General features: G+C 52.0%; 1 long non-coding RNA gene across 1 annotated transcript; it reads left to right on the top strand.

Annotated features, from left to right (window-relative positions):
• The first annotated feature begins 214 nt into the window (after window positions 1-214).
• Window positions 215-30,203, top strand: LOC140402523 (uncharacterized). Its single transcript, XR_011938158.1, has 3 exons — window positions 215-675; window positions 14,424-14,488; window positions 29,749-30,203. It is a non-coding gene; the product is annotated as an uncharacterized lncRNA (long non-coding RNA).
• The last annotated feature ends 30,745 nt before the right edge of the window (window positions 30,204-60,948 follow it).

Raw genomic sequence — 60,948 nt, 5'->3', positions numbered from 1 at the left:
TTAAGATAATGGTCAAAGTGGGCGGGGGGGGGATAATTATTTTCACAAAGCGAGTTGTTTTGAAAGGGGGGTGGAAGCAAGTTCAAGAGGAACTTTCAAAAGGGAGTTCGATAAATACGTCAGAGGATGACGGGGGCGGGGGGGGGATGTGCAGGGGAGGTGGGAGATGTTTGGACAGTTGTTTCAAAGGAGCAGCACGGACGGGGCAGGCCCGAATGGTCTCCTGTTTTGCTGGTGTGTTGTTTTACTGCGTGCAGAGTCACTGTATCAGGAACGAGCAGCCCAGTCTCCAAACCTATCGCAAACACAGGTTGAGACTCAAAACAACACGCACCTCAGAGAGAGAGATCTGGGACGCGACAACTGTGTTCGAAGAGCGATATACTGGGAGAATGCCAACTGCACCATTGCTATCGCTGTTTTTCCGACACACTGTTTATTCCCCGATCGGAAATTCCGACAGAACCTTCCACGACTAAGCTGAGCCGACCAGGAAATGACTTCCAACCTTTCCAGCACTGGAAAAGGAAGAACGCAAAATTTCCTAAAGCGCTTTCACAGACAACAGACACCTTTGGGAGAGAGGCAGCAATCAATCGGTGTACACAGCAAGATCCCGCAAGCTGCAACACCGCGCACTGAGAGTGGCACCTGGAACGCAGTAAAACGGCGCAGGTAGCTTCGCCGGCAGCATTAATAGAACGGAATCTGACCCTGAGCCGCGCGAGACGATATTGGAACCCGTGCCCAAAAGCTAAATCAGGCAGTGAGGTTTCACGTAGCAACTCAGAGGAGGATAGGGAGGGAGAGAGAGGGAGGAGGATTTAGGGAAGGGAGTTTCGGGGAGAGATTTAGAGAGAGAATTTACTTCAGCTCAGTGATTTCACTGAATCGCTATTAGGTGTCAAATAGAGTCATAGAGTTTGACAGCAAGCCAAGACGCCCACCTGCCCCTCATGACTGTGCTGGCCATCAAACACTGATCTCATTTTCCAACGCTTTGGGGGGGGGGGGGGCTCACGGTGGTGCAGTGGTTAGCACTGCTGCCTCACGGCGCTGAGGACCAGGGTTCCATCCCGGCCCCGGGTCACTGTCCGTGTGGAATTTGCCCGTTCTCCCCGTGTCTGCGTGGGTCTCACACCCACAACCCAAAACAATGCGATGGGATTGGCCGCGCTAAACTGCCCCTTAATTGGAAAAAATACAAATTGGGTACTGTTATGGGTCAGGGTTTAGAGAACCCCAAAGTGTATCATGGAGTTCACCTGACCCACAACTTTTACTAGATTGCGGTAGGGGGAGCACACGGCCCACTCTACAGGTGTGGTACAGCAGAAATGGAAAAGTATTTTTGAAAGAAAAACAATGTTTATTCTATGAACTCAAGTTAACCTTTTTAAAACATACAGTGAACATCTTAGCAACCATTAATTCAAATACAACCCCCAAAGAATACAACATTAAGTAATCCTTTAAGCTTTCCTTTTAACATCCATAAGACTTAAAACACCGTTTACCAGAAGCTCATCAGGTTAAAGTCACCACTGTTATTAGTTTTATAGACTTGGGTCTAGCGGGGTGGAGGGGGGGGAAATAGGGTTGCTGCTGCACTGGCCGAGGGGGGGACTGGAGGGTGAGGGCGGCGCGGGCACGGGACTGGCCTAGAGAAGGTGATGGCTAGTCGGCGGGTGGGGGGAGGCCCCCCAATCTGGCTGATAACGTGGAATGTGAGGGGCCTGAATGGGCCGGTAAAGAGGGCCCGAGTGTTCGCGCACTTAAAGGGACTGAAAGCAGAGGTGGTCATGCTTCAGGAGACACATTTGAAGGTGGCAGACCAGGTCAGGTTAAGAAAGGGATGGGTAGGACAGGTATTCCATTCGGGGCTGGATGCGAAGAACAGAGGGGTGGCAATATTGGTGGGGAAGCGGGTGTCGTTTGAGGCCAAGAATATTGTAGTGGACAAGGGAGGCCGATACGTGATGGTGAGCAGTAGGTTGCAGGGGACGTGGGTGGTATTGGTAAATGTATACGCCCCGAACTGGGACGATGCTGGATTCATGAAGCGTATGTTGGGGCGCATTCCGGACCTGGAGGTAGGAAGCTTGATAATGGGTGGGGATTTCAACACGGTGTTGGACCCAGCACTAGATCGCTCCAGATCTAGGACCGGAAAGAGACCGGCTGCGGCCAAGGTGCTTAGGGGGTTTATGGACCAGATGGGGGGAGTGGGTCCGTGGAGGTTTGCCAGGCCGCAGGCCAGGGAATTTTCTTTTTTCTCCCACGTGCACAAAAACTACTCCCGGATAAATTTTTTTGTTCTGGGCAGGGCGCTGATCCCGAAAGTGGAGGGAACGGAGTATTCGGCCATAGCCATTTCAGATCACGCCCCGCACTGGGTGGAACTGGAGTTGGGAGAGGAGAGGGACCAACGCCCGTTGTGGCGGTTGGATGTGGGACTGCTGGCAGACGAGGCGGTGTGCGGGAGGGTGAGGGGGTGCATTGAAAGGTATTTGGAGGCCAACGACAATGGGGAGGTACAGGTGGGGGTAATATGGGAGGCGCTGAAGGCAGTGGTCAGGGGAGAGTTAATCTCCATCAGGGCTCATAGGGGTTATTAGTTTTAAATCACCAGGATCGATTTACAGTCTTTAGATTACAGAGAGAGATTCATACACCTTCTGGCTGTGACTGCAGTTATCCAGCTCTGAAAACAAAACTAAAACACACCCTGCAGCAAACAGCCTAAAACAAAAGTAAAAAGCGGATAGGCAGCCCAGCTCCACCCACTCTCTGACATCACTGCCGTAATAAACACCCATTTCTTAAAGGTACTCTCACTACAGATATTTATATACACACCCATTTATAAACACCCATTTCTTAAAGGTACTCTCACATGACAGTACTCTAAATTTTTTTAAATATTTCCAACACTTGGCCTTGTGTGCCATGATGCCGAAAAGATCAGTTTTGAACGTGGATCATTGCAAATGAAATGTTTTGTACGCCAAATGGAGTCAACATTCTTGGGTAGACTGTGCCCAAATTGGTACAAAGTGGTGGGGAAATTGGAATGGCAACCAGAAGAACATATGAACGGTCAAAAATAGAGGCAAGAACACCAACGAGATAATGATCAGTTCTGTTTGAGTGTCATTGAGTGATTACAAAATATTGGCCACTGCTCTTCTTCAGAATATAGTCCCAGTGGATCTTCTACTGCTGCCTGAGAGACCCCTCTTAACATTCAGTGGCATTGGGGACTTGCGGTGACGGCAGGCGAGAGGAGGCCGCACAATGGAGGGCTCCCGTTCGGGAACGGCATTTTCGGGGCTTTAAGCCCGGTTCCAGGGTCCACGGAGGCGGCAAAAGCAGGGAGAAGGCACAGAGGAGGCACAGTGAATGCGCAGTAAAGGAGAATGTCGAGGGTGAGCAAAAAACGCGGCCGTAAAAAAAAACAGCTGAAGGTCCGTCGGGGAGTGGAAAGGTCACCGCGGGGAGTGGAAAGGTCACCGCCGCATTGCTTACGGCTGAAGAAATAACTAAGGTGATGGCTGCGGAATTCGAGAGGCAGCTTACAAAATACATGGAGAGAATGAGGAAGGAGATGTGGGAGGTTTTGAGTGCGCTGGTGGAGGAGGTGATTTCCCCGGTGACAACAGCGGTGGCGGAGGCGCGAGAGCAGGGGGAGGCGCTGAAGGAAGTGGAGGAGACATTATTGCAGCACGGTGATCAACTTACCTCGATGGGGAAGGAAATGCGGAAGGTGATGGAGATTAACAAGGGTCTGCGAGGAAAAATGGAAGACCTGGAAAACAGATCCAGGCGACAGAATTTGAGGATTGTGGGGCTGCCCGAAGGAGTTGAAGGACCGAGGCCGACTGAGTATTTTGCCGCGATGCTGGCGAAACTATTGGAGGAGGGGGAGGATCCCTCCCGATATGAACTGGATCGGGCTCATCGGTCGTGGAGGCCTGTACCAAAGGCGAGTGAGCCGCCAAGGGCAGTGACTCTGTGCTTCTGTAGGTACAGTGTGAAGGAGAAGGTCCTGAGCTGGGCCAAGCAGAAGCGGGTGGTGCAGTGGGCTGGAGCTGGTATACGTGTATACCAGGACTTTACAGTGGAGCTGGCGAGGAGGCGGCCTGCCTTCAACCGGGTGAAGAGGGCACTGTACATCAGCAAGGTGCGGTGCGGCATTGTGTATCCAGCGAAGCTGAGGATGACCTACAAGTTCAAGGACTTTTATTTTGGAACGGCGGAAGCAGCGGAGGAGTTTGCGAAAGCAGAAGGACTGTGGCAGAACTGAGAAATTGAGAACTGGCCATGTGCCGATGTAACCTCATGACTGTATTTTCTTCTTATTTGTTTCACTGCGCGCGGGTGTATGGGCTAAAGGAGCCAATGTTGTATATATTTGGACAAGGGAATGATGGGATTTTCACTCGAATTGCGGGCTCTTTGGGGTGTAGGTGGATATGCGGGGTTTGTGTGCTAAAAGGGGTTTTCTGGGCTTTCCTAGGGCCGGGCAAGGGGGAAAGGGACCCGGGCGGGGGCCTCCACGCTGGCCGGTTTAAGCCGGCCAGTGAACGGGAGTGAGGTGGGGGGAGGGGCTGCGGCCATCGGAGCCTGGCAGAACAGGGTCCGAGTGGTCTAGCCGGGGTGGAAAGTTGGGGGGAAGGAACCAAGGTTGGGGGGAGGAGTTTTACAAGAGGCAGTGGATGGGAGGAGTTGGAGAGGGCGGGGGGGGGGCGGTGTTTACAACTCTTGGGTATCATGTACGGTACTCTTTCAGAGGTTGGAGGGCGTTGAGTGTGGGGGGGGGGGGGGGGGGGTGGACTCTATAGGTCAATGGTGACCATGGGCGGTCCCGGGCTCCTTTTTCTTTTTCTCCTTTGTTTTTTTGTTGCCACCATGGGAGGGTTTGTTTTATTGGATGCATATATTGACAGGTGGGCCGTTGTTTGGGGTGGTGGGAGGATGGGATCGTTGGCATTGTTAAGGGGATTGATTTTGTATTTGTTACCGTTTACTGTCTGTGGGTGGGGTGTAAATTTTGAAGGAAAATGTGAAAATGGAGAATAAAAACATTTTAAAAAACCACTCAGTGGCATCACCATCGCTGAATCCTCCAACCACCAACGTCCTCTGGGTTACAGACGTGAACTGGGAGCAACCATATAAATACTGTGGCTACAAGAGCAGGTCAGAGACTGGGAATCCTGTGGTGTGTAACTCCTGCCCGCCCCCCCCCCCAGAGTCCGTCCACCATCTACAAGGCACAAGTCAGGAGTGTGATGGAATACTCCCCACTAGCCTGGGTGAGTGCAGCTCCAACAACACACAAGAAGCTCGACACCATCCTGGACAAAGCAGCCCCGCTTGATTGAGGTGAAGAATTCCACAGATTCACTACCCTCTGAGAGAAGAATGCCTTCACTGGGTGACCCCCTTACTCTGAGATTCCGCCCTTTGGTCCTAGACTCTCCCACAAGAGGAAACAACCTCTCAGCATCGACCCTGTCAATGGAGTCATCGAGGTCTGCAGCACAGAAAAGACCATTCGGCCCATCGCATCTGCACCGGTCAAAAACAACCACCTAGCCATTCTAATCCTATTTTCCAGCATTTCGCCCATGTGATGATATACATCACTGTAAGTACACAAAGGGTTAATGTGCATACACTACACCTAGCTAGACACTAGAGGGAACACAAAGACATGACACACAGGCAGTCAACCAATAGGTCAGTAAGATAGGACACGACCAATGGGCAGTCACTATACACACAGAGGTGACATTACCACAGGAGGGCATTACACCAACCCATATAAAAGGACACATCACACATGCTCAGTCTCTTTCCAGTGGAGACTCTCAGTGAGTACAGACACAGGGTTGATTGAACATCACTCCCACCACGTGGATTGTAGCAGACTGGTTCATCAGTCTGAGTAGCTACAGCAGGATTAACAGTAGCGTCGAATGCAAGTAGGAGAATTATTAATAGTTCAATAAACGTGTTGAAGCTATCTCCAAGTCTGAACCTTCCTTTGTCAGAGCGTACATCAAGGAAGCAGCTTGTGCTACAACAAGAGCATAACAAAACAGCCCATAGCCTTGTCTGCCTGGGCATCGCAAGTGTACATCTAAATACTTCTTAACTGTTATGAGGGTCTCTGCCTCCACCACCCTTTCAGGCAGCGAGTTCCAGACTCCCACCACCCTCTGGGTAAAATATTTTTCCTCACATCCCCTCTAAATCTCCCGTCCCTTACCTTAAATCTCTGCCCCCTGGTCACTGATCCCTCTGCCAAGGGGAAAAATTTCTTCCTGTCTGCTCTATCTATGTCCCTCTTTAATCTTACACATCTCAGTCATGTCCCCCCCTCAATCTCCTCTGCTCTAAGGAAAATAATCCAAACCTATCTTCACGGGGAGCACGATAGCATTGTGGATAGCACAATTGCTTCACAGCTCCAGGGTCCCAGGTTCGATTCCGGCTTGGGTCACTGTCTGTGCGGAGTCTGCACATCCTCCCCGTGTGTGCGTGGGTTTCCTCCGGGCGCTCCAGTTTCCTCCCACAGTGCAAAGATGTGCAGGTTAGGTGGATTGGCCATGATAAATTGCCCTTGGTGTCCAAAATTGTCCTTAGTGTTGGGTGGGGTTACTGGGTTATGGGGATAGAGTGGAGGTGTTGACCTTGGGTAGGGTGCTCTTTCGAGGAGCCGGTGCAGACTCGATGGGCCGAATGGCCTCCTTCTGCACTGTAAATTCTATGATAATCTATGATAACTAAATCTCTCCAGTCCAGGCAACATCCTGGTAAATCCCCTCTGCACCCTTCCCAGTGCTGTCACATCCCTCCTACAATGTGGAGTCCTGAACTACACACAATACTCTAACTGCAGCCTAACCAACGTTTTATACAGTTCCAGCATAACCTCCCTGCTCTTAAACTCTATCCCTCGGCTAATAAAAGCAAGTATACCAGATGCCTTCTTAACCACTGTATCCACCTGCTCTGCTACCTTAAGGGGCCGGTCGGTGTACATGCTCACCAAGGTCACCCTGATCCTCGGTGCTTCCCAGGGTCCTGCCATTTATCCTGTATTCCCTTGCCCTGTTTGTCCTGCCCAAGTGCATCACCTCACTTATCCGGATTGAATTCCATTTGCCACTGATCAGCCCGTCTGACCATCCGCCCTATATCCTCCTGTAATCGAAGGCTACCCTCCTCACTATTTACCACCCCATCAATGTTCATATCATCCACAAATTTACTGATCAACCCTCCTACATTCAGATCTCCATCATTCCTCTGAACCACAAGGGCCCCAACACTGATCCCACTGGGACCCCACTGGAAACAGGCTTCCGGTCAGAAAAACACCCCTCGACCATCACCCTCTGCTTCCTGCCACTCAGTCAAGCCCCCCTAAACGTCTCAATAATAATACAATTGGTTTTCGTGCCGCTGCCTCTGGGGGAGAATTGCCAAGTACAGCAAGGTTGTGCTGGGGGTCTGTGCCGGCACCTCCCTCACCGCAGAGGGAAATGGCTGTGGGGTTGAGGGATTTACACTCGAGCACAAGATCGAGGCTGACGCCCCAGTGCAGTACCGAGGGGGTGCAGCGGCGTCGCTCTTTTGGATGATGCGTTAAACCTCGCATGCGGACAGAGAAAACCCTGTATTTCAATGAAGAACAGGGGGAGTGCGCCCCCAGTGCCCTGGCCAATACTTATCTCCCAACCAATACCATAAAATCTGGGCCATTACCTCATCGTTGTCTGTGGGATCCTGCTGTCGGCAGATTGGCCGCTGCTGTTCCCACATGGCAACAGGATTCGCGACTCAGTAAGATTCAAGTTCCCAATGGGTGTCAACAAGGTTGGCGTGGGGAGGATGTTACATCTTGTGGGAGAATCTTAGAACCAGGGGGTCACTGTTTGAAAATTAGGGGTGGGCCATTTAAGAGCGGAGATGAGGAGATTCAGGAGGCGATTACCCGAGCCCCGCGCCGGGCCGGAGAATCGCCGCAACCGCGCCCCGACGCCCGCGCGCGATTCTCCGAGGTGCAGAGAATCGGCGCCAAGTGCGCCGGCGCCGGCCGCGGGCCGCTGGAATCGGCGGGGCCGCCGATTCTCCGGCCCGAATGGGCCGAGCGGCCGCGCGGATACGACAGAGTCCCGCCGGCGCCGTTCACCCCTGGTCGCTGCCGGCCGGCCGGGGGGCGGGGAAAAGCGATCCTTCACCGGGGGGGGGGGGGGGGGGTGGCTGTGGGGGGGGGGGGAGCGATCCTTCACCGGGGGGGGGGGGGGGCGGGGGGGGGGGGAAAGCAATCCTTCACCGGGGGGGGGGGGGCCTCCGACGGGGTCTGGCCCGCGATCGAGGCCCACCAATCGACGGGCCGGCCTCTGCCCCCCCCCCCCCCCCCCCGGCCTACATTGTTCCGCGGCTGGCCCCTGAACCCCGACGCCATGTTGAGTCGGGGCCGGTGCGCAGAGGAAGTCCCCCGCGCATGCGCAGGTCGGCGCGGCCCAACTGCGCATGCGCGGTGTCGTGTTGGGTGATCCGATGCACAAATGACCCAACACGGCTGTGGATGGTACAACTCTGTTTTATTGTCTAAACAACGGTAACAACTAACTGCTGGCTTGGGTACGTGCTTCACCAGCTAACCTGTGGACCCAGCCCTATCACTATCTTAGTGAGGCACTCAGCACATGGTGTATGTCTGAGTGGCGCGCTGTGAGCTCTGTGCTCTGAGCTATCTCCTGGTAGAATGAGCAGGAACTGTGGTGTTCCCTGTTTTATAGTGCGTGTGCTCTCACTGGTGATTGGCTGCGATGTTATGTGTGTGCTGGTTGGTCCAACTGCCTGTCCATCAGTGTGTGTGTGATTGCGCCATGATATGCTGATCTGGATATCATGACACGCAGGTTGGCACGGCGTCCATTTGTTGCCGGGAAGGGAGGCTGGACCGGCGTGAACCGCTCCAGCGCTGTGCTGGCCGCCTGTGGGGGCCAGAATCGGTCGTACCAGGGCCCGGGTAAGCGCCGTCGTGAAACGCGATGGCACGAACACTTGGTCTCCATTTTGGGGAATCGTCCCCGTTATCTCTCAAGGGGTTGCGAGTTTTCGCAATCTCTTCCTGAAAAGGTGGCGTGAGCAGAATCTTTGAATATTTTTAAGGCAGATCCAGCTAGCTTCTTGATAAACAAAGGGTGGGGGGGGTGAAAGGTTAACGGGAGGGTCGGGCGGAATGCAGGTTTGAATGCAGGCCCAAGGGGCTGAATGGCCTCCTCCTGCTTCTTGCTCGGCAAAACACTTTACGAGGCGTCCCCAGATCATGAAAGGCGCTATATAAATGCAAGGTCTTATCCAAGAGTCAGAAGGGGTGAAAACGCCAGTTAAATGTGAGGGGGGAGGTGGAGGGATGTTAACAGCTAGCTGAATTGACACAAGGTGATAAAAGAGAAGGCAGCACGGTAGCACAGTGGTTAGCACAATTGCTTCACAGCTCCAGGGTCCCAGGTTCGATTCCGGCTTGGGTCACTGTCTGTGCAAAGTCTGCACATCCTCCCCGTGTGTGCATGGGTTTCCCCCGGGTGCTCCGGTTTCCTCCCACAGTCCAAAGATGTGCAGGTTAGGGTGATTGGCCGTGCTAAATTGCCCTTAGTGTCCAAAATTGCCATAGTGTTGGGTGGGGTTACTGGGTTATGGGGATAGGGTGGAGGTGTTGACCTTGGGTAGGGTGCTCTTTCCAAGAGCCGGTGCAGTCTCGATGGGCTGAATGGCCTCCTTCTGCACTGTAAATTCTATGATAATCTACGATAATCTATGAGAAACTTTAGTGCAGACTGCAGTTCCTGGAGAGGTCAGTTTGTGTTACATTCCCCCGGCTCCCTCCTCCTAACGAGCCGCGGCCTCTCTTATCCCAGCCCCAATGATCAAAAGCCGCAATGGCCCTCTTAAACCTGCCTTTGTTCTGGAGCCTAAGCACCACTAGCTCGAAACAATACCACTTAATCTGTCACGCACAAAAAAAGACACCAAAACACTTACCGACTGTTTTTTTTTCTCACAGTCCTGTTCGGCATGTGGGGGCAATCTCACAGGCAGCTTCCATCCTGGTGGGCCCCTGTTACACTTAAAGGGGCAGATATGGCCCACCCTACCCAAACCCCCTCACCCGTTCCCCACCCCTCAAGTATAAAGCAACTTTGGCATTTAGAAGACAGTTTCCAATAAAGGAAATTGGACGTAAGCGCCTCAGGAGAGAAATAACTGCGGGTCTTGAAGGAAAGGGTAGGGGAATGGGCTAGCACACACACACAGGGCCGAATGGCCCCTTTCTGAGCTGTAACCGTTCTTTGATTCTATGTTTTTGAATGTCGGATACCAGTTTCACACAGGGAGCTCTCGCAAACAGTTAGCATGACGCTGATTAAATAATTTTTGGCACAGGGCAGTCTAGAGAATCCATTGAATCCCGACAGTGAAGAAGGAGGCCATTCGGCCCATCGAGTCTGCACGGCTCTCCGAAAGACCACTTTACTGAGGCCCACTCCCCCGCCCTATTCCCCCTAACCCTGCACATTGATCATGGCCAATCCAGCCGACCTGCGCATCTCTGGGCTGTGGGAGGAAACCGGAGCACCCGGAGGAAACCCACGCACACACGGGGAGAAGGTGCAAACTCCACACAGACAGTGACCCGAGGCCGGAATTGAACCCAAGTCCCTGGCACTGTGAGGCAGCAGTGCTAGCCACTATGCCGCCGTGCCGCCCAGACACCAGGGGATCTATTCAGATTCTTTGAAATAATGTAATGGCGTTGTGGTGAATGTATTCACCTGAATATGAGCTGTCTGTATAGTATTGTAACCTATGGCCAGGAAATAGTAATACGATCTACTTCCAGGTATTGTACTAGAACCCACCGGCTCCACATCTGGATCCGCCCCCCCGGACCGATATATAGACCTGCCACCTGTCGGCGACACTCATTTGTACAGCAGACACTGACAGGCAAGTTCCTGGATAATAAAGCCTTATGTTCACTCGTTCTCATAGTCTCGCAGTGAATTGATGGTATATCAGGCGTCTTTTGTTTTAACCCGGGAGCCGCGGTTCATGATCTGATCTAAAAGACAGGACCTCCGACAGAGCAGCACCCCCTCGGTCCGGCACTGCACTGTCAACCTCGATTATGTGGCATTGGGGTAGGGCTGGAACCCACAACCTTTTGACCCCGAGGTAAGAGCCCTTGTAAAGATGCACTTTCACAGACTTCATTCGCGAACACAAAATGTATCTCTGAATACACCGTGAAATACAGCAACTGATTCATGGTTGTAGCCTGATCCCAAAATGTATCTGCCCAGGATCCTCTCTCACTATGGGGTGATTCCGCAGTCGATTAGTCACACAGATCATGTGACCCTTACTCTGCTGTGTTGCCCTTAAGGGGACACTCAGTACAGCTCTCCATAAGGTTGCCAACTGTGATTAAACCTATTCCTGGAGGGCTCATCACATGACTTGCTGCCCACCCTCCAGCCATTAGTCGGTCAACACGTCTGTCCTGGTGACGTCTGGCCTTCCTACGCCAATCGGAAAGCACAAAGACTCATTACCCACCTGGACGATGTTTGACTGTCACCCAAACAGCCTTTCCCCCCTTTTTCAATGTTTTTATACCTGGTAAAGAGAAACGTTCAAAGAAAATGACAAAAAAAAGGCAATAATTTTTTAATGTCCCGATGATTTTTCTCTGAGGTCGCCCACAGCAGCGGCCTGGAAATTGGTCTTCCATTTCTGGAGACTCCAGGCCCAATCCTGGAGGATTGGCGACGCTAAATCTCTCCCTGGCCTCAATCCCTCTCTATCCCTGTAACCTCCTCCATCCCTGATTCTCTGGTATTTCTGCTCTCGTGGCCCCTAGCGCACCCCCAATTTTCAACACTCCAGGATTTGCGGTCGTGCTGTCAGCTACCTGGATCCCAATCTCTGGAATTCCTTCCCTGAACCTCTTGGGTTCTCTCTCTCTCTGTCTCCCCTTCCTTTGCGGTATTTCATAAAGCTTACCAATGTGGCCATGTTTTTGGTTATCTAATCCATTATCTGCTTAATTTTTCCCCGGGAGCGGGCCTGAGAGGCACGTTGGGATGTTGAAGGCGCTATTTAAATGCAGGTTGTGGCTTGGGTGAGTGAAGGCAGCTGGGAGTCAGTGTGTACAGACAGCGAAGCAGCCTGTTCTGGGGCAGGGCTGACTGTACAGCACAGGTCCAAACAGCCACAGCCCAAGGGCGATAGGCTTTGACGCACGTTGGAAAGCAAGGCCTGACTGCAAAAGAAATTAAAATTGGCAGCCAGGGAATTAAAAGTACACCGTGAACTCGATAATTACTCTGTTCCCCATAACTCATCTCTGTACCTGACACCGTGAAGTAGCTCTACACCACTTGAAAGGCTCCTCGTTGTGTCAATTCTGATGAAGCTCCCTTATTGGAGCAGTTTGCCATCCAGATGTGGTCCTGAGCAGAAATAGAGCAGCAATCACTCAAATGTAGCGCCCCCATCCTGGCCGAATTGGTTGATCTCACGTCGGACACCAGTTGGGGCCCTACCCGGTTTTAATCGCCCCACCATTGGTGGCTGCACCTTCAGCTGACCTAGGCCCCAGGCGTTGCCACTCCCTCTTCGAACCCCTCTGCTTCTCCCTCTCTCCTCCTTTCACACGTTCCTTCAATCCTACCCGCGTCTAGATTTTTTTTTTGCTCGCTGTTTGTCTCAAGATGTGAGATTTGCTGGCCAGGCCTGTGTTCAAGGCGAGGCCTAACCAATGCCTTGTACAGTTTTAGCTAGAGTTCACTAATAAGGCCATAAGACGCAGGAGCAGAAGTGGGCCATTCGGTCCGTCGAGTCTGCTCCATTGAATTAGATCATGACCGATCTGATGTGACAATCCTCAACTCCACTTTGCCTCATTGTCCCCATAATTCTTGACCCCTCACTGATTAAGAATCTGTCTCAGCCTTGAACACACTTAGCGACCCAGCCTCCACAGCTCTCTGCAATAAGAATTCCACAGATTCACTCCCCTCTGAGAGAAGAAATTCCTCCTCATCTCTGTCTGAAATGGGGCGACCCCCTCACTCTGAGATTCTGCCCTCTGGTCCTAGACTCTCCCACAAGGGGAAACAACCTCTCAGCATCGACCCTGTCAAACCCCCCGAGAATCCGATACGTCTACTCTAAACTCCTATGAGCACAGGCCCAACCTACCCAACCTCTCCTCATAAGAAAATCCCTCCCTACCCGGGATCGACCGAGTGAAACTGCTCCGGACTGCCTCCAGTGTTTGTTGTCCCTCTCCGATTCCGAATAATATGTCAAGATTGTTAACGCTCCTGTCAAGCGCCTTGGGACGATTGACTACGTTCAGGGCGCTATGCGAATGAAAGTTGTTCTTTTTACAACCCGAAAGTGAGAAAAAGGCAAAAATCGGCCAGAGTTCCCCCTCCTTCCGGAACATTCTGCAGTGAACAAAGAAGCAAGGCTTAGCGGCCACGCTTCCGACATAGAACAGCAGCCACAAGACCAAAAAGTACTTTGCCGACCATAACGTGCTTTGGGATGTCCAGCGGCACTGAAAGGCGCCATATAAATGCCAGCCTTTCTTGTTCTTTGACTCGACAGTAGCATTCATCACCTCATAACATCAGATCGAAAGGAAGGATCGTTATTAAGCTGTAGCTGCCAGCAATTCTAATTAAGTTACCAATTTATTTAGAAATTACGTTGACGAGTGATGGATGTGGGAGTGATGGAGATGTTCAGACACACAGCAGGCGTGCGTGAATAGCTGGCGGACCCAAGTCTGCATTGCCACTAAAAGAAAGACAAACATTTACTTTTTTCTTTCTTTCCTGGGGATGTGGGTGTCGCTGGGCCGGGCCCAGCAACTGTTGCCCCATCCCTAATCACCCTTGAACTGTGCGTCTCGCTCGGCCGTTTCAGAGGGCAGTTACGAGTCGGCAACCCCATTGCCGCGGGGCCTGGAGTCACGTGTAGGCCAGACCGGGTAAGGACGGCAGATTTCCTTCCCTAAAGGGGGGCATTAGTGAACCAGATGGGTTTTTAACCACAATCAAACTTATTAATTCCAGATTTTATTCACTGAATTTAAATTCCACCAGTTGCCGTGGTGGCATTTGACCCCACATTTTCCCCCAGGCCGAGCGGGGGCCTGCCGATGAATGCCGCCCTTGCCGGCAAGGCAGACAACCAATGTTTGTACTTTTTTAAAAAAATCAAGTATGCAGTAGCTTTTCCAACTCTGTTAAGCACCTCGGGGTAACTTTGTACAATGATCGAGATGTTGTTACGTAAATGTGTCCTTTTTTCTGCCTCAGAACAGGAGGTATGGTCTGGATGCAATGCAGGAACTCACAGGACAAAGGCTGGAGACAGGGACAAGGTCAGTACTTTAGTAAACTTGATGTTCTGCATTTGAGTACAGGACTTGAGATTCCATCCCATCTGCCCACACACACACACTGTAACCATGAGTGACAAGCCCAAGTAACCTCTGAAGGCCTTAAAAGCAGAGACAGTCATTGAAAAACACCGGCCCAGCAGTGGATCGAATAGCTCCCCTTCTGCCTCAGTCAGCTAAGTTATTTTACTGCCTCTGTGGGGGGGGGGGGTCTCACCTCGGCCCCCGTTAATTGGCATCACTGCCCTTGGAAGAAACACTCACTTGTCAGTGCTTTGGACACAACGGGAGGACAGAATTGGGCTTGCCCGTGCCGCCCCCCACACTCGAATAGCCAGCCGCCTCTCGCTGTCAGGGCCCAAGCAGGAGTAAAGGGCGCTTGTCCCACCCCAGAGACCTGAGCACCGAATGCAGACTGGCGCCCCACGTGCAGTGCTGAGGGAGTGCTGCACTGCCGGAGGTGCTGTCCCTCAGGCGAGACGTTAAACCAAGACCCCCATCGGCGGCACGGTGGGCGCAGTGGGTTAGCGCCGCTGCCTCACGGCGCCGAGGTCCCGAGTTCGATCCCGGCTCTGGGTCACTGTCCGTGTGGAGTTCGCACATTCTCCCCGTGTCTGCGTGGGTCTCGCCCCCACAACCCAAAGATGCGCAGGGTAGGTGGATTGGCCACGCTAAATTGCCCCTTAATTGGGGAAAAAAAAGAATTGGGTATGTTCAAACGTGTCTTGGGAAAGGAGCAGAACTCTTGACTCTTTATTCAACAGCAGCCAGAAGCTAACAGGGTATTCTAAATTTAGGGAAAAAAGCTTTGAAGAAGTTCACGGAGGTTGTCCTCGGCAACTGTGCCCAATTTGTCCATAAACTGCAAATTGCTAAGAAAACAGGGGGTTCCTGCCCATTAATCTCATTGCTCTACTTGGGAGCTCGCCACGAGCAAATTCACCGCTACATTTCCCAGGAGCAAGTAACGGTTGTGGCACAGGCGGAGGCCATTCGGCCTGCTGTGTTTGTGCTAGCTCTCGGTAAGAGAAACCCGGCTCGTCCCACTCTTCGGCCCCGGAATCTTCGTCCCCTCCGGTAATGGTCCAATTCCCCTTTGAAAATCGCGATGGAGTCTGCCTCCACCACACTCTCAGACAGTGCAACCCAGATCCTAACCGCACGCTGCGTAAAACGGTTTTCCCTCAAGCCGTTGCCGGTCCTCTTGCCCTCTGGTTCTCGGCCCCTCCAGCAAAGGGGGCAGTTTCTCCTTCTCGACTCGGACCAGCGTCGCCACAGTGACCTATTTTTGTGTTCTGTGATCTTGACTTGCAATGAATCTACAGAACTGCTGGTGGCTGAACTCGAACGACGTTTTATTGATGTGCATGTGGTAAGGCATCGATCAGAATCAATACAGACCAAGTTATCATAGAGTTACATTAAACTCTCCTGGAAACACCCTTATGTGCGACTGTCCTCATGTACGCCTTACAACCTTCTCCAGAGACTCCGATGTCACATGACCGATGTCACAAGAGCGCATGGTAGATCTGTACCGGTAGATCTGTACCGCCCTCTGCTGGTTGGAGGTCGCACGACCAACTATATACAATATTGTCTGCAGGCATATCACCCACATCTTTGTTGGCTGCAACGTGCTTTGGGCCGTGCCTGGCCTCATGAACGGCGCTATGCAAATGCAAGGTCCTCCTTTCCATCATCTCGATGCTCATGCGCTCAGAGTGCGGGGGTGGGGGGATGGGATCAGGGCCGGCCTCCGATGGATTCTGCCCAGGTTCACTATCCAGGTTCACCCGTGAAGGGTAACCACGGGATACCAAGGGAGGGATTGACGCCATGGTAGCTCAACCCCGGCGCACGCCTTCCAGAGAGAAAGGGAGAGACACACTGACTCAGATACAGGCACCAAGGGGAGCGCAGACAGTGTCGCTGCAGCAATCTAGGAGATCGCTGAGTCTCATTAACATCATTATGCTAATCCCATTGCCTCGGGACACCTATCATTTGGCTTTGGCAACTGCACTTTATTTCGTTCAAAAACACATGGAACGATTATAATTAATACCTCAGCAAAAGGATAGGGTGTTGACAAGTTGTGTGATGATAGCTCCTGTCAGGTACTGGTAAGCACAATCCCAAAATCGGAGCCAGAACCGTTTAAAAATTATTTCTCCACGCTTTGCCGTTTTGAAATCTGGAAAGGGATCTCACTGGGCTAACGACCCCACCCTCTCCCGAGGTCAATTCAAAGTTAAAGTAAGACCTATGAGTTCAGATACAGCCGACAACTTCCTTCCGAGGGGCGACTACTGAGGCAGGGGATATGGCAACCAATTTGCGGACAGCAAGCTCCTGCATGCGGGACAGCCGGTTCGTGATGCGGAAACTGGCCCACAGTGCGGGTTCGATTCCCGTACCGGCTGAGGTCATCCATGAAGGCCCGGCCTTCTCAGCCTCCCCCGAGGCGTGGTGACCAGGGCAGCGCGGCGGCGCAGTGGGTTAGCGCTGCTGCCTCGCGGCGCCGAGGTCCCAGGTTCGATCCCGGCCCCGGGTCACTGTCCGTGTGGAGTTTGCACATTCTCCCAGTGTTTGTGTGGGTTTCGCCCCCACAACCCAAAGATGTGCAGGGTAGGCCGTGCTAAATTGCCCCTTAATTGGAAAAATGAATTGGGTACTCTAAATTTATTTTTAAAAAGGTTAAACCACCACCAGTCAGCTCTACACCCCTCAAAGGGGAAAGCAGCCTTTCATCACCTGGGACCATGGACGACTTTACCTTACTTTTCCAAAGGACGATGTGATCACTTGCCAGGCAATCACCTTCTGCCGTGGGACCAGGGCCCAAAACCCTTCTGGGTTCAAAGGAGAAAGAGAGCCCGACCCACTGAGCCAGAGTCAGTGTCGAACGCGCCAAGTTTAGAGATTGGGACTTCCGCCAAACCTCGGGTTGCCAACTCCGGCTGGACATTCCAGGAGGTTTCATCACATGACCACCCACCTCACCACAACCCCAGCCATTGGTGGGCTGGCGCGCTCATCGCCGGGGGCGCCGCCAAACCCACATTCTATTGGCACGTGCGTTGGCTTTTTTTGCCACACACCCGGATGGCACTTGACTGCCTGCCTCTCTCTGCCAGCTCTCTGTCAATGTTCCTCACAATGGAGATCATACTCAAAAGAAATTCAGAAAACAATTTATTTTTAAACGCTCCTCCCAAGCTCTCTCTCTCCCAAGCCAGTCGCAGCAGTTTAACCTTTAATTCCCGGGCTCGCCTGGAGAGTTGGCAGCCCTCCCCCGCCGGGGAAGTTTGCAGGTTTAGTTGCCCAGTTAGTTGGCAAGACAATGGAAGATTACATACACGTTCGGAGCAGGGGTAGGCCATTCGGCCCTTCGAACCTGCTCTGCCATTCAACAAGGTCATGGCCGATTAGGTGTGTCTTGAACTCCACGTTCCTACCTACCCCTGATGACCTTTGACTCCCTTTGAAGGCCAAGAACCTCTCTACCTCTGCCTTAAAATTAGTCAATGACCCTGCCTCTACCGTTCTCTGGGGAAGAAAGTTCCAAGGGGCCATGACCCTCTGGGAAAATATCTCACCACATCTCTTAAGTGGGGGACCCCCTTATTTTTAAACTGTCCCCCCCTAGTTCAACGAGATCATGGCCCATCTGTATCTTATAATGTTTCTCACTATCTATTTGGACTATCTATGAGGAGATTTGATAGAGGTGTTCGAAATCATGAAGGGTCGGAACTGAGCAGATCAGCAGAAACTGTCCCCGGTAACTGAAGGATCTGGAAAACCGGAGCACGCAGATTTAAGGTGATCGGCAAAAAGCAACATGTGGAAAATCTTTTAGTGCCTGAATCACAAAAGGCAAGTGTGCAGGCGCGGCACGTAATCAGGAAAGTTGTTGTTTTATTTTATAAATTTAGAGTACCCAATTCATTTTTTTCCAATTAAGGGGCAATTTAGCGTGGCCAATCCACCTACCCTGCACATCTTTGGGTTGTGGGGACGAAATCCACGCAAACACGGGGAGAATGTGCAAACTCCACACGGACAGTGACCCAGAGCCGGGATCGAACCTGGGACCTTGGCCCCGTGAGACAGCAGTGCTAACCACTGCGGCACCGTGCTGCCCTGTAATTAGGAAAGTTAATAGAACTTTATCATTTATTGCCAGGGGAATTGAATAAGGCCGGCACGGTGGCACAGTGGTTAGCACGGCTGCCTCACAGCGTCAGGGACCCGGGTTCGATTCCGGCCTCAGGTGACTGTCTGTGTGGAGTTTGCACGTTCTCCCCATGTCTGCGTGGGTTTCCTCCGGGTGCTCCGGTTTCCTCCCACAGTCCAAAAGATGTGCAGGTTAGGTGGATTGGCCACGTTTAAAAATTGCCCCGAGGGCAGCACGGTGGCGCAGTGGGTTAGCCCCTGCAGCCTCACGGTGCCAAGGTCCCAGGTTCGATCCCGGCTCTGGGTCACTGTCCGTGTGGAGTTTGCACATTCTCCCCGTGTCTGCGTGGGTTTCACCCCCACAACCCAAAGATGTGCAGGATAGGTGGATTGGACACGCTAAATTGCCCCTTAATTGGGAAAAATGAATTGGGTACGCTAAATGAATTGGGTATTCTATATATATATATATATTTTAATTGCCCCGGAGTGTGCAGTTTAGGTGGGGTTACGGGGATAGGGCGGGGGGAGTGGGCCTAAACTGGATAGCCTTTCAGAGGGTCGGTGTAGACTCGATGGGCTGAATGGCCTGCTCTGCACTGTAGGAATTCTATGGTTCCACAAAAGTAGGGAAGTTATTCCTCAGTTGTGAGACACAATCTGGATTACCGTGTACAGTACCGGTCTCCTTATTTAACAAAGATGTTAATGCGTGAGAAGCCATTCAGAGAAGGTTTACCAGACTCATACCAGGAATGGGAGGAAAGGTTGGAGAGGCGGGGCTTGTATCCGCTGGAGTTTAGAGGAGTGAGAGGTGACTTGATTGAAACATATAAGATCTTGAGGGGGTATCGACAGGGTGGGTGTGGAGAGGATGTTTCCTCTTGTGGGAGAATCTAGAACTCGGGGTCACTGTTTAAAAATAAGAGGGTCGTCCATTTTAAATGGAGTTGGGGAGCATTTTTTTTTCTCAGTGGGCGGTGAGTCTCCGGAACGCGCTTCCTCAAGAGGCGGTGGGAGCAGAGACTTTGAATATTTTTGAGGCAGAGGAGGGTAGATTCTTGAGGGGGGTGACAGGTTATCAGGGGGTAGGCAGGATGCTGATTTGAGGTTACTCTCAGATCAGCCATGATCTCAGTAAATGCCGGAACAGCCTCAAGGGAACGAATGGCCTCCTCCTGTTCCTTGTTTGTACGTTCGTATATATGTGTGTGAGAATGGTTAGGATTTGGGATGTGCTGCCCGAGAGGGCTTGGAGGCAGAGTCAAACAAGGCCTTCAAAAAAGAATTGGACCATTGTCTGAGGGGAAATGATTCATTGGGCTACAGGGAATTGGCAGGGGAGTAGGACAAGGCTCTTTTAAGAGAAACGGCAGGGAAACAATGGACTGAATGGCCTCCCGTCTGTACGAAAACTGTCTCTCAGAACCTCTGCAGGGACTGCGCGTGAGTCCAGTGAGGAAGGCATTGTGTTTGCCTGAGATGGTCTTCCTTCCATTGGCCATAACGATTTCTTAGAATACTAGATAGTTTATAATCTGACCACACAGTGCAACATTGAGGGAACGCTGCCCTGTTGAAAGGGGCGGGTTGTGAGGTGAAATTGATAACCTTGCACTTTCCATAAACTGCAGCTCATCCAAATCCCTGCTGCCCCTACCCTAACTTAACATCATCCTTTTTGGCCGCCACCCATGTGCCCGCTGACCTACACCGGCACCCAGTTTGACAATGCTACGATTCGGAAATTCCCAGCCTTGTGCTCAAATCCTTCCGTAGCCTCACCCCGCGCCATTTTGATAACCCTCTCCAGCCTTCCGAGTTCTCCCCGCTCCTCCAAAGGTGGCCTCTTGCTCATCCCCGATTTTCATCGCTCCGCCATTGGCAGATAGGCCTTGAGTTGCCTGGGCCCCAGACTCTGGGATCCTTCCCCCTAGGCCTCTCCTTAAAGCTTTGACCAAACTTTTTTGTCACCCACCTCAATTTCACCTCATGTGACTCGGATATCAAATGTTGTTTGATAACGCTCTTTTTTTTACCAGATTAAAATCATAGAATTTACAGTGCAGAAGGAGGCCATTCGACCCATCGAGTCTGCACCAGCTCTTGATAAGAGCATCCTACCAAGCCCACACCCCCAATCTATCCCCATAACCCAGTAACCACACCCAACACTAAGGGCAATTTTGGACACTAAGGGCAATTTTGGACACTAAGGGCAATTTAGCATGACCAATCCACCTAACCTGCACATCTTTGGACTGTGGAAGGAAACCGGAGCACCCGGAGGAAACCCATGCAAAAGGAGCGATACCAATGCTCCCATGGTGTCGTTGAGGTTGTGTCTGTCCCAAGGGCAGCACGGTAGCACAGTGGTTAGCACAGTGGATTCACAGCTCCAGGGTCCCAGGTTTGATTCCCGGCTTGGGTGACTGTCTGAGCGGAGTCTGCATGTTCTCCCCCGTGTCGGCGTGGGTTTCCTCCGGGTGCTCCGGTTTCCTCCCGCAGCTCAAAGATGTACAGATTAGGTGGATTGGCCGTGATAAATTGCCCTTAGTGTCCAAAAAGGTTATGTTGGGTTACGGGGATAGGGTGGTGGTGTGGGCTTGGGTAGGGTGCTCTTTCCAAGAGCTGGTGCAGACTCGATGGGCCGAATGGCCTCCTTCAGCACTGTAAATTCCATGATTCTATGATTCTATGAATCCCAAAGGACAATTGGAAGTAGAGCAATGGAGGGTGCTGGAAAATCCCAGCCTTAGTCACCGTTGCAATGGAGGTGCCCAACAAAGCCAATTGGTGTTTTGGGGATCTTGCTGTTCCAAGACGAATTGGCAGTGATATACCATCAATTCACAGCGGGACCATATGAACAAGTGAACAAAGGCTTTATTACACAAAGAACTAGCCTGTCAGTGACCTCTGTACAAATGGGTGCCACCCACTGGGCGCGGGACTATATACCGTCCCGGGGGGGGGAGCCAGAGGCGGAGCCAGAGGCGGAGCCCACCAGGGTTCCAGCTCAATCCTTAAAGGTTAAACGTTACACAGGCACCACATCTCCTGGTGAATACATTCACCACAGGCAGGGTGGATCCTGAGGGGATGTTTCCTCTCGTGGGCGAAACCTAGATCTAAGGGGCGCTGTTTAAAAATCTGGGGGTCTCCCAATTAAAGTGGAGATAAGGAGGAATTTCTTCTCTCTGAGGGTCTTTAGTGTTTGGGATTCTCCTACCCAGGGAGCAGTGGAGGCTGTAGGTCATTAAATATAACGCAGATAGAATACTGTGAACAGTTTTGGTCCCTTATCGAAGGAAAGATAGATTGGTACTGGAGGCAGTCCAGAGAAGGTTCACGAGGTTGACCCCGGGGAGGGAGGGAGTTTCTTATGAGGAGAGGTTGAGTAGGTTGGGCCTGTCCTCATTGGAGTTTAGACGAATGAGAGGCGACCTTATTGAGACATATCGGATTCTCAGGGGGTTTGACAGGGTCGATGCCGAGAGGATGTTTAGTGGCCAAAGAAGAGACTTCAGGGAACGGACGTTAGGCAGGATAAGAACAAGGTTTATTTACACTATACACAATGACCACAAGAACTACAACTCGTCACCCCGAAGGGACACCCTCCCCGACCTGCACCCAGGACGAGGTTTTGATACCGTGAAGCTCCTCCCAGTCGGGGAGAGTCTCCGCCCCCTCAATTACCGGGAGAGTTCATATTCCATGGTGTTGGAGGGAAATTGGATACGACATAGTGATTGGGCCCTGAGGGAGTTGTAACAGTTGTTTTCCCATGTGGAAGAGTCTGGGACCAGAGGGAAGAATCTCAGAGTGAGGGGTCACCCATTTCAGACCGAGATGAGGAGGAATTTCTTCTCTCAGAGGGGAGTGAATCTGTGGAATTCTTTTTTGTTATAAATTTAGAGTACCCAATTCATTTTTTCCAATTAAGGGGCAATTTAGCGTGGCCAATCCACCTACCCTGCTCATCTTTGGGTTGTGGGGGCGAAACCCACGCAAACACGGGGAGAATGTGCAAACTCCACACGGACAGTGACCCAGACCCGGGATCGAACCTGGGACCTCAGCGCCGTGAGACTGCAGGGCGAACCACTGCGTCACCGTGCTGCCCCTGAATCTGTGGAATTCTTTACCGCAGAGAGCTGTAGAGGCTGGGTCGTTCAACTGTGAGAGGGATGGGCAGCACGGTGGTGCAGTGGGTTATCCCTGCGGCCTCACGGCGCTGAGGTCCCAGGTTCGATCCCGGCTCTGGGTCACTGTCCGTGTGGAGTTTGCACATTCTCCCCGTGTCTGCGTGGGTTTCGCCCCCACAACCCAAAGATGTGCAGGGTAAGTGGATTGGCCGCGCTAAACTGCCCCGTAATTGGAAAAAATGAATTGGGTACTCTAAATTTATATTTTAAAAAGTGTGAGGCAGACAGATTTTTAACCAGTGAGGGAATCGAGGGTTATGGGGCTAAGGCAGGAATGTGGAGTTGAGGATTATCACATCAGATCAGTGATGATCTCATTGAATGGAGCAGACTCGATGGGCCGAATGGCCCACTTCTGCTCCTATCTCTGTTTTTAATATTTAAAAACAAACTAGGGGCTTTTCACAGTAACTTCATTGAAGCCGACTCGTGACAATAAGCGATTATTATTATTATAAATTCCAATTAAGGGGCAATTTAGCGCGGCCAATCCACCTACCCTGCACATCTTTGGGTTGTGGGGGTGAAACCACCAAAACACGGGGAGAATGTGCAAACTCCACACGGACAGTGACCCAGAGGCGGGACCGAACCCGGGTCCTCGGCGCTGTGAGGCGGCAGGGCTAACCCACTGTGCTACCAGGCTGCCCTTCAACAGATTTTTGATAAACAAGGGAGCAACAAGTCAGGGATATGGCGGATGTAAGGCAGGAATGTGGTGAGAAGGTCACAGTCAGATCAGCCATGACTTTATTGAATCACAGGTTCGATGGGCTGAATGGCCATCTCTGCTCCTATTTCCGATGATCTTGTGAAGCTCGCGTATGCACTGGGGAAGCTTGGGGATGGGTTAAGGCTCTGGGCAAACGAACGATTCTTCAATCTGACTGTGCAATCAACAGGTTAACAGATTCGCAGATAGAGGAGACATGGGAGGGAGCTGTCAACCAGACGTGCTTACACACTGCGGAGACGACTGTCAGGTCGGAGGGGAGAGAGTTTGTACCCTGACGGACGCTTTGTTAAGCCGCCGCACTCTTTGGCTCCCTCGGCAGACTGGTACGCGCCACTTAATGAGCGAACACAAGCTGCGGAAGCTCCAGGCGCTCATTATCCTCTTTCAGTGTGATCTGTTTACCCAGAGATACGGATATCAGAGGCTCCGGGACACTGGGAAGCAACACTGGAAAAATCTGCTCCTTTTGGCATCACGTCAAGCATACTCTCAGCCAAAACCATCACCACCAGACAAAATGAATCACATCTTACATGAAGAGAGAGGGGTGGGGGGGGGGGGGGGAGGAGAAAATAAGCACGTTAACCCTTTCAGAGTTCAATTTTGTGACTGGGACGGAGCTACACAGGCTGAGCGAATGTGGGGTCCCAACCCTCTTCGCTGTAGAGTCATCGGGTCTCGGCAACGGCAGTGGTTGGCTGGTGGGGGTTGGGAGGAGGGCCTTGGTTTAGGCCTGGGTTCCGCTAGGCCAGGGAGGAGCAACAACCTTCGCTCACGTTCAACCTCACATCGCTGAGTCCATGGGCGGGATTTTCCATCCGTTTCCGCTGGCCGGATCATCTGGGCCTGTCGGTGACGAACCCCCCCCCCCCCCCCCCCCCCAGGCCATTCCCCCACACGCCTGGCTGATATCCCACATTCCAGCCTCCGCGAACTTGGGGCCATCCAAAGCTCTGCTGCTCCTCCCCTAACTCGCGCCAGGTCCCGTTCGCCCTCACCGTGCTCGCTGAACGACATTAGCTCCCAGTTCAACAAAGCCTCCATTTAAAAATTCTCATCCTTGTTGTCAAATCCCTCCGTGGCCTCGCTCCCTCCCTACCCTCTGGAATCTCCTCCAGCCCCGCAACCCTCCCAAATCTCTGCCCTCCTCGAATTCTCGCCTCTTGCGCATCCCTCGACTTTAATCCCTGCATCGTTGGCAGCCGTGCTTTCTACTAATATATTTTATTACATTAGAGGCACTATATAAATACAAGTTGTTGTTGTTGACTGAATAAGGAATCAAGTACAAGCTCTGGCAATGTTATTAGAATTTTGTTCCCCCCCACCCAGCTCAAGAAAGGCCCGAACAAGAGGGGGACAAAGGAGGAACTTCAAAGGCACCCTGAAGGCTTACCTCACGTCAATGCCTGGGACACCCTTGCTCAGAAGAAACCTTCTTGGGGGATTCTCCTGATTGAAGGAACAGAATTCTTCGAGGAGGCCCAGCGGCAGGAGGAGGCCCGGAAAGGAGCCTGAGGAAGGATCTAGATTCCAAAGACCGATCCCACCTCCCAGAAACACCTGCCAAGTGTGCGGTCGAAGATGCGTCTCTAGGATTGAAGGACCCACAGAGCCCATGACCAGTAAGACGGAGTTCCTTAGATGGACAATCATACTCGTTCGCGAGTGATCGCCGATTCAGAGAAGACTGCACTGCACCATACTACACGGTAACGTGCCATAGACTGTGCAGGTGTCACCTACCTCCTGGGAACTCGACTTTAATAATAAACAGGAATCAGATGATGGTGTAGTGGTGTTGTCAGTGGACTACTAATCCAGAGGTCTGGGGTAATGCTCGGGGAACCCAGGTTCGAATCCCACCACAGCAGATTTGATTCCAATAAAAATGTGATTAAAAGTCAAATAATGACCATGAATCGATTGTTGTAAAAACCCATCTGCTTCAATAATGTCCTTTAGGGAAGGAAATCTGCCGTCCTTACCTGGTCTGGCCTACACGTGACTCCAAACCCGCAGCAATGTGGTTGACTCTTTTTTTTTCTTCAATTAAGGGGCAATTTAGCGTGGCCAATCCACCTAACCTGCACATGTTTGGGTTGTGGGGGCGAAACCCACGGGGAGAATGTGCAAACCCCTGTGTCTGCCTGGGTTTCCTCCGGGTGCTTCGATTTCCTCCCGCAGTCTTTCAGAGGGCAGGTGCAGACTCGATGGGCCGAATGGCCTCCTTCTGCACCGTAGGAATTCTGTGTTCCATGAGAGGCTTTAGTTCAGGGGAATTCCGGTGACGGCCATGGAGTGAATGGTCGCTTATTTGGTAGCTCCCACCTCATGGTGGACCTTTGGAACCTTTTTCCCTGTCTTATGGGGGAGTTGATCGTCAAAACAGGAGAGGCTTTAGTTCGGAAGAGAGATCAGGGGCGGGATTCTCTCAGACCGGGGCCAGGCCGGAGAGTTCCCGCGACCGGCGCGAATCGCGCCACGCGGCCCCAACGCCGGCACGCGATTCTCTGCAGAGCAGGGAATCGGCGCCATTGGTGCCAGTGTGGTTGGTTGGCGCGGCGCCGGTTCACGGCCCGGGATGGGCCGAGCGGCCGTCGTAAAAACGCCGGGAACTCGGCATGGAAGGGAGTGATGGCGGCCTGTGGGTGGGGGGGGGTCCGACCTCGGGGGGGGGGGGGCCTCCGACGTGGCCTGGCCCGCGATCAGGGCCCATTAAAGAAGATCTGGAGGCGGTATCTTCAACCCATGATCAGTTTAAACAAATAACTGGAGACATTAATGTAAGATTAACGCTAAGGTAGCAGACGAGAGAAATTTCCTCCCTCTGCGCAAGGCTGTCTGGATGTGTAATTCTCCATCAGAAACTCTGAGAACCCAGATTCCAGAACAACTTTCAAGCAGAAACATTTTCATTCCTCTCGTCCAACCCTTCCTGAACACCTATCTCTCGGAATATGTCTTTTCACCTGAGCCTTCGCTTCCTGTACAGACGTTGTAGACCTCACTGAGAAATCAGTCTACGTCTGGAGTTCCCAAGAGGTATTATTAAAAGGCCCATTAATTCTGGCAATCTAGTTACTCACTACAAAACCTTGGAGACCATGTTGTATCAGTCCTGTCACTCCACTGAAGGTGCGAACTCTTGCCAGTGTTGGCATGGCCCTGGTACCTTGTTCGTATCGAGGGGTCAGCTGCAGCAACACTTGCCTCTTATTCAGCAGGTGATGGGTTCAAATCCCACTCCCGAGGCTGAAACACCATGAGGGAGTGCAGCATTGTCAGAGGTGCCACCTTTTGGATTAAACCTTCAACCTGGGTTCCAAAACACTCAACAAGCTGGACGCTACCCTGGACAAAGCAGCCCCGCTTGATCGACACCCCATCTGCCGCCTTCAAAGAGGGCAGCACGGTAGCACAAGTGGATAGCACTGTGGCTTCACAGCGCCAGGGTCCCCGGTTCGATTCCCCGCTGGGTCACTGTCTGTGCGGAGTCTGCACGTTCTCCCCGTGTCTGTGTGGGTTTCCTCCGGGTGCTCCGGTTTCCTCCCACAGTCCAATGACGTGCAGGTTAGGTGGATTGGCCATGATAAATTGCCCTTAGTGACCAAAAAGGTTAGGAGGGGTTATTGGGTTACGGGGATAGGGTGGAAGTGAGGACTTAAGTGGGTCGGTGCAGACTCGATGGGCCAAATGGCCTCCTTCTGCACTGTATGTTCTATGTTCAAAATTCACTCCCTCCACCCCAAACGCACATTGTCAGCAGTGTTTAACATCTACCGTCTTCAATGGCGGCAGGGTTGCACAGCGGTTAGCACTGCTGCCTCACAGCGCCAGGGACACAGGTTCGATTCTGGCCACGGGTGACTGCCGGTGTGGAGTTTGCATTTTCTCCCCTGTGTCTGCGTGGGTTTCCCCCGGGGGCTCCGGTTTCCTCCCACAGTCCAAAGATGTGCAGGTTAGGTGGATTGGCCATGGTCATTGCGTGGGGTTATGGGTATAGGGGAGTGGGCCGAGGTAGGACGCTCTTTCAGAGGATCTGTGAAGACTCAATGGGCCAAATGGCCTCCTTTTGCACTGTAGGGATTCTATGGATTCTAATTCATTTGACAGCACCGTCCAAACCAGGGACCCCTATCGGCCAGAAGGACAAGGGGCAGCAGACATTTGGAAACACCACCACCCTCAAGCTCTCTCCCAAGCTGCGCAGCATCTTGACTTGGAAATATCGTCCGTTCCTTTACTGACACTGGGTCAAAATCCTTGTATGCCCTCCCTAACAGCACAGTGGGTGTACCTACACCAGATTGACTGCAGAGGTCCAAGAAGGCAGCTCACCATCTTGTCAAGGACATGTAGGGTGACTAATCAATGCCGGACTTGCCAATGACACCCACGTCCCGTCAAAGAATTTTTGAAAATTGTTTTCTCAAGTGCCTTCCTTGGCATTATTTTGAAGAAGGGTCGGGGAATTCTCCCTCGCGGAATTGTCATGTGAGACTACCTTTAAGAAATGGGTGTTTAAGAAATGTACCTTTAAGAAATGTGTGTTTAAGAAATGTACCTTTAAGATGATGTCAGAGAGTGGGTGGAGCTGGGCTGTCTGTCGGCTTTTTACTTTCGTTTTAGGCTGTTTGCTGCAGGGTGTGTTTTGGTTACGTTTTCAGTGTTGGAGCTGAAGCCAGACCAAGCAGGTGTCCTGCTGTTCTCTCTGCCATGCAAAGACTATCTCTTGATCATTTGGTGAATTCAGAATTATAAATGTTCTCAGTAGTGAATGTAAACCTAATGTGCTTCGGTTAAAAGGTGTTTCTTTTGTCTTCTGGATGTTGTTTGGGAAGTTATTAAGGATTACTTAGTGTTGTATTCTTTGGGGGTTGTATTTGAATTGTTGGTTGCTAAGATGTTCACTGTATGTTTTAAAAAGGTTAACTTGAGTTCATAGAATAAACATTGTTTTGCTTTGACAAATACTTTTCCATTTCTGCTGTCCCACACCTGTAGAGTGGGCCGTGTGCTCCCCATACCACAATCTATTAAAAGTTGTGGGTCAGGTGAACTCCATGATACACTTTGGGGTTCTCTAAACCCTGGCCCATAACAGAATAAAGAGAAATTGCTTCCAGTGAACAAAGGCTGTAACCGGGTTACTCTTCCTGTCGAAACCGATCTTGGCTTGTCTTAAAATGAATCAACCTGGAACGCAGCCTCTGCCAAGTCAGCCTTTGGATATCTCTGGGGGAGGCTGAGGTTACACTTAATGTTCTGAGGTGAATGGGTGTGGGGCGCAGAAGCCAATGAGGGAGAGTTAAGCAGCAGTCGGCAGCTCGCACTGAAATACCTGAGCAAAAACCACCAAGAAGCCAGTCCCGGAATTCCAACAGTGCCGGGAAATTCCATTCAATGGGGACAGCCGGAGGCCACTCAGCCCCTCCAGCCTTATTCTGCCCACTCCGGTTCTATAATGGGAGCTCAGCAACATAGGAAGAGGAGCAGGCGATTCAGCCCCTCGATCCTGTCCCCGCCATTCAATGAGATCAAGGCTGATTTGTGACCTAACTCCATAGACCTGCCTTTGGCCCCGACCCCTTCATATCTTTGCTGAACTAAAATCTATCTCAGACTTAAAATGAACAACTGTTCCAGTTTCAACTGCTGTGTGTGGGACAGAATTCCAAACCTCTACCAGCCTTTAAGTGAAGAAGTTCTTCCGAACATCTCTCCTGAACGGTTTCGCCCTAATTTTTAGACTCTGCCCCCTAGTTTTAGAATCGCCGATAAGTGGAAATAGTTTATCTTTATCTACCCTGCCTTTCCCTGTTAATACCTTGAAGACTTCGATCAGATCACCCCTTAACCTTCTGAATTCTAGCCAAAACAGGTCCAATTTGTGTAATCTCTCCTCGTAACTCAACCCCTGTAGTCTAGGTATCATTTTTGTAAACCTACATTGCGCTCCCTCCAAAGCCAAAATATCCTTTTTCAGGTGTGGTGCCCAGAACTGATCACAGTGACTCGAAGTGGGGTCTAATCCCTTAACAGCGCCTATACTTCCTCAGGAAACTAAGGAAATTCAGCATGTACACATTGACTCGTACCAATTTTTACAGATGCACCATAGAAAGCATCCTATCGGGCTGCATCACAGCCTGGTATGGCAACTGCTCGGCCCAGGACCGCAAGAAACTTCAGAGAGTCGTGAACACAGCCCAGTCCAGGACGTGATCCTGTCTCCCATCCATTGACTCCGTCTACACCTCCTGCTGCCTTGGGAAAGCGGGCAGCATAATCAAAGGTTCGTTCCACCCAGGTTATTCCCTCTTCCAACCTCTTCCATTAGGCATAAGATACAAATGTCTGAGAACGCACATGTAATAACCTGCACAGGACTCATCCACCTGGGGGTGATTGTTCCCTGTGTATGTATGATGCTGTTGCTGAAATAAAGGACTTTTAAGAAGCTCGTTGGACTCCCCTGGCTTTATCACATTGGCGACGAGGATGAATTGGAGCTGTCGGCGTGCTGCTTGTTCGGCTGAGCTACCTCCCGGGAATTTTTTTTTAAAAAGTGGACTACGGTACCGAGTTTGTTTCTGTGGGGTTTTTTTAGCGCCTCTAATGTTATGGAAGGCGAGAGCCGGGTCGAGTTGTTTTTTTCCTGCCGGCTTGTGAAGTGCGTCCGCTGGGAGTGATCTGGAGTCTGATGTGTCCGGCAGTACCAGATGCGGTGTCATTCTGGTGTGGGGCGCGTAGCGTTTCGTCCGTCTCTGTCTACTGTTGTTTCCTGATGCTGGCAGAGCGGTCCACCGGGGAGTCCGTTCTCGAGTTGCCGCCGCCGCTTTGGAACGTCATTCTGGTCGTGAGCGCAGCGTTTCTGTTTGGAAGACTGTTCTGCGGCAGCTTGGACTGTGGGATTTACAACAGTGATGTTTTGCCTGCGACCTGACAGTTATTGTACGACTGCAGGTTTTGTGCCTGGAGACTGGTGTGGAGTTGACTGGACATTCCATATGTGACTTTTGGTCGTGTGGAAGCTGGCACGGAACCCTGCTGTTTATTTTTATTTGCGCTGTGTGTTTATTTGCCTGTGCACTGTAAGAATGTCGGGGCGTCAGCTCTCTGGGCATTTTGGTCGGTGTTTTATTTTTTGGGGTAGAATTTAGAGTGCCCAATATTAAAAATTAAGGGGAGTTTGGTAGTTGCGGGACGTTGAGGTGGACGTTGTCTGATTCCCCCCCCCCCTGTTCCCTCTGTGGCTGGAAGGCATGCCACGCCGATTGGGCCTTGGGTTGATGGGTCCGATGCTGTGGCGCGCGCCGCCCCCGGGTTCGGCTGTTGGCAGCTTCGCCCCCTGTGTGACTGGTGAGGGTGTTGGGCCGGACGTAATGCTGGGTGGAGTACAAGCCTGCCCGTCCTGCTTCCCCGTTTGGTGGAGCCTTATCCAAATTAATTTTTCGTAGGTTTGTTGTCTGGTCAATGTGGGGTTTGCACCCGTTTGGTCCTCTCCTCCTAAATGGCCGTCCTTGTGAGGGGTTTCGGGCTTTGGGGGGGGGAGGGGTGTAAGATCCTGCACTGGACTCGTCCACCTGGGGGTGATTGTTCCCTGTGTATGTATGATGCTGTGGCTGAAGTAAAGGACTTTTAAGAAGCTCGTTGGACTCCCCTGGCTTTATCACAGCGCACTAACAGGTTCAAAAGCAGCTTCTTTTCCGCTGTTACCGTGCTCCTGAATAACCCTCTTATGGACTGAACTGATCTCTCCGCACATCTTCTCCACTGAGTAGTACTACACTCTGTATGCTTCACCCGATGTCGATGTATTTACATTGTGTATTTATTGTATGTCCTACGTTTTTCATGTACGGAACGATCTGCCTGGATTGTACGCAAAACAAGACTTTTCACTGGACCTCGGTACACGTGACAATAAATCTAAATCTAATATCCTGCGCCTCACAAAAATCTATAAATCTCAGTTTTGAAATTTCCGATTCACCCCAAACTCTGCAGATTTTACATCGGGGGGGGGGGGGGGGGGTGAACTCTCCTGGCGTTGCCCTTAATAAAGCCCATTTTAATGCTGTGCTTAAACAGAGTACACTAGGGTTGCCGATCCTCCAAGCTTCCGAGTGAAATGCCGAGAACTTACATTCATAAAGACATGCTTCCACAGGAACATTATTTTTTAAAAATGTGACGCCACATTACGTAATGAGATACTGGATCAGCTGACCAAAAGCCTGGTCAACCAGATAGGCTCTAAAGAGCTTCCGAAAGAAGTAGCGCGAGGTAGGAAGGTGGAAAGGTTTAGGGAGGGAATTCCAGAGTTCGGGGCCCAGTCAGCTGAAGGCACGACTGCTAATGCTGCAATGATTAAAATCGGCGGATGCTCACTAGGCCAGGATTAGGTAGCACAGTGGTTAGCACCGCTGCTTCACAGCTCCAGGGTCCCAGGTTCGATTCCCGGCTTGGGTCACTGTCTGTGCGGAGTCTGCACGTTCTCCCCGTGTCTGCGTGGGTTTCCTCCGGGTGCTCCGGATTCCTCCCACAAGTCCCGAAAGACGTGCTTGTTGGGTGAATTGGACATTCTGAATTCTCCCTCAGTGTACCCGAACAGGCGCCGGAGTGTGGCGACTAGGGGATTTTCACAGTAACGTCATTGCAGTGTTAATGTAAGCCTACTTGTGACACGAATAAAGATTTCTTTTTTAATTTTAGAGTACCCAATTATTTGTTTCCAATTAAGGGGCAATTTAGCGTGACCAGTCCAGCTAACCAGCACATCTTTGGGTTGTGGGGGCGAAACCCACGCAAACACGGGGAGAATGATCTTTAAAATGGCGGAGCCGGCTTGAGGGGTCAAATGGCCCCCTCCTGCTCCTTGCTCGTATGTTCGTAACCATCGGGTAGGCATCCAATCAGAGTTGTCCCCTCTATTGGGTACTGGATTCCGGATCCAGAGGCCTGTGCGGAATCGGGTGGTTTTAACCAGGGCAGACAGAGGTGAGCGCCGCCAATGTGGTTTGGCTGGTTATTAAACCCCGCCCACTGCCGCTGCTGCTTGTCGCTACTCCTACCAAGATGGCTGCTGTCACGCTGTGCCACGAGGGTCTACCTTGCGCCATCCTCACACACCCACTGGAGCTTGTCTGCATCTTCCCTGCGACGTCCTTCACCCAGCTACACCTGGGCTGGACCCTCTTCCTGCTGCCCTCCACTGGGCCCTCTCCGAGGGGTTTCCCGAGCTTTTCAGCTCCAACCAAATGGTCAAAACACTGACACTCTCTTTTCTGGATGTCACTTTTTGAGAGTTATATTTTGCTCTTTGCAACCTCAAACCCCTCTTCACTTGCCTTAAGATTTCTGAATGGAATTTGTAGCAGATGCGTCAGCGGCCACATTTTCAAAGGCCACCAATTCATAACATCATAAAATCCCTACAGTGCAGGAGGAGGCCATTCAGCCCATCGAGTCTGCACCGACCCTCAGAAAGAGCACCCCACCCGGGCCCACTCCTCCGCCCTATCCCTGTAACCCCCATCTAACTGTTCGACACTAAGGGCCAATTGATCACGGCAAATCAATGCAGAACAAGGCCAGCAGCGCGGGTTCAATTCCCGTACCAGCTGCAAATTCCGAATTCTCCCTCCGTGTACCGGAACAGGCGCCGGAATGTGGCGACTAGGGGCTTTTCACAGTAACTTCAATGCAGCGATAATGTAAGCCTACTTGTGATGATAAAAGGTTATTTATTTCACCTGCACATCTATGGGTTGTGGGAGGAAACCGGAGCACCCGGAGGAAAACCACGCAGACACGGGGAGAACATGCAAACTTCTCACAGTCACCCGAGGCCGGAATTGAACCCGGGTCCCTGGCGCTGTGAGGCAGCAGTGCTAACCACTGTGCCACCTCCTCCGAGATTTATTTATTGTTCAGGTGTCCGAGGCAGACAGGGAAGTGGAATGAATAGACCACCTTATGAGGTAGTGTTTTTTACACAAGCTTGTATTTGCTTGTTAACGCATCCTTCACCTCCGCAAAATTACTTCCTATCTCTGACTTCCTACAAACCGGCCCTTTCTAAGTCAGCAGGCACATGCGAGAATTACTGGGTAATAATGAGGTTGCGTCATTTGTAGCAGGAAAGCCCCTGGGGCGCTGATTTAGGATTGACCCAGGTAATTGAATTTAGCACCTCCCTGATAATGTGTGTCCCAGTAACACAGCGGGCGGTGGGTGTATCTGAAGCCATCGGAGGATGCTGCGTCAGCCTGGTCAAACACATACACCGACATAGAGAGCTGAACCCGTAGCCCAGGCTGACACTCCGTAGAAACATAGAACATAGAACATTACAGCGCAGTACAGGCCCTTCGGCCCTCGGTGTTGCGCCGAACTGTGAAACCACTCTAAAGCCCATCTACACTATTCCCTTATCGTCCATGTGTCTATACATAGGAGCAGGAGGAGGCCACTTGGCCCTTCGAGCCTACTCTGCCATTCAACATGACAAGGCTGATCCTCTGTCTCCACACCAAATTCCCAGTGCTTTGCCCAGAACCATTGACACCTTTTAGAGTTGAGAAATCTATTTCCTTCTTGTGGTAGTATGTATTAGGGGTCATGTGGGACTGTGAAGCCGTGATACTATTGGCTGACAGATCCCGGGTCCTGGTTGGCTGTTGACCCCTAGCTCCGCCCTGTAGGCGGAGTATAAGAACCCGGGCTTCTCCCCGCCGCTCCAGTCTGTTGCTGAACTGCGGGGAACAAGTCACGCTTAATAAAGCCTCATCGACTTCATCTCTATTCGTCTCTCTCCTAAGTCATTGTGCGCTACACTTCTTAAATATATTCGGTGACTCGGCCTCCACAGCCTTCTGTGGTGGAGAATTCCACAGGGTCACCAGCCTCTGAGAGAAGAAGTTTCTCCTCATCTCAGTCCTAAATGGCCCACCCCCTTTCCTGAGACTGTGACCCCTTGTTCTAGTGTAGCCACGTAAAATGGCTGCTTCCCGATTAAATTGGTCAAACCCCGATCCAAAATGGCGAACGGCAGAGGCTGATGGGAAAATCAGCCTAGAGGACTCAAACGGACGGCTGCAGGTAAAGCAGTGTATTCGCCTCTGGGGGAATCCCGACAGACCGAGACCTGCAGCCATTAACACCACAACAACCCAGCCACCTGCATAGTAAACAGCCATCCCGGGAACAATTGCTACACATTAGCAACATAAAGCCGATCCAGACCTCTCGCCGCCAGCAGGGGCTGACACAAAGAAAGGTGGACGACCACCCCCCGATCAAGGAATCGCCCCATTATTGGAGCATATCGAACCAAGTGATTGGGACCAAGTCCAATCACTTGGAACCAGGGTCAAGGTCCGCCCCGAGAGGCGGGAAGCCCCTGGGAACTATAAGAGTAAGGGGCCAAGTTCAGATCAACCCTTCCCTTCCTGCTCGTAACCTTCGCAAGAACCTTCGATAAAGAAAACTGTAAGGTTGACTCCAGCGATCGCTACCCGATAGAGACTCCTAGCCATCGACCTTTATCAGCCTTTGAATCCCGCGGGCTCAGGACCAATTCGAAAAACCATTCGTTTCCCTGACCTGGTGGGTCATTCCTAAAGTTAAGTATTGGCCTGTTAGTTGTAGGTGTTAGTCTAGAAGTAGCATTATTGTATAAGTATTAATTGCTGTATATAATAAATGAGCGTTGATTTAATTCTTACTAAGCGGTGTGTTGCATTATTAATCATTACTTGGACTTGAACCACGTGGCGGTATCAGAAAGATACCTACCGACTCGTGAGCAAAGGTGACAGAATTAGAGGTAATAAACTAAGGCTAAAAAGAGCAACACTAGACCCCCCACCCCCCCCCCCAGACATAAGAAACACATCCCGGCCTCCAGTCTGTGCGGCCCTGTCAGAATTTTATACGTTTCAAAGAGATCCCCTCCCATTCTTCTGAACTCCAGTGAATCCGGGCCTAGTCGACCCAATCTCTTCTCGTACGGCAATCCTGCCGTCCCGGGAATCAGTCAAATGAACTTTCGCTGAACTCCCTCTATGGAAAGTATGTCCTTTCTGAGCTAAGGTGACCAAAACTGCACACGGTACACCAGGTGTTGTCTCACCAGGGCCCTGTACCGCTGCAGTCAGACACTAGGGCAGCACGGTAGCCTTGTGGATAGCACAATTGCTTCACAGCTCCAGGGTCCCAGGTTCGATTCCGGCTTCGGTCACTGTCTGTGCGGAGTCTGCACATCCTCCCTGTGTGTGCGTGGGTTTCCTCCGGGTGCTCCGGTTTCCTCCCACAGTCCAAAGATGTGCAGGTTATGATAAATTGCCCTTAGTGTCCAAAATTGCCCTTAGTGTTGGGTGGGGTTACTGGGTTATGGGGATAGGGTGGCGGTGTTGACCTTGGGTAGGGTGCTCTTTCCAAGAGCCGGTGCAGACTCGATGGGCCGAATGGCCTCCTTCTGCACTGTAAATTCTATGATCCCCGCTCCTGTACTCAAGTCCTCTTGCAATGAAGGCCAACAGACCATTTGCCTTCCTAACTGCTGTCTATACCTGTGTGCTTGCTTTCAGTGACTTGTGCACTAGGACACCCATATTGACAATGAGGCCTCAAACTGAGGCCCTGTCTAATCTCTGAGGGGACGTAAAAGGCCCCACAGCACTGTTCTGCAGAAGACCAGTAAATCCTGGATATTTGTCTCGCGTCTAATGTCACTAAAACACGAGGGGAGACAGTGGAGTATTAGTGATGTCACTGGATTAATACTCCAAAGGCCAAGATTAATACTCTGGGGACGTGTGCTCAAATCCACCCTGGCAGCTGATGGCATTGTATTGGATTTGTTTATTGTCACGTGTACCGAGGTACAGTGAAAAGTATTTTCCTGCGAGCAGCTCAACAGATCATTAAGTACATGGGAAGAAAAGGGAATAAAAGAAAATACATAATAGGGCAACACAAGGTACACAAAGTAACTACATAACACCGACATCGGGTGAAGCATACAGGGTGTAGCGTTAATGAGGTCAGTCCATAAGAGGGTCATTTAGGAGTCTGGTGACAGCGGGGAAGAAGCTGTTTTTGAACCTGTTCGTGCGTGTTCTCAGACTTCTGCATCTCCTGCCCGATGGAAGAAGTTGGAAGAGTGAGTAAGTCTGGTGGGAGGGGGACTTTGATTATGCTGCCCGCTTTCCCCAGGCAGTGGGAGGTGTAGATGGAGTCAATGGATGGGAGGCAGGTTCGTGTGATGGACTGGGCTGTGTTCTCGACTCTCTGAAATTTCTTGAGGTCCTGGGCCGAGCAGTTGCCATACCAGGCTGTGATGCAGCCCGATAGGATGCTTTCTATGGGGCATCTGTAAAAGTTGGTAAGAGTCAATGTGGACATGCCGAATTTCCTTAGTTTCCTGAGGAAGTATAGGCGCTCTTGTGCTTTCTTGGTGGTAGCGTCGACGTGGGTGGACCAGGACAGATGTTTGGAGATGTGCACCCCTAGGAATTTGAAACTGCTAACCATCCCCACCTCGGCCCCGTTGATGCTGACAGGGGTGTGTCCAGTACTTTGCTTCCTGAAGTCAATGACCAGCTCGTTAGTTTTGCTGGCATTGAGGGAGAGATTGTTGTCGCTACACCACTCCACTAGGTTCTCAACACCCTCCTGTATTCTGACCCTTTTTGAAAAAAATGAATTTAGAGTATCCAATTCTTTTTTTCCAATTAAGGGGAATTTAGCGTGGCCAATCCACCTAGCCTGCACATCTTTGGGTTGTGGGGGTGAAACCCACGCAGACACGGGGAGAATGTGCAAACTCCACACGGACAGTGACCCAGGCCGGGATCGAACCTGGGACCTCGGTGCCGTGAGAAAGCAGTGCGCCACCGTGCAGCCCCTAGAAATTCAATACTCAATTTGATTTTTCAAAATCTGGAATTGAAAGCTAGACTATGCATCTGTATAAAAATACCACCTGTTGTAAAAACCCATCTGGTTCACTAATGCCCCTTCATGAAGGAAATCTGCCGTCCTTACCCGGTCTGGCCTACACGTGACTCCAGACTCACAGCGATTTGGTCGAATTTTAAATGCCCCTCTGAAATGGCCGAGCGAGACGCTCGGTTGAAGGGGCAATTAGGGATGGTCAACAGGGGCAGCACGGTGGCGCTGTGGTTAGCCCAAGGTCCCCGGCTCTGGGTCACTGTCCGTGTGGAGTTTGCACATTCTCCCCGTGTTTGCGTGGGTTTCGCCCCCACAACCCAAAAGATGTGCAGGGTAGGTGGATTGGCCGCGCTAAATTGCCCCTTAATTGGAAAAAATGAATTGGGTACTTCTAAATTTATAAAAAGGGATGGGCAACAAATGCGACGCCCACATCCCGCGAAATAATTTTAAAAAATTAATTTGGTTCTTTTACTTAATTGATGTTTGTGAGAGTTTGCTGTGCGCAAATTGATTGCGACCCCCCACCCCACAGTATGACAGTAGCAACACTTCCAAAGTTCTCCTTGGCTGTCTGTGGTAGTCACCACTGATGTATATAGAAGATGTTGATATAGGTGCTTTATGGTAAAGCCCCTGTACGACAGGTACGGAGGTAGATCTCTGCCTGCTCCCTGTGTGCTCCCTGTACAGCAGCCATTTCAGCTGCTGTAGGAGGCCGCACATCTCAGTGTAATAAAGCCTCGATTACATCCTACTCTCGTCTTTGTGTAATTGATCGTGCATCAATTGTCAAGGACTTTGAGATGTCTTGAGATCCTGAAAGGCGCTATATAAATGCAAGGCTTCTCTCTGCTCTGGGCCATCTTCATTCTTTGGCCCAGTCAAAGCAGCCGGCGCCTGAGCTCTCTCGGCAGGCTCCACAAGGGAGGGCCCTCCCTGTCAGGCAGGGCAAGGCCCTGGGACCACCACAGATAAAGTCGTACTCTCAGAGGCAGGCCCTGGGTGGTCTGCAGACCCAGAGACGACTCCCATGTGAATAGCGATGGAGATTGAAGTCGGCGGTCCTCAGCTGGGGGGGTCACGGGTGACTGGCAATGAGGCTCTGGCGGCGGGGGGGCGGCGGGGGAGGGGGGGGGGGGGGGGAGTGGAAAGCGAGAGGGATGCTAAAATAATGTCCTGGAAACTCTCCTGAGTTGCTGTTTATGTTGCTGCCTCGCACCAGCTGTTAAAGAGGCAGCAGTCCAGTTCCCCCACAGCTTAACAAACACCTTATCGGACGGTGTGCAAACATCGACATTCTCTGCTGTGGTAACAGCGACTGATGATGATTCTGCCTGGCCTCTTACGCACCCACATTCTTGCACAATGGTTAGCACCGTGGCTTCACAGCGCCAGGGTCCCGGGTTCGATTCCCGGATTGGGTCACTGTGCGGAGTCTGCACGTTCTCCCCGTGTCTGCGTGGGTTTCCTCCGGGTGCTCCGGTTTCCTCCCACAAGTCCCAAAAGATGTGCTTGTTAGGTGAATTGAATATTCTGAATTCTCCCTCTGTGTACCCGAACAGGCGCCAGATGTGGCGACTCGGGGATTTTCACAGTAACTTCATTGCAGAGTTAATGTAGGCCTACTTGTGACAATAGTAAAGATTATTATTATTGCCATCAGCTGTACCGACCCTAAGCCTGTGAGTCCCAATTTTCTTACCATTGTGGCTCCATGTTAATGATTAAAAATTGGGGGGGGGTGTGGCAGGGTGGAACAGTGGTTAGCACTGCTGCCTACGGCGCGGAGGTCTCGGGTTCGAATCCCGGCCCTGGGTCACTGCCCGTGTGGAGTTTGCACATTCTCCCCGTGTCTGCGTGGGTCTCACCCCCACAACCCAAAGATGTGCAGGGTAGGTGGATTGGCCACGCTGAATTGCCCCTTAATTGAAAAAAAAAAATTATTGGGTACTCTAAATGAAAAAAAAAGATTGCAAATTGGGGGCGGCACGGTGGTGTAGTGGTTAGCCCTTAGCCATACCTACCAGTCTGGCCCACATGTGGCTCTAGCCCCACGCCAGCATGTCTGACTCTCAACCGCCCTTAGAATTGACCGAGCAAAGTTATAGCAAAATATCAGAACGACAACACTTCAACAAGGCCCATTGCCACGTTCCGAGGGCAAATAGGGATGGGCAGTTTGTCAGCTTGCATATACTCCCCCTCTTACTTTCTCTCTCTCTCTGTCACATTCAATCCTTCCCGCTCTGGTTCTCTCAAATTAAGACCATAAGACGTAGGAGCAGAAGGGGGCCATTCGGCCCGTCGAATCTGCTCCACCATTTAATCACTAGCTCTGAAAACTAGTGATTTTAAACAAACCTATTGGACGTTCACCTGGTGTTGTAAGACTTCTTACTGTGCCCACCCCAGTCCAATGCCGGCATCTCCACATCACCATTTAATGCGATCATGACTGATTTGATGTGACGATCCTCAACTCCACTTTCCCGCCTTATCCCCATAACCCTCGATTCCCTCGCTGATTAAAGATCTGTCTCAGCCTGGAACACACTTAGCGACCCAGCCTCTACAGCTCTCTGCGGTAAAGAATTCCACAGATTCACTCCCCTCGGAGAGAAGAAATTCCTCCTCATCTCTGTCTGAAATGGGCGACCCCCTCACTCTGAGATTCTGCCCTCTGGTCCTAGACTCTCCCACAAGGGGTAACAACCTCTCAGCATCGACCCTGTCAAACTCCCTGAGAATCCGATATGTCTCATAGAATCATAGAATTTACAGTGCAGAAGGAGGCCATTCAGCCCATCGGGTCTGCACCAGCCCCTGAAAAGAGCCCCCTACCCAAGCCCAGGCTTCCACCCTCTCCCCGCAACCCAGTAACCCGACCTAACCTTTTGGACACGAAGGGGCAATTTAGTGTGGCCAATCCACCTCACCTGAACATCTCTGGACTGTGGGAGGAAACCGGAGCACCCGGAGGAAACCCACGCACACACGGGGAGAACGTGCAGACTCCGCACAGACAGTCACCCGAGGCCGGAATTGAACCCGGGTCCCTGGAGCTGTGAGGCAGCAGTGCTAACCACTGTGCCATTGTGCTGTCTCAATAAGGGAGGCCATTCAGCTCATCGAGTCCATGTTGACTCTCTCTGGAACAAACCAGTCAGTGCCCCCCCCCCCCCACTATATGTTTGCGAATTAAATGTTGGTCAATTCACCTTCTCGGCCCTCCCGAGCTGCTTTTCCTGGAGGCGGGATGCTCAGGGTCCCCCAGCCGTGTCTCTCTCAGCGGCGTGCAGTTCGCTGGAGGTGGGATTCTCTACTCCTGCCGCTTGTCAATGGGATTGACCGCCGGGAAACCCGTGGGTGGGGGTGAGCTGCCAGCGGGAAAAGAGAATCTAAACGGCCGGAGTATTCTGACCCTTATATCTGCGTCCTCCATACTTGTTACTGCCTCTCTTTTGCATCCCGTCCTCTCTCCATTTTTCTTGCACTCTGTCACTCGCTCCCTCCTTCTCTTTCTACCTAACTCTAGTCTCCCTCCAGCTCTTTGTCTCTCTTTTTCCCTCTGCCCCTCGCTCCCCACTCCTCAGTCGCAGGCAGCAGGGGCACGGAGCAAATCGGAAGCCCGTTTCCAAACCAGGCCGGACTTCTTTTCCCACCGACGCTACACTTCCATTTTCTGGATTTCCCGTTGTCCAATTTCAGCCTCGTTCTGGATGTGGAGGCCCTGGAGAAGGTGCAACCATGGGGCGGGATTCTCTCAGCCCGGGGCCGGGCCGGAGGATCCCCGCGACCGGCGTGAATCGCGCTGTTGGCGCGGCGCTGGTCGGGGGCTGCTCTACGCGGCCGCCCCCCCCGCCAATTCTCGGCCCAGGATGCAGGACAGCGGCCGTCGTAAAAAAATCTGAGTCCCGCCGGGGCCATCCACACCTGCTCTCAGCCGACCGGACCTCGGCGTTGAAGGGTCCGGGGGCGGTCTGTGCGGGTGGAACGGGGGGGGTCCGACCCCAGGGGAGGCCTCCAATGTGGCCTGGTCCGCGATCGGGGCCCACCGATCGGCGGGCCGGCCTCTCTGGCTTGGGGGCCTCCTTTCTTCCGCGTCGGCCCCTGTAGCCCTGCGCCATGTTGCATCGGGGCCGGTGCGTTGTAGGGAGCCGCTGCGCATGCGCGCGTTGGCGCCGGTGCCACCTCGCATGCGCGGATCCCGCGGCGCCCAGGTGGCACCGTGCTGGCCCCCTGTACGGGCCAGAATTGCTGATCCTGAGGCCGTGTTGACGCCGTCGAAAAACTTAGCCTCAGGATCAGAGAATCCCGCCCCATGTATCTACAAAGATGAAACGAGAACCGAGAGCTAAAATCCACCGGGGTAGGCTGATTGAGCCCGAGTTCCCTTCTCTTGAAAGGAGAAGGCTGAAGGGTGGCCTGATAGGCCTTTCCCAAGGGCTTTGATGGGTTAGACACAGACAAGATGTTTGCACTTGCAGTGGGTCCAAATTTAGCTCAAATAATGTAAGATGGTTAATCCAAGACGAAACTCAGGAGAAACTTCTCAAGTGGTTTGAATGCGGATCCACAAGGCGATTAGCATTGATATAACTGAGGGGAAGCAGATAAGTAGGTGAGGGAGAAAAGGAACAGAAGGATAGGCTGATAGGGTGAGACCATGAGGGAGGAGGCACATCGTGCTAGGGGGTGGCAATGCCACTGGGCTAATAACCCAAAGGCCCAGGTTAAATTTGGGGGCAGGGGCACAGCAGCTGGTGGAATTTAAATGTAATTATAAATTGACAACCAGTCTCACTAACGGTAACCATGCAACTATCATCACAGAACTATAGAATAGAATTCCTACACTGCAGAAGGAGGCCATTCAGCCCATCGAGTCTGCACCGACCTTCCGGAAGAGCACCCTCCCTAGGCCCACTCCCCCCCACCCTATCCCTGTAACCCCACCTAACCTGCACGTCTTTGGACTGTGGGAGGAAACCGGAGCACCCGGAGGAAACCCACGCCGACACGGGGAGAACGTGCAGACTCCGCACAGACAGTGACCCAGCAGGGAATCGAACCTGGGACCCTGGCGCGGTGATGCAGCAGTGCTAACCACTGTGTCACCGTGCCGCCCCCACCTGTTGTCATAAAAACCTATTTGGTTCACTAATGTCCCCTTTAGGGAAGGAAATCTGCCGTCCTTACCCGGTCTGGCCTACATGTGACTCCAGGCGATAGAAACGGACAGAAACCTGCCTTAGTGACCAGTAGGTGCGGGAAGAGACTAGAAGAACAAACACCAGCCTTGCTAGTGATGTCCGCAACCACTGGTACATTTTGAAAGGGCGGAGCAGATTGGCATGGAGCAGTGGGGGCAAACGTTCGATTTCTGTCCTCGACAATCGATGGACTTCTCCTTTGCCCTGCCTGTGACTTTCTGCCCCTCATTCTTGTTCCCCCCCCGCCCCCCCCCCCCCCCCATCTCACGCTCTTGTTTCTCTCTGCTCTTCTTATGCCCTCTCACTATCTCTTTCCCTCTTTCCAGCTGTTTCCCTCGTTCTCTTGCTCCAGATTACTGTCATATTACCTGCGCTGCGAAATCCTGTATAAATTGAGACTAATAGATGCCTCGGAGGGCGTTCCAGGTCTACAATCTAATTAGGAGGACTCCGTCTGACATCACAAACTACCCGAGCAAAGCTCAAAATCATTTATAAATGTCATCCGAGCTTTGAGGTTAGATAAGAGATTTGCGCCCACTTTCTGCTCTCCGAACCCTCTGCCCCGCAGACACAAACCTGCCTTTTCTCATCTGTTTTTGGCGCGGCCTCCCGTTTCCCTCCACCCTACTCATCGCCACACCTGAAGATGTCGGCTCAGCCGCAACCTGCATTTACGTAGCACCTTTAGCAAAGGAAAACGTCTCACGCTGGATCAAGGGACGGTTGCCAAATAAACGTTGACACCTTCGAGCAGAGAAGGCTGGGGGGGGGCAACCTGATTGAGGCGTACAAAATTATGAGGGACACAGATAGGGTGTATAAGGAGGAATGTTTCTCCTCAGTAGAGGGGCCAATAACCAGGGGGCATAAATCTAAGGTAACGGGCCGGAGATTTAGAGGGGATGTGAGGAAAAACCTTTTCACCCAGAGGGTGCTGGGAGTCTGGAACTCGCTGCCTGACAGGGTGGAGGAGGCAGAGACCCTCACAACGTTTAAGAAGCATTTAATTTCTTTTAAATATCATTTGCAGGATGTGGCCGTCGCTGGTTAGGCCAGCATTTATTGCCTGTCCCTAAGTTGCCCTTCAGGAGGTGGTGGGTGAGCCGCCTTCTTTAGCCTCTGCAGTCCCTGTGGTGTAGGTGCACCCACTGTGCTGTTAGGGAGGGAGTTCCAGGATGTTGCCCCAGCGACATTGAAGGAACGGCCGATATATTTCCAAGTCGGGATGGTGAGTGACTTGGTGGGGACCTCCAGGTGGTGGGGTTCCCAGGTATCTGCTGCTCTTGTCCTCCTAGATGGTAGAGGGCGTGGGTTTGGAAGGTGCTGTCGAAGGAGCCTTGGTGAGTTGATGCAGTGCATCTTGTAGACGGTACACACGGCTGCCACTGTGCATCGGTGGTAGAGGGTTAAGTTGAACACTTGAAACGCCGTTGCATACAAGTGCTAGTCATATTACTTCCTAACTCTGACTTCATACAAAGCCGCCCTTTCTAAGTCAGCAGGCATATAGAACATAGAACATACAGTGCAGAAGGAGGCCATTCGGCCCATCGAATCTGCACCGACTCACTAAAGCCCTCACTTCCACCCTATCCCCGTAACCCAATAACCTCTCCTAACTTTTTTGGTCACTAAGGGTAATTTATCATGGTCAATCCACCTAACCTGCACATCGCTGGACTGTGGGAGGAAACCGGAGCACTCGGAGGAAACCCACTAGGACTGCGAGAATTACTGGATAATAATGAGGTTGCGTCATTGGTAGCAGGAAAACCCCTGGGGCGCTGATTTAGGATTGACCCAAGTAATTGAATTGGGAGGGGCTGAGTAAGGAACCTTGGTGAGTTGCTGCAGTGCATCTTGTAGACGGTACACACGGCTGCCACTGTGCGTCGGTGGTGGAGGGAGTGAATGTTTGTGGAAGGGGGAACAATCAAGCGGGGCTGCTTTGTCCTGGATGGTGTCGAGCTTCTTCAGCTAGGTAGTTCTGGTCGCTAATCATGGGAAGGACAGAGATATACGGGAGAGGGTGCGGAGATGATACCAGAAATGCATTGGTTTACGTATCAGGAAAGGACTTTGGACTGGATCTCTTTAGACTTGGAGAAACAAAGATCGAGGTGATGATCTAATCCCGGTCTGGGAGGTTTTGATGTAGTGGGTACAGAGAGAATGTTTCCTCTTGCCTGGGGCAAGAGCCTGAACTACAGGCCGTCAATATAAGATAGTCCCCAAGAAATCCAGGGGGCGATTCTCCAAAATGGAGACGAAGTGTTCGCGCCGTCGTGAACGTGTTTCACGATGCCCACAGGGGGCCCGCACGGCGCTGGAGTGATTCACGCCGCTCCAGCCTCCCTTCCCGGCTCCAAATGGGCACCGCGCCAACCCGCACATGCGCGGGGGACTTCTTCAGCGTGCCAGCCCCTACGCAACATGGCGTGGGGGTTCAGGGGCCGGCCGTGCAGCAAAGTAGACCCGGGGGGGGGGGGGGAGAGAGGCCGGCCCGCCGATCGGTGGGCCCCGATCGTGGGCCAGGCCCCATCGGAGGCCGCCACCCCCCCCCGGTGAAGGAGCGCTTTTCCCCGCCCCACAGGCCCGCCCCCCGACCCTTCGCGCAGAGTTCCCGCCGGCAGCGACCGGCGGCGGTGGGACTCTGTCGTATCTGCGCGGCCGCTCGGCCCATCCGGGCCGGAGAATCAGCGGCCCCGCCGATTCCAGCGGCCGGGGGCCGCGTCAAACGCCCCGGCGCAAATGGCGCCGATTCTCCGCACCTCGGAGAAACGCGCGCCGGCGTCGGGGCGTCGGGGCGCGGTTGCAGCGATGCTCCGGCCCGGCGCGGGGCTCGGAGAATCGCGCCCCCAATCGGGAATGCAGAAGGAAGTTGGATACTGAAAGGATGTTTCCCCTAGTGGGCTAGACCAGAACTACAGGACGCAGTTTAAAAATAAGGGTCCTCCGTTGCGAGTGGGCCCCGTCACGGCTGCTGGCGAGGCCGGGAATTTCAGGCGCCATTCGTGTGAGAATTCCTACTGCAACAACCCCAGACCACTAGCAAACCGGTGAACGGGGGCGGGCAGCCGGTGGGACCAGAGAGGCCCGCCACCAGCGAACATAGATTCATAGAATTTACAGTGCAGAAGGAGGCCATTTGGCCCATCGAGTCTGCACCGGCTCTTGGAAAGAGCACCCTACCCAAGGTCCCACACCTCCACCCTATCCCCATAATCCAGGAACCCCACTCAACACTAAGGGAAAGTTTCGGAGAGTTCCGCCCAAGAGGATGACCCAATTGACCTCCCCATGGGGCTGGTGGAATACAAGGTCCCCCACTGAGGGGAAGAGGCCTAGCAGCCAGGGCCCGTGAGCCAGGTAGTTAAAAGCCGGCCCAGATAGGGACAGGCAAGCTCGGAAGCCCCGGCTGGGACTGTTGCGCTGTAAGCCACGTTGCAGCCTTTATTCTCAGTTGTCTGAACAAACCTTCATTGTTTGACCATCTCGAGACTCCTGAAGATATGATCGATACATTTAAGGGTAAGCTAGACAAGGATACGAGAGAGGGAGGAATAGCGGATTGCAATGGTAAATTTGGATGTGGAACGATGGGAGGAGGCCCAAGTGGGGCAGAAACGCCAGCATGGTTTGGGTGGGCAGAATGGCCTGTTCCTGAGCTGTGATTCTATCATAGTCATCATAGAATTTATAGTGCAGAAGGAGGCCATTCGGCCCATCGAGTCTGCACCGGCTCTTGGAAAGAGCACCCTACCCAAGGGCAACACCTCCCCCCTATCCCCATAACCCCATAACCCAGTAACCCCACCCAACACTAAGTGCAATTTTGGACACTAAGGGCAATTTAGCACGGCCAAACCACCTAACCTGCACATCTTTGGACTGTGGGAGGAAACTGGAGCAACAGGAGGAGACCCACGCAGACACGGGGAGGACGTGCAGACTCCGCACAGACAGTGACCCAAGCCGGAATCGAACCTGGGACCCTGGAGCTGTGAAGCAATTGTGCTATCCACAAGGCTACCGTGCTGCCCTATCCTGTGTGTGAGTTGCAGCCTGGCGAGGTATCAGGACCTCAGTATGCAGGCAGGCGCAGCACTGGGAATGTGTGTTTCAGCAACCATTAGGTCCAATCCAGGAACATAAACATGCCCACGGACCCTGGCGAGTCAGGGTTTCGGATTGATTTCAAATCTGTCCAACTTTGTGTTTTTTTAGCACGCCTGAACTAACTGAGCGACTTCAGTGCTTCACTAAGTACTCCGTGTTTCCTCTTCCATCTCGCCTGGGGCGATTAAAAGGAGGAAGGTGAGCAGATTGGTCGATAAATCCTCGGCCTTGATATCCCATCCGCGACCGTTTCCCGTCTTCCAACCAGAGCTTGGCCAGCAGAACAGGAAGACCTGCATTTCTGTCGCACCTTTCCCAGGCGCAGGACCTCCTCCAAAGCGCTGTGCCACCAATGAAGTACTTTGAGGTGTTCGATGTAAGAAACACAGCAGACAATTTGTGCACAGTAAGATCCAACAGCTGGAATGACTTCATTGTCCACGGTCAGTTGTGCTTTTGAAAGATGAAAATGAAAATCGCTTATTGTCACAAGTCGGCTTCAATGAAGTTACTGTGAAAAGCCCCCAGTCGCCACATTCCGGCGCCTGTTCGGGGAGGCTGGTACGGGAATTGAACCGTGCTGCTGGCCTGCCTTGGTCTGCTTTCAAAGCCAGCGATTTAGCCCTGTGCTAAACAGCCCCTGTTGCGATTCGTTTTTGAGGGGTAAATGTCGTTTTCGTTTTTGAGGGGTAAATGTTTTTTTAATAAATTTAGAGGACCCAATTCTTTTTTTTTTCCAATTAAGGGGCAATTTAGCGTGGCCAATCCACCTACCCTGCGTATCTTTGGGTTGTGGGGGCGAAACCCACGCAGACACGGGGAGAATGTGCAAACTCCACACGGACAGTGACCCAGAGCCGGGATCGAACCTGGGATCTCGACGTTGTGAGACAGCAGGGTTACCCCACTGCGCCATCGTGCTGCCCTGGGTGCCAGAATTCTGTCCAGAACAGAATGAATTAGCAAATTAGGGGTAAATGTTGACCCAGGACAGACACCAGGGAGACCTTCCCCCACCCTTATTAGGATCTCTTATGTCTACCTGACAGACAGACAGGGCCCCGGCTTAGAAGATGACCTGCATTTATATAGGACTTTTATGTCCATAGGACATCCCAAAGTGCTTTGCAGTCAATGAAGTGGAGCCGGTATTGCAATGTAGGAAATGTGCTGGTTAAATTGTGCACAGCAAGCTCCCGCAAACTGCAACGTCATGGTGACCAGATCGTGTATTTTTGTGATGTCGAATGGGCAATAATATCGGCCAGGTTACCGGGGAGTACCTCACCTGCTCTTCGTTGAATGGTGGCCATGGGATTGCTTACGTCCCCCTCAGAGAGCAGGTTGGGCCTCGGTTTAATGTCTCCTCCGACAGCGCGGCCCTCGGAATCTGGGAACGGTTACAGGAAGAATCCGTTCGTCCCGTCCTGTCTGCGCCAGTCCTCCGAATTTTTATTTATTTTTGACATTTAGAGTACCCAATTCATTTTTTTTCCAATTAAGAGGCAATTTAGCGTAGCTAATCCACCTACCCTGCACATCTTTGGGTTGTGGGGGCGAGACCCACGCAGACACGGGGAGAATGTGCAAACTCCACACGGACAGTGACCCAGGCCAGGATCGAACTTGGGACCTCGGCGCCGTGAGAAAGCAGTGCGCCACCATGCAGCCTCTAGAAATTCAATACTCAATTTGACCAGAGGATCATAGAATCTCTACTGTGGTAGGCGATTATTCGGCCCATCGAGTAGACACCATGCCTCCTAAAGAGCATCCCATCCAAGCCCAAACCTCCGCCGTCTCCCAGCACCCCTCCTATCCTTTTGGACACACTAAGGGGTAATTTAACACAGCCAAAGGCCAGCACGGTGGCGCAGTAGCTAGCCCTGCTGCCTCACGGCACCGAGGTCCCAGGTTCGATCCCGGCTCTGGGTCACTGTCCATGCGGAGTTTGCACATTCTCCCCGTGTCTGCGTGGGTTTCGTCCCCACAACCCAAAGATGCGCAGGGTCGGTGGATTGGCCGCGCTAAATTGCCCCTTAATTGGAAAAAATGAATTGGGTACTCTAAATTTACCTTATTTCTAATTTAGCAGCTCCAATCCACTGAGCCTGTACATCTTTGGCCTGTGGGAGGAAACCGGAGCACCAGGAGGAAACCCACGCAGACACAGGGGACAACGTGCAAACTCCACTCAGACAGTGACCCAAAGCCTTAATTGAACCGGGGACCCTGATACGGTGAGGCAGCAGTGCTAACCACTGTGCCACCGGGCCGCCCAATTGGAACAGTTTCTCCCCATCGTCTCTGTCCAGGCCCTTCACGATTTTGAACACCTCCATCAAAATCTCCACTCAAGCTTCTCTGCTCCGGGATGAATAGTCCCAACTTCACCATGTGCTTGAAGTCCCTCATCCTTGGATCTGTTGCCGCACGGTAGCATAGTGGTTAGCACAGTTGCTTCGCAGCTCCAGGGTCCCAGGTTCGATTCCCGGCTTGGGTCACTGTCTGTGTGGAGTTTGCACGTTCTCCCCCGTGTGTGCGTGGGTTTCCTCCGGGTGCTCCGGTTTCCTCCCACAGTCCGGGTTAGGTGGATTGGCCATGCTAAATTACCCTTAGTGTCCAAAAAATGTTAAGTGGGAGTTACTGGGTTACGGGGATGGGGTAGATATGTGGACTTCAGTGGGGTGCTCTTTGTAAGGGTCATTATAGACTCGACGGGCCGAATGTCCTCCTTCTGCACTGTTGATTCTATGAAAGTTTCCAGCGTGTTTCTAAAGCCTCCATTTCCTAAATTATAGGTAATAGCATGGGTTACGGTGGAATTTGATCCCCCATCCCTCCCCCACTCCCCCCCCACCCCCCCCTCCCCCCCACCCTCCCCCCCTCCCCACCTTCTGAGCTTCTTTTCCTATCTTTCCAGTGGAGGCTTCACTTCAAAGATTCTTCGGCGCTTGCAAAGCGCTTTGGGACGTCCAAATGTCCTGACGGGGGCTGTATAAACACGTGTCTTTCTTTTCTGTAATTGAGTAAGAATTCTGTCTCGTACCCTCAGAGGGCTTGACTGGTCTGAAATTAATTAAGTGCCAGAATCTACAGGATTCTGGATGTTAATGAAAACTCCTTTCAATTAGTGTCAGCTCCATCACTGTTTAGTGGAGCTTCACTGCAGGCATCAGGGACAATTGAATTACAATGCCGCGCTCAACAATTACGGCCTTGAAGGGAGAATAAAGTGAAACAAAAAGAAAGACTTGCCCGGTGGCGCAGTGGGTTAACGCCACTGCCTCACTGCTCCAAGGTCCTGGGTTCAATTCCGACCTTGGGTCACTGTCTGAGTGGAGTTTGCACGTTCTCCCCCGTGTGTGCGTGGGTTTCCACCGGGCGCTCCGGTTTCTTCCCAAAGTCCAAAGGTGTGCAGGAGGTGGGGCTACGGGGATAAGGCGGGGGAGTGGGCCTGGGTGGGGTGCTCCTTCGGGGTGGGGTGGGGGCAGACTCGATGGGCCGAATGGCCTCTTTCTGCTATGTACGGAACCTATGACTTATATAGTGCCTTCCAAGAGTTTAGAACATTACGTTATTAAGTACTTTAGGCATGCGGGCGGTCATGTTGTGATGTCTTCTTGTGAAGCGACCCCTCGGGATGGAGGAATGTTTGCTTCCAGTCGGATCCGATGGGTTTTGAGATGGGTAATCATATCATAGAATTTACAGTGCAGAAGGAGGCCATTCGGCCCATCGAGTCTGCGCCGGCTCTTGGACAGTGTGGTGGTATGTATTAGGGGTAATACGGTACACCACGTGTCGACAGGCTATTGGTGGAGGGATGCCAGGTCCTGATAGGATCTGCCACCTACTGGACTCCACCCAGAAATGCCGGTATAAGAACCCAGTTTTCCCTCCATTTCCCTCAGCAGCTGCATTCTGTAACCACGCTGCTGGGGATAAAGTTCTGCTTCATAAAGCCTTCAATTGACATTACCTCAACCTGCCTCGCGTCATATTGACGGTGCTACAGACAGAGCATCCGACCCAAGCCCACACCTCTACCCTATCCCCATAACCCAGTTACCCACCCAACATTAAGTGCAATTTTGGACACTAAGGACAATTTAGCGTGGCCAATCCACCTAACCTGCACATCTTTGGACTGTGGGAGGAAACCAGAGCACCCGGAGGAAACCCACACACACACGGGGAGAACGTGCAGACTCCGCACAGACAGTGACCGAAGCCGGGAATCGAACCTGGAACCTTGGAGCTGTGAAGCAATTGTGCTAACCACTATGCTAGTGTGCTAGTTCTTCTGAAAAAGATGAGAAATAGGAGTAGGAGGCCATTCAGCACCTCAACCTGTTCTTTGGGATAGGGGGACGGTCCGAGGAGGGGGAGAGACTGGGTATACTTGGACCTACGTTTCCCCGGAGCTTAGGAGAATGAGAGGTGTGCTACCAGCTCCCCCTCCCACATGCAGGACAGGTGGTGCTTGAAGGGTTGGGTAGGTGAGGAGTCCCAGGACGATTGGAAAGGTATGTCCCAGGGGCGGGAGAGTAGGACACGCCTCGGGGGCGTGGAGGCGGGGGTGGGGCAGGCGATCGCTCTGTCAGCGGGTAGGCCGAGAGGGTAGGGGGACGGATCCCCGGAGCTCCAAGGTCCATGGGGGGAGAGCACCCCATCTCTGAAGGAGGCTCTAGATTGAGGTGCGCCACCCCCTCCCCTCCAACCCGTCCCTTCCCGCCCGAGATAGAGAAATGTTTTCTTCTCCGTTTCCCACCCTACACACACCTGCAAGCCTATAAATTGAGGCTGGGTGGGAAAAAACCTTTAAGTCATAGAATCATAGAATTCCTCCAGTGCGAAAGGAGGCCATTTGGCCCATTGGGTTTGCACTGACCCTCCGAAAGATCACCCCTGCCTAGGCCCTTTCCCATAGCCCCACCTAACCTTTGGACACTAAGGGGCAATTTAGTGTGACCAATCCACCTAACCTGCACATCTTTGGGCTGTGGGAGGAAACCGGAGCACCCGGAGGAAACCCACGCACACACGGGGAGAACGTGCAGACTCCGCACAGACAGTCACCCAAGCCGGGAATCGAACCTGGTTTCCTTCCGCTGACAGGCAGCAGCGCTAACCACTGTGCCACCGTGCCGCTCGTTCAGCCCACTTAAGGACTTTAATAGGTGAAGAGGCATCACGGTGGCACAGTGGTTAGTGCTGCTGCCTCACAGCGTCAGGGACCCGTGTTCGATTCCGACCTCGGGTGTCTGTGCGGAGTCTGCACGTTCTCCCCGTGCCTGCGTGGGTTCCCTTCGGGTGCTCCGGTTTCCTCCCACGGTCCAGAGATGTGCACGTTGGGTGCATTGCCCATGATCAATGCGCGAGGTTACCAGGATAGTGTGGGGGAGTGGGCCTAGATAGAGTGCTCTTTTGGAGGGTCAGTACATACTCGATGGGCCAAATGGCCTCCTTCTGCACTGTAAAAGTTCTGTAATTCCTAAAACAAAAACACTTGAGTGTATCATTTTCGAAGCGGTGTCACTGCCACTATTTAAGGAGCAGGATCTTGCAGAATCAATAAAACTGGGCCCAATGGCTTCCTAAACTGTACCATCTTGTGTTTCCTCAAAATATTTATTCAAAGGATGTGGGCTTCGCTGGCTAGGCCAGCACCCATTGCCCATCCCTAATTGGCCTTGAGAAGGTTGTCTCATCAAAGTGCACTCACATTGAAAGGTGGCTTGGATCTGATTTATGGAGCTCTTTTTTAAAAATTTATTCGTCCTAATTACAGATGAGTTACTATTCAGAGAAAAATCTCCTGGCGCTGAGGGCTGGTTTGAAGTTGTTAAAGGCAGAGCAAAGCTCCTTAGGTGGGCCTGACGGAACCTCATTTACGAAGACTCTGAATGGCGAGATCCTGACAGCGAAGCGATTCCGATGGAATCCTTGTAAAATTCTCTCACAACCTGTCAGCTGTCAGCGTTCCCTCTGTTGAGTCAGAAGGGCGTGGGTTCAAGTCCCGCTCCAGGGTTCGAGCATAAAAATCAAGGCCGACGCTCCAGTGCGATATTGAGGGAGTGCCGCGCTGTCGGAGGTGCCGTCTTCGGGATGAAACATTAAGCGAAAGCTCCACCTGCCCCCTCAGATGGACAGAAGTGTCATGTCAGAATACCTTTAAGAAATGGGTGTTTAAGAAATGTACCTTTAAGAAATGGGTGTTTATCTGTGATGTCAGAGAGTGGGTGGAGCTGGGCTGTCTGTCAGCTTTTTACTTTCGTTTTAGGCTGTTTGCTGCAGTTTCGTTTTCAGTGTTGGAGCTGAAGCCAGACAGAGCAGGTGTACTGTTGATCTCTCTGCCATGAAAAGACTATCTCTTGATCATTTGGCGAATTCAGAATTATAAATGTTCTCAGTAGTGAATGTAAACCTAATGTGTTCGGTTAAAAGGTGTTTCTTTTGTCTTCTGGATGTTGTTTGGGAAGTTATTAAGGATTACTTTGGGGGTTGTATTTGAATTGATGGTTGCTAAGATGTTCACTGTATGTTTTAAAAAGGTTAACTTGAGTTCATAGAATAAACATTGTTTTGCTTTGACAAATACTTTTCCATTTCTGCTGTCCCACACCTGTAGAGTGGGCCGTGTGCTCCCCATACCACAATCTATTAAAAGTTGTGGGTCAGGTGAACTCCATGATACACTTTGGGGTTCTCTAAACCCTGGCCCATAACATAAGGGATCCCATGGTATTGTTTTGGAGATGAGTGGGAGAGATTCCCTCCATCACCATTACTAAAAACATCATCAGGTCATTCGTAGAATCATAGAATCCCTACAGTGCAGAAGGAGGCCATTCGGCCCATCAAGTCTGCACCGGCCCTTTGAAAGGTCACCCTCCCTACGCCCACTCCCCTATCCCCGTAAGTCCACCTAACCTGCACATCGCTGGACACTAAGGGGCAATTTTAGCACTGCCAATCCACCTAACCCACATTCTTAAAAGCCGTTCGCAGCCGTTGGGCGCTTCTTCCGTGATTGGGAACGTTGCACGCCCTCCCGACACCCGCTCATGACCTACCCGCGGGGTGCGACCCCCAGTTTGAAAAGCCCTGACTTAAATGCATGTGCACTATTGACCTCAACTCCCTGTGGCCGTGCGTTCTATATTCCAACCACTCAGCTAAAAGGTTTCCCCTGAGTTACCCATTTGTGATCACTTTATATTGATGACCCCAGGTTTAGACCCCATCCAAAGACATCTTCATTCACCTACCCTGTCAAACTCCTTCATCATTTTGATGACCTTGACTCTGGAACCCCTCATCGAATGCACCCCCCCCCCCCCCTCCACCCCCATTCGGCCCATTGAGTCTACAATGATCGTCTGAAAGAGCACCCACTCCCCCGTCCTATCCCTGTGACCACCTAACCTGCACACCTTTGGGCTGTGGGAGGAAACCGGAGCACCCGGAGGGAACCCACGCAGACACGGGGAGAACGTGCAAACTCCACGCACATAGTCACCCGAGGCTGGAATCGATCCCGGTCCCTGGCACTGTGAGACAGCAGCGCTAACCACTGTGCCACCGTGATGCCCCTTCGCCGTGCCACCAGCATTATCCCATGGTTTGTGGAAGCTTGCTGTGCATAAAATGGCTGCCACATTTCCTGCATTACAACAGTGACTACACCTTGCGATGTTGCGAGAGGCGCTACATGAATGCAATTTCTTCCTTTTACCACAGTGGGAAATCAGGAATAACCAACTCATGGAACTGACGTTCGTTTTCACACGGGTTTCTCAAGAAAGATTATTGGAAGCTTTTTTGATTCTGCGTTCCGACGTGCTAACTCTCTCTCCGCCTGCCTCCCCCCCCCCCCCCCCCCCCGACCCACAAGGCACACATACTCTGATTGGCACGTGCACACGTTCTCGCAGGGACACCTCTGAGTCGCAGTCAGTCAAGTAACGCTAAGAATGTGGTGAGTTTGCCAAGAAACTTTCCGTATCAGAGTGTGGATAAATTGCTAACAGCCTCGTGCAGGCTTTGGCTCACGTGCCTGAGCGTAATCTCAGGGAACAATCAATGGAGCACATGCCGTACTCTAAACTGAGCAATGCCTCATTGAAGGAGGCCGTTTGGCCCGTCCAGTCAGTGACAGCTCTCTGCACGGTTGTCCAGCCAGTCACATTCTCCTTCTCTAAGCCCCTCATATCCTTGATCATTTATTCTGAGGCTCCAGATCAAGGCATAGAATGACATAATTAATACGAGCAACCGCAGGGCGGCGCTGTGGCGCAGTGGCTAGCACTGCTGCCTCATGGCACCAAGGTCCCGGGTTCGATCCCGGCTCTGGGTCACTGTCCGTGTGGAGTTTGCACATTCTGCCCGTGTCTACATGGGTGTCGCCCCCACAGCCCAAAGATGTGCAGGCTAGGTGGATTGGCCAAGCTAAATTGCCCCGTAATTGGAAAACATGAATTGGGTACACTACATTTATTTTTAAAGAAAAAAAAATACAAGCAACTACCATCAATGAGAAAGGGTTCAATCCGCTTGGGAACTCATACAATGCCAGTGAAGACGTTTTTCCCATTGGGACACTGTACAATGCAGATGGCGACACGGTAGCACAGCGGGTAGCACTGTTGCTTCACAGCCCCGGGGACCCGGGTTCGATTCCCGGCTTGGGTCGCTGTCTGTGCGGGGTCTGCACGTTCTCCCCATGTCTGCGTGGGTTTCCTCCGGGTGCTCCGGTTTCCTCCCACAGGTCCCGAAAGACGTGCAGGTTAGGTGAATTCTGAATTCTCCCTCTGTGTATCCGAACAGGCGCCGGAATGTGGCGACTCGGGGCTTTTCACAGTAACTTCATTGCAGTGTTAACGTAAGCCTACTTGTGACACCAATAAAAATTATTAAATGGGACCAAATTGGAATCAATGGGATTGTGCGAATTAGAGCTAAATGGGAAGGGAATGTGGCAATTTGCATTCAGAGCATCGCGGAAGAATAGGGAAGAGTTGGATTGGCTGGGATTCTGTGCAATGGGGCTGAATGGGAGATGGTTGGGTTAACTGAAGTGCTGTACTTGGATCTGGAATGTATTTACTTTAGCATTCAATGCATTGGTTGAGAGACAGGTACTGTTTGGCTTTCGTTGCCAAAATAGCCTGAAGTGTAGAAAGGTTTTATCTGAAATGAGATGCATTTGGCTAAGTCCGTTACAACATGTTGCAACTAACTGCCGCTTTCCCGGACAACCTTCAATAACTCGGATCACGCTAAGAATTTTCCAATAACACATTTCCAAAAATGATAACTCTTGATGGGGCGTGGAGGATTTGGGACATCGAATGAGGAGGCTTCCCTGCAGGAAAGATCGACGATCCCTGTTTCCGGTGCTTCCTACACGGATGGCACTGGCTCTCTCGGGAGAGCAGGTCCAGAATTATCAGATTGCTCCGGTTCCTCCAGTCCCTGGAGGCAGTCCAGAGAATGTTCACACGCCTGCTTCCTGGGATGGAAGGGTTGTCCGATGCGGAAATGGGGCAGCACAGTGGTTAGCACCGCTGCCCTACGGCACGAGGGACCCGGGTTCAATTCCGGCCTTAGGTGACTGTCTGTGTGGGTTTGCACGTTCTCCCCGTGTGTGCGTGGGTTTCCTCCGAGTGCTCCGGTTTCCTCCCACAGTCCAAAGATGTGCACGTTACGCCGCTTTTTCAGACGATCGTTGCAGACCTTCGATGGGCCGAATGGCCTCCTTCTGCACTGTTGAGATTCTATGGATCCTGAAGGGGTTCAACAGCATCTAAGCTGTTGGGACTGCTTCCTCGCAGTGTGGGAATCTAGAACCGGGCGGACAGTTTGCGGGAATCTCCATGGCCAGGATCCTCCGCATCGCTGGCAGCGTACCCACGGCGCGGGTTTCCCGTGAGGGTGGCCACAATGGGAAACACCATTGACCGGCTGCGGGGATGGAGAATCCCACTGCTGGCGGGGGGTGCACGGCGTCGGAAAACGGGGCTGGCTGACGGGGGGTTTTCCCACTTTAGATGGAGATGAGGATCGAGGAATTTCTTCTTTCGGAGGGTCCTTTGACTGTGGACTTCTCATCCCCGACAGCAGAGGAGTCTGGGTCAGTAGGACTGAGTAACGGAGTCCAGGGTTTTAGGGGCGTTGCCAATCGGCACCGGAGTCGCCAATAATGTTGCCAAATAATAATGATGCTCTTTCGAGCCGCCAGGTATCAAATGATACCACCACAAGGCTTTACCGGATATCGATCAAAGGACCTCACAACCAGTTAGTCGGTTCAAGTTCAAACGGTTTATTTACACACAAGGATTACTTCGACATGCAACACAAAACACTACAAGTTAAACTACACCTAACAACTACAATAACCTATACTTAACTTCAGGGCAACCGGCTCTACGCAGATGGACAAGGCCTTTGTCCGGGTCTTGCGTGGCTGGGTGGAAGAAGTGGCTCTGTTTCTGCTGGGCTCATCCGTCTGGTAGCGATCGTTGGTCTTGAACTTGTCTGTCTGGTCGTTATGCTGCACTTGGGTTGGCACAGGCCGGATCCAAGAGAGACGGAGCACATGGCTGTGTCTCTTCTTATCCCTCTGGGATTTCCCGCTCTTTGGGGCGGTCCTTAACTTGGAACCAATAATTCGACAGGCTTCGATCACTGCCTTCGATTTTGGCCAATAAAGGGGTGGGTGCCTTGATGGCTGGGCGTGTCCTTAGCGGTCATTGACCGTGGCTGTTTGGGCTCCCTGAGTAAAGGGAGTGGCGCCGATTAGTCTGTATCTGTATCGGTTACCTGAGTACAGTCCATTTGTTCTGGGCCATTAGAATGCAAACGAGCGGGGGTTTCGATCGCGTCTCCCTATCTGGGTCGCAAATACACACACAAGCTCTGAGTCTGTCTGAGTCCTGGGTTGGCCATAATTCCCATGGTCCTTTGCAGGTGGCCATCTGAGATGGCTACATCCCGTCCTCTTGATCCTGAACGCGAAGCATGGTGGATCACACTGTTGATCTCTTATCCATCCCTGGTGTGCCGGCTACCCTTGGTCAAGGACAGGTTGATCCCTCCACTAGGGGCAAAAGTTCCTTCCTGTCCACCCTATCTGTGCCACTCCTAGTTTTACAGACCTCAATCAGATCCCCCCTCAGCCTTCTCTGCTGCCAGGAAAACAGCCTCACCAGCCGCTCTTGATGGCTGAAATCGACTCCTCCTCCTGTTTCCTATAATCTCATGATCTCATGCCAGTGGAGGCTCACTGTATATGGTTATTGGTAGTTTAATCAGCCATGACGAATAAACTTGCATTCATTTGGCAGTTCTCAGGGTCGTACCAATGTGCTTCATAACCAATGAAGCACCTGCAGTGATTTAGGCACGGTTGTATGGTGGGTTGAGGGGTTCTGGAGCATGGGCACGAAAGTGGAGGAGGCCGAGATGGGATCAGCCTTGATCTTATTAAATGGTGGAGCGGGATCGAGGGGCTGAATGGCCGACTGCTGCTCCTCGTCCTTATATTCTTAGGAAAGGCAATAGCGAATTTTGGGGAAGGTTAGCTGGGGGAGGGATCGATTGGGGAAGGTTAGCTGGGGAGGGGTCGATTGAGTTAGGGTTAGGGTTAGGGTTAGGGTGCGGTTGTTTGGGGTAGGAGATGACTGGTTTGGAGAGGGGGATAGCTGGGCGAGGGGGATAGTTGGGGAGGGGGTTAGTTGGGGAGGGGCTAGCTGATTTGGGGGAGGGGTTTAGCTAGAGGAAGGTTGACTGGGAAGGGGATGGTTGGTTTGAGGGAGGGATAGCTGGGGAGGGGTTACTTGGGGAAGGATGGCTTGTTTGGGAAGAGGATAGTTGGGCAAGGGGTTACTGGGGGGAGGGGTGGCTGGTTTGGGGAGGGCGATGGCTGTACAATGGGTTGATTAGGGAGGTGGAGGGATGGTTTTGGGGGTGGTATGGTTGGGGGAGAGGATGGTTGGGGGAGGGGGTGACCTGGTTTGGAGCAGGTCTGGTTGGGGGAGTGGCTTGTGGAGAGGATGGCTGGATTCAGGGAGTGGCTGTTTGGGGAAGGGAACAATTGGGGGAGCGGATGACTGATTTGGAAGAGTGGCAGATTTTGGGAGGGAGTTACCCTACACCTCCATAGTCACCCCTGAGCAAGTCTATTGATAAGTACGATATGTAGGAGAGGTGCTGAGGTCGGAATTGATGAGGCTGAAGATGGGTAGAGGTCCCACTGAGTAAAGCTGTCTAGTTTCGGGAATGCCTTTAAATTGGCACAATGCAAACACGGGTGCAATATTTGAGAAAAGCGGGCGGTGGGGGGGAGACTCACTGCCTTCGAAGGTGGGAGAGAGAACATCATTCTTTACCATTCCAACATCTGGGCACGTGATACCAGCAACAGCTGGAATGCATCTCGTTTGTTTGCAGGATGGGAAAGGAGAAGTGCTTTTTAAAATATTCTTCGTCATCAGTCTCCCTGTCTCTAAGGCACCTGTTTTCCCTTTCACTGGCCCTTGATATTGTCCAGGCCCCTGGGCTGATAACAGCTGAAGGCTTTTAGATGTTGACCTTAAGCCTTATATAGCCCCCGCCAGGTCACACTGCACCCTGAGACCCTGGGGAAAAAAGAGCGATTCTGCACAATTCTGGTCTCCGTAATGTTCCCCTCGCAAAAGAGTTTTATTTTCTCCCCCCACCCTGCACGACCCTTGCCTCTCCCCCCCCCCCCCCCCCCCCCCCACGCGCACACACACACACACACACACACACCCCTATCTTGAAAATGAAAATGAAAAATGAAAATCGCTTATTGTCACAAGTAGGTTTCAAATGAAGTTACTGTGAAAAGCTCCTAGTCGCCACATTCCGGCGCCTGTGCGGGGAGGCTGGTACGGGAATTGAACCCACGCTGTTTAGCCCTCTGTGCTAAACCAGCCCCTATCTTCTCAAGGCAGGAAGAGTGACCACTCAACAACAACTTGCATTGATACAAGTGCTCCCCACACATCCTTCCCACATCAGGCCATCATGTCTCTTGCTCTTAAGCTAGCTACGTCTTGTTGCAATCTCTCCCAGCGACAGTTTATTAATAATAATCTTTATTAGCATCACAAGTAGGCTTACATTAACACCGCAATGAAGTTACTGTGAAAATCCCCTCGTCGCCACACTCCGGCGTCTGTTCGGGTACACAGAGGGAGAATTCAGAATGTCCAATTCACCTAACAAGCACGTCTTCCGGGATTTGTGGGGGGAATCTGGAGCACCCGGAGGAAACCCACGCAGACACGGGGAGAACGTGCAGACTCCGCACAGGCAGTGACCCGAGCCGGGAATCAAACCCGGGTCCCTGGCACTTTGAAGCAACAGTGCTAACCACTGTGCTACCGTGCCGCCCATGGTAATATCCAACATATTTCCTCTCCCCCCCGCCCCACACTTTTTAGTTCTGATGAAGAGCCATGGCGAGACTCGAAATGTTAACCCTGTTTCTCTCTCCTTACAGATGCTGCCAGACCCGCTGAGCTTTTGCCCACATCCTCTGTGCTAGAAACAAACTTGCTTCCGCCCCCCCCCCCCCCCCCTCTCAGGCAGCACGTTCCCGATCCCAACCACCCGCTGGGTAAAGATATTTTTACATCGCGCTCTCACTTTGGTTCTTTGGCCAATCGCCTCAAATCTGCGTCCTCTGGTTCTCGGGTATTCTGCCGGTGGGGGCTGGCTTCATCCAATCCACTACATTCAGAGCCACCCTGACTTCATCTCCAGGGGCAACAGCCTCAGCCATTTCCTCATCTCCCGGACCATTTCCATCACTCTTTTCTGGATCCTCTCCAATACCTTCACATCGCTCCAAAAGCACTTTTAGCTCCCCAGGGACTCCCCCAGTCGAACCACAGCCTAGACTGAAAAAACACGTTCTTTGTCAATTTCACCTGATGGCTGCCAGAAACACCCAGGACCTGCAAAACAGAATTA

Source organism: Scyliorhinus torazame, chromosome 25 (genome assembly GCF_047496885.1).
Source record: "Scyliorhinus torazame isolate Kashiwa2021f chromosome 25, sScyTor2.1, whole genome shotgun sequence".
NCBI classification, from domain to species: domain Eukaryota; kingdom Metazoa; phylum Chordata; class Chondrichthyes; order Carcharhiniformes; family Scyliorhinidae; genus Scyliorhinus; species Scyliorhinus torazame.
Note: the sequence above shows the minus strand (reverse complement) of the source record. Positions and strands in the feature narration are given on the sequence as shown.